Source organism: Amblyomma americanum, chromosome 1 (assembly GCF_052857255.1).
Source record: "Amblyomma americanum isolate KBUSLIRL-KWMA chromosome 1, ASM5285725v1, whole genome shotgun sequence".
NCBI classification, from domain to species: Eukaryota; Metazoa; Arthropoda; class Arachnida; order Ixodida; family Ixodidae; genus Amblyomma; species Amblyomma americanum.
The window spans coordinates 82,376,508-82,448,596 of record NC_135497.1 but is presented as its reverse complement, the minus strand read 5'-3'; the positions used below and the strand labels follow the sequence as shown (position 1 = coordinate 82,448,596).

General features: G+C 48.5%; 1 protein-coding gene across 1 annotated transcript; it reads right to left on the bottom strand.

Moving 5' to 3' along the window:
• Nucleotides 1-17,957: 17,957 nt before the first annotated feature.
• On the bottom strand, nt 17,958-70,914 carry LOC144113123 (structural maintenance of chromosomes protein 5-like). The gene is made up of 4 exons (XM_077646030.1): nt 70,770-70,914; nt 60,797-61,003; nt 24,918-25,010; nt 17,958-18,172 (listed from the first exon to the last, which is right to left on the bottom strand). The coding sequence occupies exons 1-4, from the start codon at nt 70,830-70,832 to the stop codon at nt 18,047-18,049; spliced, it is 489 nt and encodes a 162-aa protein (XP_077502156.1). The 5' UTR covers nt 70,833-70,914; the 3' UTR covers nt 17,958-18,046.
• Nucleotides 70,915-72,089: the final 1,175 nt, after the last annotated feature.

Sequence of the window (72,089 nt, the reverse complement as noted above, 5' to 3'; positions counted from 1 at the left end):
AGACAGGCAGTGAAATAGGTATATTTTGCTGAAAATGTTGATAGTCGGCAACTAATCGCACACTCTAAAATTCAACACATGTTGAGTGGTATAAACATCAGTTAACAGTAAGCAATTGTCACTTTTGCTAGCTAGATTGTGAACTGGTCACCTTTACATTCAATCAGTTTACATTTTACTAATAAGTGAAAATAACTTTAAAGTTGTATCAGAGAACATACGCATATATGCCTGTCACATACTTAAATGGCTCAATTTTTATTTCATTTTATTGTGCAACATCATGGACCTCTGTCGTGCGCGGCTGGCTTGGACACATCCGGAGCCTCAAGTAATCACGTACGGAACGCCGCCTGTATGTGGACAAGAGTGCGTACGCTGTGATCCATTTCCTTTTGACTCCACATGGAACTAACGAGTCAAGCGGACGGCGACGGAGGGGAGTTCGGGGTGCGCAGACGACCCAGCTTGGCCGGGCCCCATTGTTCGCAGCCCGCTCCGAGAAGCAGCAACGAAGGCGCGTCGCCTTTCATCCCTACCGCGGCGACGCTGCCCAAGGTCATTACCCGGGCGGCGGTCGTTCAGTGTGTGGCTAGGAGGCAATTTTGAAGACGCGTTCCTCATGTCCACTGTGAGCGCTTATCAGCTCCATATGACTGCCAGGCACTTCCTGTACACGTGGGGCATCAGGAAGAATTGGGGAGCGATGGCGCCTTAAGTGGCACGGCTTTCGACAATCTGTGCGGCCCTCGCATGCTCTTTAAGCGAGTAATCATGCCGCCCCGCGGGGGAGGATGGAGTGATCCGAGAGGGGAATTGTTAGTATTCGTGACAATGACCTGTCCCCTCTCCCCAATCTTTGATTGGGCGTGTTTTACGCTCCTCTGTCTCTTTTTCAATGTGTTTTCCTCTCCCATGTGTTTTATTGGATGTGTTTTCCTTTCCCCGGTCCTTGATTGGATGCGTGCTTGTGTTTTGACCTAATTGGTTGGTGTCCCCACTGAGGGCGGGGACTTAGGGATTAAAAGAAGACGTTTTGGTGGGACCGGAGGTTGATTTCGTCTGGTCACTCTGCGGATCAATCACTATGTACATAGTTGTTCTCCTTGTTGTACCTTCCGTTCTGTCTTAACTATTTTATGTGTGATTAAACAGTTTACTTCCTGAAGTTCCACGAGTAATGTGACTGAGCAAGTTTAGAACCTCAAGACGTCGGCATCCAACAACTTCTACCTTTCCCCTTCGGGCTGACATCAAGGAAGAGAAAGGGGTAAAAGGAACTCAACTGGCGCAGTCGACAGGATTGCGACGTCTTCCTACTCGAGGCAACTGAAGGAGGGCGGAAGTACAAGGCGGCGGACGAGCTATGCGTGGCACGTCCAGAGGAGAAGATTTCAAGAGTGACAGCTGGTCAACGCCGACGTGACGCTGAAGGTCCAAGTCAGCGGGCAGCTGAAGGAACCAGGTGACCAGAGTCAAGGTGGGCGCTGTTGATCAGGAGGAGCCGACGACGACGCGGATCAAGGAGACGAGTTCCAACCGGGACCGTGCGGCGCAGCGACCAACTTCCGGGCCAGTCTTCCATGCTGGAGCACCGGCAGCCTCGTAAAGCGGAGCTTCGGTAGCCAGGCGAGTACCTTTCTGTTTCTGTCGGGCTTGTGCTTATGCCAAAGCCTTGGGCTTTGAGAAGCGACAGTGTTAAACAGAAAGAGATGGAGAACGAGGCAGGAAACGGAGAGTTGGCAGCCGCGAGTCAGGCAAATGAGGGTCCGACGTACCCTCTGACAGTTAGCGCGCCGGTGCAACAAATGACCGAGTTGCAAGTGCAATTACGAATTGCTGAACTAGCGGTGGAAAAGGAGCGGTTGGCTTTGGAAAATACAAGGCTGAATCTTAAGCAGAGCGGAACAGCGGGTGGGCTTGGTGAGAGCGCGGGAGCGAGCGGAAGAATGGACGAGGACAGAAGGTTGAAATTTGCTAACCTTATGAAAGGCGTCCTCACGCCGATGCCGCTTCAAGAAGCCCTGGTACCAGGGTGGTTCGAGGACGTAGAGGCCACGTTGGGGTCATACGAAGCTCCAACCCAGTGGTGGGCTGGACTAGTTTTGCCACACCTAAGCGAGAGGGCACGCATGCTACTCACGCGGTTGTCCGCAGAGGAAAGGAGCGAGTACGCACTCCTGAAAGCTAAAGTGTTAGACGGCTTGAGGCTCACTGCGGCCGAATACAAGCGTCTTTACTCATCCGCGAACAAAAACCCAAATGAGACGTGGGAGCAGTTTGCGGTACGCCTGCAGAACTACCTGGAATACTATTTAAACAGCTGTCAGGTAACTTCGTTAGAGGAGTTCAAACTGCTAGCCGTCGCGGACCGGCTAAAGGAAGCCCTCAGTGCAGAGGCGAGAGCGCACGTTGCTCTAAATGATAAGCCAGGGTTCCTAAAACCTAGTGAGATTGTCACGCTGGCAGAAAACCACGACGAAAGCCGAAGATATAAGGTCGGGAAAGCAGCGAGCGCGGCGGTGGCGACGAACGAGGCAGTCGAGGTAACACAGCGCGACGGAACCCAGTCCCGACAAAACAACACGCGGCCCCGGGGACGTGGACAGTGTTTCCATTGCCACGGGCATGGGCACATCGCAAGATTTTGCCCGAAAAGACAAACCGCGGAAAAGCCAGACATGGGGGGCGGACGCGCAGACCAGAAATCAGTGATCGCCCGAATATCGGTCCCCTTGCATGACAGGGAGACAGTGCACGGCTCAGTGGAAAGGCAGCCCGCGGAGGAGAAGGTCAGCGCCGGAGAGGTGACTTTGTTGAGTAGCGGGAACGCTATAAGTGCGCGCATTGACTCAGGGGCCGACATCACGGTCATCCGCAGGTCGCTCGTGCCGCGATATGAATGCGTGGGGGCAACAATAAAACTCACCGGGGCTTTCGGAAAGCAGGTTGTCGCGGAGCTGGCGTACGTTCCCCTAGTAACAACTCAGGGAGCACCGCGAGTATCATTTGACCCGTCGGAGCGGGGCATACTGTGTGCAGTCACAGACGAGCTTATAACTGGGATAAGCGCGTTAATCACTCCCGAAGACTATGAGCAGCTTCTGAGCGATCGTGTCCATGCGCAAGAACAGGGAGAAGCCGAGGGTTCTGACGAAGAAATCGAAGAGAGGGAGAAACGGGTTGACGAGGTTCTAGCGGGCGCGGTAGCAGCAGATTGCAGCGAAGGGGAAACCGCGGTGGCACAGACGACGCGGCAACGGTTTCGCGAGGCGCAGATTGGAGACGAATCACTCCAGGAAGCGTGGGCTCAGGCTAGAGAGGGAACACACGGCATGGCGGTCCGGGACGAGCTTTTGTTCCACCAGGAGCCTGTTGCTGGGCATCCATGTACTCAGCTTGTCCTCCCAACCGAGCGACGCGCAGAGGTGTTAAAAATGGCGCACGACTCAGTGTGGGCAGGTCATCTCGGCGAGCGGAAAACGCTTCAGCGGATAAAGGCTTCATTCTTCTGGCCCGGGGTCACACGCGACGTGAAGCAATACTGCCGCTCATGCCACTCATGTCAGGTGAAGTCGCGTGCACGCACAGCAGATCGAGTGCCGATCGCGCCGATCGCTAGACCAGAGGCCGCATTCCAAGTGGTAAACATCGACTGCATAGGACCGATAGAACCACCGTCAGCTCGAGGGCACCGTTATGCACTTTGTGTAGCGGACATGAACACGCGTTGGCCCGAAATCGTGTGTTTAAAAGCGCTGACCGCTAAGGCCACGTGTGACGCTCTTTTGCAAGTATTCGCGCGCCTGGGAGTCCCTGAAACAGTGTGCTGTGACCAGGGCACAAATTTTACCGCAAAGCTTACACAAGAGCTTCTCAGAAAATTGGGCGCCTCTCCGAGGTTTTCCACGCCGGACCACCCTCAAAGCAACGGTCTGGTCGAGCGCTGGAATGGAACATTCAAATCCATGCTATTCCAGATTATTCAGGAGCACGGACGTGACTGGGATAGGCTTGTGCCATTCTTGCTCTGGGCTTACAGAGAGGTTCCTAATGAGACGAGCGGGCAGTCGCCGTTTGAGTTAATGTATTGCAGAATACCGACCGGACCGCTATCCATTCTCCAAAAAACTTGGACGGGAGACTGGGCAGTACCAGATTCTTTGGCAACGCCGGCGGCAGAGTACCTGTCAGCTTTGCGCGAGAAGCTGGCCGAGGCAAACGCAAAGGCTAGTAACAACAGCACGGTAGCGCAACGCAGGTACACTGGACAATACAACTTGTGCGCTGTCGATAAACACTTCACAGATGGGCAGCAGGTGTTGTTGCTTGAAAGGGATGGCGAGGGAAAGTTGATGTCCAAGTGGATGGGGCCTGTGACGGTAATGCGGAAGACGCGCCCGTACAGTTATCTGATCAAGCTCGACAATGGCGCATGTCGGACTGTCCACGCAAACAAGCTCAGAGCATACCACGCACGGGTGAATGTAGTAGGGGTGATATTCGAGGGCGACGCGGAGTTCGGCGACGTGCCCACGTTCCCCATGCGCTCAGTGCCAGGCGACGCGCTGCCGCCGGGTGCTCTCGAACATTTGAACGAAGCGCAGCGCCGAGATCTAGAGGCACTGATCGAGGAGAATGGCCAGGTTTTCAGCAGTAGGCCCGGCAAATGCACGCTAGGAGCGCACAAAATCGTGCTAAAGGAGGGTGCTCAGCCACGGGCTGGCCATGCGTACAAGGTCCCGATGGCGTATCGGAAGGAAGTGGAGAGGCAAGTAGATGAGCTCCTGGAGTGGGGACTAATATATCCCGTTGAGAGTCCTCATGATCACCCAGTGGTTTGCGTCGCTAAAAAAGATGGGGGGCTGCACCTGTGCTGCGATTATCGGAAGTTGAATGCGATAACCGAGCAGGACGCCTTCCCGATGAGCCTACCGTCCGAGCTGCTGTTCCGAGTAGCGAAGGCCAACTTCATCAGCCTAATAGACATGCTGAGAGGCTATTGGCAAATATCCCTTGACGAGCAGGCACAGGCCCTCACGGCATTCGTCACTCCGGTGGGGCAGTACGCATGGAGGGTCATGCCCTTCGGCCTTCGAAATGCGAGTTCGACATTTCAGAGGGTCATAAACCAGGTACTAGCACCGCACCGCGAGTACGCATGCGCCTACATAGATGACCTCGCGATTTATTCAGACACCTGGGAGGAGCATTTGAGGCACGTTCGGGCGGTGCTCGCTTCGATCGCAGCCGCCGGGTTCACCGTGAACGCAGGCAAATGTCATTTCGCGAGACGAGAAGTCGAATTTTTGGGCCATGTGGTTGGGTCGGGGAAGCACAGCGCTAATCCAGGAAAGGTCAAGGCAATAGACGAGATGCCGAGGCCCCAAACAAAGAAGGAGCTCAGAAGCTTTCTGGGCTTAGCTAACTATTACCGACAATATGTCCCCGACTATTCTCGCGTCGTGCTCCCACTGACGAGCTTAACTAACAGGCGGACACCGCAGCGGCTCCCATGGGATGACGAGGCGCAGAAAGCTTTTGATGAGGTGAAAGCTTGCTTGAAGAGCACATCCTCACTTCATGCGCCTGACCCAAGTAAGGAGTTCGTGCTCGCAACCGATGCTTCGGACTACGCGGTGGGTGCCTGCCTTGCCCGGTGCGATGACGAGGGCCGCGAGCAGCCTATCGCTTTTCTGAGCAAAAAGCTAAGCCCGGCTCAGACCCGCTGGGCGACTATCGAGAAGGAGGCTTATGCCATCATTTGGGCATTGGGGCGACTTGAAGTCTGGTTGTGTGGCGCACAAATTAGGGTCATAACGGACCATAACCCGCTCAAATATTTGACTCTGAGTAGTCCGCACAGCGCCAAGCTGACACGCTGGGCACTCGCTCTGCAGAGATTCGATATCCGGGTCGAGCACAAAAAGGGGGAGCAAAACGCTAATGCCGATGCAATGTCGCGACTCGTAGCTGCCAACTAGAGGCGTGGGGGTATCCGGGGCCTGGAGTTATGTCATGTATGGAGGTGTACCCTGAGGCTTTGGCAACGCATATGGTTCGGCAGCGGCAGATGGTGCTTCTTCGGCTCCGGGCCCGCGGCACGTTGGTCTGTTTCGGTTTTCTGTGTGTGCTTCATTCCAAGATGTTATGCAGCACACTTGGTGGGGAGGTGTCGTGCGCGGCTGGCTTGGACACATCCGGAGCCTCAAGTAATCACGTACGGAACGCCGCCTGTATGTGGACAAGAGTGCGTACGCTGTGATCCATTTCCTTTTGACTCCACATGGAACTAACGAGTCAAGCGGACGGCGACGGAGGGGAGTTCGGGGTGCGCAGACGACCCAGCTTGGCCGGGCCCCATTGTTCGCAGCCCGCTCCGAGAAGCAGCAACGAAGGCGCGTCGCCTTTCATCCCTACCGCGGCGACGCTGCCCAAGGTCATTACCCGGGCGGCGGTCGTTCAGTGTGTGGCTAGGAGGCAATTTTGAAGACGCGTTCCTCATGTTCACTGTGAGCGCTTATCAGCTCCATATGACTGCCAGGCACTTCCTGTACACGTGGGGCATCAGGAAGAATTGGGGAGCGATGGCGCCTTAAGTGGCACGGCTTTCGACAATCTGTGCGGCCTTCGCATGCTCTTTAAGCGAGTAATCATGCCGCCCCACGGGGGAGGATGGAGTGATCCGAGAGGGGAATTGTTAGTATTCGTGACAATGACCTGTACCCTCTCCCCAATCTTTGATTGGGCGTGTTTTACGCTCCTCTGTCTCTTTTTCAATGTGTTTTCCTCTTCCATGTGTTTTATTGGATGTGTTTTCCTTTCCCCGGTCCTTGATTGGATGCGTGCTTGTGTTTTGACCTAATTGGTTGGTGTCCCCACTGAGGGCGGGGACTTAGGGATTAAAAGAAGACGTTTTGGTGGGACCGGAGGTTGATTTCGTCTGGTCACTCTGCGGATCAATCACTATGTACATAGTTGTTCTCCTTGTTGTACCTTCCGTTCTGTCTTAACTATTTTATGTGTGATTAAACAGTTTACTTCCTGAAGTTCCACGAGTAATGTGACTGAGCAAGTTTAGAACCTCAAGACGTCGGCATCCAACAACTTCTACCTTTCCCCTTCGGGCTGACATCAACGAAGAGAAAGGGGTAAAAGGAACTCAACTGACCTCATACTGGAAATCCAATTACAAATTATGCTTGAGATGTTGGTGTTTGCTCGAGATAACCAGCGGAACGGTCCATCATAGGCCGGCGTGAGGGGTGGACGGACGTGGTCACGGCGGATGAATACACGGGTCCAGGAGGCCAGGTCCTGGCTGACGAACAGGGACTGAGGGTGATGGGCTGCAGGGGTGACAGGAGTAACGTGGTGAAATGTGTTGTGTAGGTCTCGGATGCAGGTGGAAGCGTCGTGGATTAACTGAGGAGAGAATGCCACAGGGAGATACAGGGGAACGCGGTAGACCAGCTCAGCAGATGAGCTGCCGAGGTCAGCCTTCAGTGCCGAGTGAATGCCCAAGAAAACGAGGGGAAGGTGGTCGAGCCAGCTTTCCCTTGGCTGATAAGTGGTAAGGGCAGCCTTCAGTTGTCGATGTAGATGTTCCACCATGCCATTGGCCGAATGATGGTAGGCGGTCGTATGAATGTGGCGAACGCCCAGAATATTGGCAAGAGCAGTAAACAGGACCGGTTGAAACTGGCGGCCGCGGTCGGTGGTGACAGATGGGCAGCCGAAATGAGAGACCCAGCCGGCCATGAAGGCCGAAGCAACGATCTCGGCTGTAGTGTCAGCAATGGGCAACGCCTCGGGCCAGCGGGTGTAACGGTCCACACAGGTGAGCAGATAAGAGAGGCCCCACATGGTAACGGGAGTGGTCCAACAATGTCTATATGAATGTGGGAAAACCGGGCGTCAGGTGGCTGAAAAGGAGAGGTAAGCGTGACGGTATGCCGGTGAACTTTGACGCACTGGCAGTGAAGGTAGGTTCGCGCCCAGTGGCAGACATCGGCATTGATGCGTGGCCAAAGGAAACGAGATGTGATCAGCTTCTGCGTAGCACGCAACTGCCATCGCAGGGTGGTGGCGAATCGCTTAACTGCTGCACCAGGACGGGGTATGAGGACCCCCAGGGATCTACGAATGCGAAGTATATAATGACCTCTTCATATATGGGAATTAACCCCTTACGCTATCGCGTCTTACCCGTAAGGTGGAGCTTATGTGCCCCATAGCAGCAATTTTTAAAGCGAAAGCTTTACTACGGCATGTTCCGCGTGTTTCTCCGACCGCGTCGCTTTTCCTTCAGCGACCTTCAGCGCATGGCGTGGCGTGTGGAGCCGTGCACAAAGCGGCAGCTTCGAAGCAAAGGAAAGGCACATAACCGGCTCCCTTGGAAAGTGGACACCTCACCCAGTGAACATGGAATAACTTGTAGTTGTCTTGAAACGTCTGTAATGGTCATGCATAGACATCATAGACTGCAAAATATATCGACAAGAGGCTGTTTGATACCTTTCTAGAAGACATCTGAGACATGAGTGGGCACGGCAGCTACGTCAAGATGCAGATCACCAACCCTTTCTTGTTCCTCGTCCAGGTATCGCTTGGGTTGCTGCCGGCAATGACAAGGCCTGCACTGGCCTGCGATCCGCAGACGGGCCAGCTTCAACTTCGCTGCGGCGTCCGCGAAAATCTGATACCGCATCTAGCTTCAGTGGACCACCGTTACTAGTGTCGTGGACGTCGGCGGGAGTCCGTCGGAACCAGGAAACTCATCGCCAGCGGCACCAGCACTTGGCTCTATAAATCAAGGCACCGACCGTCTACTCGGCAGTGAGCACAGCAGCTAGCTGCGTCAAGATGCAGATCACCAATCCTTTCTTGTTCCTCGTCCAGGTGAGGAAATGCCACGACAAATCATTTCGTAGTAACAATGTCTGCTTGATACTGCTGCCGTGCCCGCGGCCACTAGTGGATGTACTCTTGTGCATCTGTTTTTCACTGCGATTTCTTCTGTTACTGGGAGGTCACGTTGAACCTAACCCCAGCCCTGGGGACTCTTCACTTGCTGATCAACTGAAGGCCATTGCGAATGATATTAAAGAAATCAAGGCGGAGAAAACTGTCACTAGCCAGAAACTAAGCGCAATTGACAAGAAAGTTGAAAAATTAACTGGGCTCGAAAAACAAGTATCGGCTTGCACAAAAAAAGTAGCTAAGCTCGAGAAAAACTTTGCAGCTATGACAAAAAAAAATTGGTGAATTGGAAAATAGAAATCATCGTTCTAACACCATTGTGTACGGCATTGAAGAAGATGCGAATGAAACTACTGAAACGCTGCTCTGACCTACTAAAGATACCGTATTTGAGGGTCTGCTAGGGCTTAATATTTCAGGAATCGAGAGAATACACCGACTTGCAAAACCAGACAAAGATGATCCAACAAAATGCAGACCTGTAATCATGAAACTTCTCGATTACCGCGATAAGGTCAGCATATTCAAACAATGCTCGAAATTGAGAGGCTCTGGCTCTTCTATTAGTGAAGATTTTTCACGTGCTGTTCGTGATGTCAGAAAAAAACCTGGGACCGAACAAAAGAAAATCGCGAAAGCAAAGAAAAAGTATTCTTAATCTACGATAAAGTGTGAATAAATGGAAAACTGTTTGCTTGGGATAACGAAACGACATTGTAGAAATAGAAATAAAAAACGAAACACCGCAACAAAAATCTCGAACGACCAGAAGCAAAAGCCGATTATTTTCAACTTGAATGCCCGCAGCATAGCTAATAAGGTACCTGAACTGGAGGCAACTATGCTGGCTATTGAGCCTGACATTGTAACCATCACTGAGACATGGTTGCATCCTGGCATTTCAGACTCTGAATTTGTCCCACCCGGATACACAGTTATTCGCAAGGATAGACAGTCTAGAGGTGGGGGCGTGGCAATTCTTAAACAAGCAATAGTATACTCTATGATGCCGGAAGTGACGTGTTGAGGCTGTAGGTGCAAGATCCATTTAACCGATGGCGTTCACGTTGGAGCTGTCTACAGGCCTCCAAATGCTGATGCAATGTATCTAGACCCGTTGTACGACTACATGCTTAGACATACCCCCGGAGGCAAAATTGTCATGGCTGGGGACATTAATCTACGAGATATTAACTGGAAATGTCTCAACCCCGGAAATGCTACAAATAACCTCATGATAGATTTCTTGTTCACGTTCAACCTTACGCAGATTGTTGACACTCCGACTCGTGTCCATAACCTAACCAGATCTATTCTAGACCTATTCTTCGTTAGCGATCATTTTCCAGGCAGTGCCATAACAATAGAAACACTCCAAGGGCTATTAGACCATGGATTAATACTGTGTAAATTGCCTATAACTAACCTTGTTAGCCCGGATCGTACTGAAAAATGTGTCTTCGCATTTGATAGGGCCAATGATGATGCTGTTATGACTTATCTCGTCCATGAATACGAGAACTTTTTCCATTTATGTCTCGATAAGCAGTCAAGTATTGACAGCGTCTGGCAGTTTTTTGAAAATCTTGTTATGCATTGCATGGAAAGCTTCGTCCCAAGAGTTCGAAAAATTGTCAAAAACCAGAATCCTTGGATCACTTGCAAAATATTTCATATTAAACGAAGGATAAAAAAATCCAGACAGCGGAACAAATTTCGCACCGTCCCTGACTACCACTCTCGCCTTAATTCATGAAATAGGCAACTTAAACATGCAACTCGAAATGCAAAAGAACATTTCTGCAACACTACATTACAAAACTTTATTAAAACTAACAAATATTTTCAATCAGTCTTCACTGTTGATAAAAACCACGTTGGCCAGATTGCTCCACAACAATATGGCCACGAGCATCTCGTCGGTACGCCTACAATTTCTGAGGCTGGTGTGCTATCCTTGCTTCTAAATATTGATGAAAAAACAATAGCAGCCCAGATGACATTCCTAATGGTTTTCTGAAACGTTATGCCGAGCCTTGTAGCAAATATCTTTGCCTTCTTTTCCAGAAATCAATTCGTGAATGTTGTATTCCCTCTGAATGGAAAATAGCCAAAGTAATCCCTGTCCATAAATCAGGTGATAAACACTCCCCAAATAATTATCGACCATATCTCCGACATGTACATGTGGGAAAATTCTGGAACGTACATTATCCCAAAATTTCTGACTCAATAAGTAGAGGCTAAAAAGCTAATTCACCCTTGCCAGCACGAGTTTAGAAATGGAATATCCACTATAACTCAACTTGTTGAATTCGTGCATGACCTTGTGCAAGGTATTAACAATCAGTCGCAATTTGATATAATTTTCCTTGACTTTTCCAAAGCATTCGACCGGGTGTCGCACCAAAAATTGTTGTACAAACTCAAGCATTTAATTAGTGATGGTCCTGTCACACAATAGATCAGCAGTTTTTTTGTCTGAACGTTACCAATTGGTCCAATTCGACGGACATACCTCCGACATTATTCCCGTGGTATCTGGTGTCCCCCACGGATCTGTACTGGCACCTCTTTTATTTTTGCTATTTATTAATGATATAACTAAACAAAAGGAAGTACAAATGAGACTGTTTGCAGATGATTGCGTTCTTTATCATGAAATTAAACATCAGTCTGTACCAGATCAAACTAAATAGCGCTTATAATAAAGTTTTTCAGTGGTGTCATGATTGGAGTATGGTCATTAACAAAGACAAGACTTGTTTCTATGTCTGTCACAAACGAAAAAATTCCGTTCAAGTTCACTTATGGTTCTGATAACACTGCGCTACGAACTGTTACAGAATACCGATAGGATCCTTATCTCATCCGACCTGAACTGGACAACGCACGTTCAGTACGTAGCAAATAAGGCAATAAACAAACTGTTTTTCCTCAAACGTGCCTTGAAAAACTCGCCTCCCGAAATAAAGCTTCTGGCATACACTACGCTTATAGGCCCGGTATTAGAATATGCTAACATTACATGGTTCCCTTATACAGGTACTAGTGTAGCCGCACTGGAAAGTGTGCAGCGAAAAGCTGTGCGATTTATCTATAACCAGTACCGACGCAGATTCGCCTACTGAACTTTTGCATCGCGCAGGACTTCAGCCTTTATCTATCCGATCGAAACTGCACTGCTTGAAATTCCTATACTTCTGCACAATTCATTTAAGCTTAACTCTGAAGACTTCGTCAATATAAGCCACTCCAGAATCACCCGCCGCAAACATCCTCTCACACTTGAATTTTTTTGTTGCAATAACACATTCTATTTCTCCTTTTTTTCCGCGAGCAGTGCGCGAATGGAATGCACTTGACGCTTCGATTGTAATGCAGCCAACAGTCCTCAAATTTTTCGAGCTTGCCGAGCCGAGTATATTGCCAAAAAATTGACTAAATATTGCTAAAATATTGGTGATATATACTTCGTTCTGTATAACTGATTACTTTGAATTTGTTAGTTCTTGTCTTGCTTTAACTAGACTGATCCTTTTCATTGTACAACTGCTTACAGTTCTATAACTTTTATCTGGAAGTTGTGTATTTTTTGAAGTGCACCCACCCCTATAAAAACCCCGGTTGGGGTTGAAAGTATATCGAAATATAAAAAAATAAAAACCTAGCCAAGACGTCCGGAAGCTGTCTTAAGAAGGATTTTTACGCATTCAGCAGCTGCCAAGAGGCTCACTAATCCGCTTAAGCAAGTTCTCTTCAAGGAATTCTGCTTCAGAAGCCTAGCTAAAAGGCTTCATCACAAGACGTTTTACGCTTGAGCTATATATATGCTACTGCAGTGAAATATCCAAGTTTAAACAGGAAACACCTAGGAAGAAATGTGGCCATCAGAATCATAACAGAAAAAAGTTCACATGTTACAAACACATACACGCGTGCATAACTGCCTACGGCAGGAGTGTTTTATTGCCCTGGACATGCTATTCCGATTCCCGTGCCTCATGCTTGACAACAAAACTCCCTGCCCACGGAGCACCAATGCATCTACTAGACAGATATAATGCGTCTTGCCAATGTGACCAAACAGTATTAAGGCGTCTCAACTGACCTCGGCAACAGTTACTGAATGTTTATAAGATGCCTTGACAAAAGAGAGAAAAAGAAACTTTATGGTGGAGAGGAATTTATGGGTCCCCGCACGACCCAACTGCCCTCAAAAGTTTATGTCCTTAAGGTCCAGATCACTGGCAGCCCGGCCGGTGGCGATGGTCTGCACAGCCGGGTCCTCCAAGTGCAGCAGGGTCTCCCAGTCCTCCCAGGTCTTGAGGTCCTCTAGGCCGTGCGGGGGAGGGTCCGCCGGGAAGGGGGAGAGGATGTGGAGGGAAAAGGCAAAGGGTTCTGGGCACAAGGTGCAGGCAGGAGTGGGGAGGGAGGGATGACAGTGTGCTAGGGTCAGGGGTGTTTGTTATCTAGCGAGGGGTGGGGCGGGGGTAGAGCTAGCGCGAGGCTCTGTAGGCCTGCGCCATCTCGCTGAACGAGTGCATTTGCTCCCTCGCGAATCCCCGATTCGAGGCCACATGAGCCCGGTTTAAAGAACCTCGGGCTAAACGGTTGGCGGCCTCGTTTCCAGGATTCCCGGAGTGCACAGGCACCCATATAAGCTCAACATGATGGAGTGGGGTGCATCGGGCAAGCCCAGTATGCCAAAAGCAGGGACGTGGACTCGGCCTTGCACAAAATTTAGAATTGCAGTTTTAGAGTCTCTTAATATGTACCGGGCTTCCGTGCGGGTAATGGCAATTGCGATGGTGCTTCCTCTGCAGCCTCTGGGGCGGTGTGAAGAAGAGTCCACCACGGCTGCTTCGTAACCCGTGCAGGCAGTGTCCGGCTCGGAGCCGTACACTCGGTGGAGTGCCTTTGCACGGGCTCTGCGGCACTGATCATGGTGGGAGGGGTGCACATTTTTTGGCAGTGGCTTGATGACCAGCTCTCGGTGAAGGGGTCGAAGAATGGGGAGGAGGGCTGGGTCGTTGGCCGGTATTCTGATTCCGAGGGAGTCCAGAATATACCGGCCTGTGAAGGTTTGTGTAAGCGTTATATATTGGGCCTGTCGATGGGCCTCGACAAGTTCCCCGATCGTGTTGTGGAGGCCCAGGCCTAGTACTCTGTCTGTGGGGGTGTTGAGGGGAAGATGAAGTGCGAGTTTGAATGCCTTGCGGATCAAGGCATCCAAAGCATTTATGTCGTGTTTGGATAGTTATAGGTATGGTGTAGTGTAGAGCACACGGCTGAGGACAAAGGCGTGAATGAGGCGACAGAGGTCGCGTTCCTTCATGTCTCTATGATGGCTCGAAACTCTGCGGATGAGATGCGATATCGCACCTGCAACCTGCTCGTTTCTTGAGTGGTGGTGTTTTTGACATCATTCTGGATATACAGGCCCAATGCGCGAAGGGTGTCAACCTCTGGTACTGATGGCAATCGGGGAGCAGGGGGAGCAGTGGTTCTTAGGCCGGATGAGGAGCAGTTTGGACTTCTCTGGGGAACAAGACAACCCGATGTTCTGTACGTAATTTTGGGTGAGGGTGGCTGCTTCCTGTAAGGTGTTCTTTATGTCGCCGTCACTGCCGTGGGTAGTCCACAGTGTGATGTCGTCGGCATAAAGAGTGTGCTAAGGTAGGGAATAGTTGCCAATTTTCGGGCCAGGGGCATAAGGGTGATGTTGAAGAGGAAGGGGGAGAGAACGGACCCTTGAGGGGTTCCGATACTCTGAAGCGCGTAGGAGGGGGAAGAGAGAGGGCCAAAATGCATCTCCGCTGTGCAGTCAGTGAGGAATGCTTGAAGCGTGGGTCAGTGAGGAATGCTTGAATGCAGGTGTACGTGCGTGCACCTACATTCAATGAAGATAGGGCAGTCATGATCACCTGATGTTCGATGCAATCAAAAGCTTTGGAAAGGTCCAAAGTTAAGATTTCCTCTTGGTGTGACCAGGCAGAAGCAGGTCGAAAATGCCGTGTGTGAGTTGCAGCGTGGCATCCTGTGCAGACAGATGGGGCTGAATCCCACCATGCTATGCGGGTATAGATTGTTGTCCGCCATGTGCGTTGTGAGTCTCACTAACACATTATTGAGGAGCTTCCTGAGGCATGAAGTTAGCGAAATTGGGCAAAGGTTTTGAAGTGTAAGTAGTTTGTTGGGTTTGGGTATGATTATTACCTTCGCATGGCGCCAGGACCGTGGGAGGATACCCTCCCTCCCGCCAGCACTGGTTGAAGTATTGCGTAATTTGGGTGATCAATTGGTCCTCCAGTTTACTGAGCATGGAGTTTGTGATTTGGTCTACACCAGGTGCGGAGTTGGTTCGGAGAGTCAGGAGGGCCGCTCCGACTTTCGTCTCAGTGATGACTGTGTCGAGCGCTGGATTGGCTTGTCCTGTGTAGGTGGGTAGAGGTGTGGGGGCACACTGAGAGGTGTATGTGTTCTGAAGTGTGTTTATGAGGGCCTCGGGATCGTCAATGTGTTGGTGTGTAGCTCTTAGTCGACTTTGGTGGCTCCAATTAGTCCTCTTTGGAAGCTCCTAGTCTACTTTGATGACTCCTTAGAACACTTTGGTAGTTAATCTACACATTTGTACACTACTTACCCACTCCTTTACAATCTAACTGCAATCTTCGACCTCTGATGCTACCACTCGACGCCACAGCGTTCATTGGATGACCAACCTCTCGCGATCAACCATTAAATTAACTGCCACCTACCAGGGTGGCAGGGTGGGAGTGCTGCCTAGCTAGTGTGCGGAACACGCTCAACATTACAAATGCCAAGCCGTGCCTGTGGCGACCTTGAGCATCCTTGCTGAGCCACTGCCATAGCAATGCATCACATGACATCGCCGTGCCGCCGAGCCAATTTTTCGCCGTCGCTGCGCCGGGGCTCCACTGACGCGAGTTGGCATCTGTAACGTTGAGCACGTTCTGCACACTGGGTAGGCAGCGTTCCCACCTTGGTAGGTGGCAGTTTAATGGTTGATCGCGAGAGGTTGGTCACCAAATGAATGCTGCGGACTATTGCTGCAGTGCCGCGGGTCTGCCACAACGTTGTCAGCGCTAATGCATGCAGACCACATACCTCTCGATCACCACCTCCACTTACCTGAAAGCGCGACTGAGGCATCCACTGACCCAGCGAGCCAGTTATGCGCCCGTCCTTTCCTCAAATGCCAATCAACATATGAATGCTGACAGCTTTCGTTTTGTATATCCTGGATTGGATCAGCTAATCCACAGCCCAATTTTTTGTCATCGATGACTTAGCACTCTTCGTGAGCCATTTTGTGACCCACAACTCAGCACATTTTTGTGCCTCACTTTGTGACAAATGACTAAGCACTTATTGCGACCATGATTCGGCACTTTTTGGGACCCATCTTGTGTGCATGACTTATGATCGACTCATATGACCAGGAATCAATTCCTTCCTCACACAATGACTGTGGTCATGACCACATTGATTTTGATTCCCGTCATGACATACGCACTTTTTGCAACTTCAGTATTTTTTTTTACTTCTATGTACGCAGTTTCATCACCTTTAACATTTGATATAAGTACTATGCATGTATCGAAACAAAACGGCTATTTTCGAATTTCCGAGAGCAAGTTGATATTTAAAATAAAAAACGACAAAAACGATACATCTTCATACTTTTTTCGATTTTTTAAAAACATTTATGCCATATAAAGCTGCATGCTCCGAAATGTGTCGAAAGCCAGAATCTGTGTAAATGTCAATGAAAAAAATTGTGAAGTGTTTTGTAAAAATTTTGATTTTTATTAACTATTCAGCAGTGCCTGGTTTCTCGCCTTTCCTAAATATTCAAACTGCCCTCACCTCATGAGTAATTTTTTTTTGGCAAAAATACTTCAGGCTTTGATTACGCACATTAGAATAAGTTTCCATGAATTTTTTTGAACAAATTGAAGATGGCCGAGCGCAACGTCTGGGACACTTGGCGTGGAATGACCCAGTTTTTAATAGAATGCCCTACCTACAAACATAGCCATTTGAGAGCTGATGTTTCAACAAGGCCTGAAAAGCAAACACACATCTCTATGTTGTGCGAAGTGCGTCGCTGCTTGTTCCAACCAGTCCTGTTTTGTACAGAAAAAGTGTTTACAGCGAAACTGTTTTAGGCTTTGATTTTGCCAATCAGAGTAGCTTTCCGCGTTGCAATCTAGAGCATGGACTCAGGTAAACAGACCGGTAGGTGTAGGGAGGCGGAAAGCCTCACTGGTACAACTGGCCGCCACCAGGGGTGTCTGCAACGCCCGCAGCTGCAGCGGAACCACGGTGGGAGAGGAAATAAGAAGGGCATGCAACGAAACCAATCCGCGGTGCGGAAAAATAGGTCGCAGCTAGGGGCGCTCGCATCACTCACAGTCTCGTGTCGGAGGGATTGGAATGAGTTAAACTCTGAGGGTACTTCCCATAGAGTTGTTGCCTTGCGTCTACACAGTGTTTTACCAGTCGGTCTGCCCGTTTCTAGCTGTCGGTTTGCCACGGACTATGTACAGAGTGATGAAAAGGCGGCATTGCAGTGATGACGGTGCCTTAGCCTGGAGACCGCGAGTGTGTCTGGAAACTGATTTAATTGAAGACCGCGAGCGCAGAGAGATCGAATATGCATGCGAGCTTAGAGACGCCACAACGGGCGCGCCACTCAGACTTCTTGGCCGCTATGTTAACTACTTTTGCTGATTAATGCACTAAGCCGGTAAGCTTAGCTCTACTAATATTATTTTCTCAGCTTGTTGTTCTGTTTTGCTGTGCTTTCTTGTTTGTGACATCATTACGCAGAACAGCGTAACAGTAATTTTTTCGGTCTTCCATCCAGACTGCCCTTGCAGGAGTCTGAGCCGATCTTTACTTGCCTAGTAATGGAAACGTGAATAAAGCGTCACCACAGTCAATGGTCAGTACGAACAATGACATTTTATTATAGCACTGTTATTCTCAAGTAAAATGAATAAAGATTAAAATTACAAATGCAATGGATGTGCTGCTAGGTATCTCCCAGGAGTCCCACTGGAGCGCCAGCCAGTACATCAATGCCTTCTGTGATTGGGCTGTCCAGCAGCATGAGGAAGAGCATGGTAACGTCCTCCGTGTACGGCAAGTCCGGCAGGAGCTGCACACAAGAGAGCCCCAGCCTGAGTTCAGTGTGGGCAGGAAGGCGTGCACCCACACGATCACAAGTGCAACCCCAACGTAGGACAGATCAGAAGAGGCTGCCATAAAAAGTGCAGGCGCCTCAGTGTCCAAATGGCACAAGTAGAGACTACTGTGGTGCACCATGTCGAACATAAACAGTTTTGAAAAGCACAACCAATCACTAGGCTGCGGCTGCACCTGATAGTGTTTGCAGCACTCTAAGAACGCAGAGTTCTTGTCCATCAATGGCTGTGCTACGAATAACACTGGCCTTAAAACAGGTGCCAACAAGCTGCCTCATACCGACCCACTGCTGGTAGTATGGGTTCAGATGCTCATCGAGCTCCTGGAATGAACTGAAGGATGCTCAGCAGTGACCTGCACTGCTTGTATTGCTGAAAGAGCTGACAGAATGCAGCTATCTGGCCCACATGTGAAGCACCGCAAAGTTAGGTAGAACCAGGCAATGCGCCGACTGTAGGAGAAAAGACCTCTCCCATATCCCTCCAAAAAGCCCTGTCCTGTGTCAGCTACGGCCACCCTAAACTTCCCAATCTCATCTACTCACCAGACCCCCGCTGTTTTTCCATTTGGTAATCCACTCCGTTACCCTAAGGGACCCTCGGTTATCTTGCCTTCACACTACATGCTGTGCCCATGCCAGTTTCTTCTTACCTTGACAAGGATATCATTAAAACATTGTTGTCTTCATGTCTTAAAGTTACACACCCACCGTTTCCCTTTCCATAGCCTCGTGTGTTGTCTGCAATTTATCTGACACCTCTTTGTTAGCCTCAAAATTTCTGCCCTATACATGAGCACTGGTAACAGATTACATACTTTTCTCTTCAGGGACACTCATTACCTGATAGCACCTGTCAAATGCGTTCTGCCCCATTGTTGTTCTCTCAGTCGCTTATATCTCGTGGTCAAGCGCTGCGGTCACAACTTGCCCAAGACAAGAGGCATTCCCTTACCAAACAGACCTCACCCTGCATGCAAAAAATGCGACACCAGGGGAGCACATGGGCAAGGTGGCGTGCCGAAAAAAAACAAAAACAAGCTTGGTTGCCAAAACCAGGCATTCAAGTCTGGTCTCCCTGCCCTGCGGAGTGTTGCGGAGCTGTCCAACAATGGGTATTTTCTGCCTGAAATAGTGCATCGGCATTAATGATACTTAGATGAGGCCCAAGTACATGGCACTCCAGTACCCAGACCCATAAGCGATTGGCAACTAGAGAAATGACTTCAAGTGCCCGGCACACATGCACTTCGGAGATATTTTCGTGTACAGTCGCGATTTTTTGGACTCGAAGAGACCCGAAAAATGGTCAGAATAATCGAACAGTCCGAAATATCCGTGAAGTACAAAAAAATCACTTTGTTGAGATGAAATTGGCTTAAAAAGTCACTGATTTTACCTTGCGGAAAATTTCTCTTGCTGGCGACGATTTGCGCCTGTATTTACGCCAAAGTCGTGTTTTCACTGTACACGCTTGACAGCAAGTTCATTGCGTTCAGTTAAATACGTCCCACGCTTCTATGATGGACCTGGCAGCACCGGCGGGGCCATGTTGTCCACAACCCGAGTGTGCACCACACCGCTTGTAAAACACACGCAAGGAAAAGGCCCTTTTCGTTAAAAGCGGTGGAACCGCCGGATGCAATGACAAAACGGCAAACGAATGTAACTTCGTGAAGACAGAGCGCCACTTGGTTGATGAAACCCAAGTGACGAAACGGCGAATGACGAACTTTACCCAGCGCGGTGGCTCAGTGGTTAGGGCGCTCGGCTACTGATCGTGAGTACCCGGGTTCAAACCAGACCGCGGCGGCCGCGCTTCAATGGAGGTGAAACGCAAAGGCACCTGTGTGCTGTGCGATGTCAGGTAGAAGAAATTATTATGGAGCCCTCCACAGGGCTCCACTACCGCACCTCTTTCTTCTTTGACTCTCTCCTTTACCCTTCCCTTACCACGCCGTTCAGGTGTCCACCGAGATGTGAAACAGGTACTATGCCGTTTCGTTTCCCCAAAAGCCAATTTACCAATTTTCAAGGTGTGGCCCGTGACAATGCTAGCGACAAAAGCAGGTTGACGGCGCTGACAATCCGACAGCCACCTCGAAGTGGCAGAGATCGCAGGGACCTCTACTGGCAAAAAAGAGGTAGCGAAAGTATGTCAAGCCAATCCAACTGCAGAGTAAATCCACCTCAATCCAAGATGGCGCCTTTTGCACCGGCAAAAAGCCGAAAAGATGGCAGATTTTGGCCTGCAGGCGACTGAAATTAGTCCAAAAAATCAAACTTTCGGACTTTTGAAGCCTGGAATATCCGTTGTGAATATGTATGAGCTTCTATGAGGTGACTGACGGTGCCTCATCGAAGTCCAAAATATCCTCTTCTGCTCTTTAAAGGCTCTTCACAAAAGTGACTGCCGAGCCCTATGAAGTGTGGACGGTTGTGAATGAAGACAGCAGCATGCGACCGAGCGCTATACTATAATCCATTTCAAACATCAGGTGCAACGCTGTCAAAGCTAGCACACTTGTTTGCGCTGTCTGCATCCGCGACCAAAAAGTAGTGCGTTCCTTGTGAAGAGCAAAACATAGTGAATCCTTTGTCTGCAGGCTTACTACATGAGACATTTGTCATGAACTTTACCAAATAGACTCTTACTGCTGACGTCACGCTGTACCTTTCTCGTGTCTTAAACCACTCGGGCACAGAACAAGCGCAGAGTAACATGCCTCTATTTTCCCGTCCGGACTACTATCATACCTTACACAGCGTTGCACCTGACGTATGAAACGGAGTATAGGCTGGGCGATTTTTCTTTAAGGTATGGCCGTTTCTGGCCATACATTGCCTGGCAACACGCACAATAAGTGGAGTGTGGAACAATGAATGTGATGTGTATGCAAAATAGCGGGCCAATTAAGTGCCTTTTGCACAATATTGCATAACATTAATCGAGATTGCGCTATTATTCAAATGTGCTATTAGTCAAAAACAGCTCTTTGACTTGGAAATGACAGCGCTTGAGCGCGGTATGTTACAATTCTGGGTTGGAATGCGGCTGTATATACCTGATCGGCCAAGGTGCTGGCAAGCCCTTGCGGTGACAGAATCAGCTTCTCGAACACAATCTGCTGCACTGGAATAAATTAAATGCCTAAATGGGAGCTCTTTCAGTACCTACCACGATCACAAGTGATCTGGGCCTCTCAGCGTTCAATCGGTCACGATTTCAGTGTGATTCGTTTGGAAGGTCAATAAAGCAAACTAAAGTGCTCACTTGCTGACCCAAAAATACATGGGCACACGAGTATGACTGGATACTCTGCTTAAAATCAAGCGCACACTGCAGATCCTGACAGCGCTTGGCGACTAACACTTTGGACTTTGAACAACTCCAAAATCTTTTTTCTGCTACCTTTTGCTACTTGGAAGGCGAAAGAAATATATGTCACTTGTATTCTTTGAGCGATTAGCACATTCCACCATGCAATAACTTGATGGCATCGAGAAAAACAACGAATTGTCAACACTTGTTTTGTCAACGATGCCAAGCCATGTGCTTCGCCCCTCCCTCGAAACGTGATATGTGACACAGGCCAGAAGAGGTCTATTCCAATGCTTTGCTGCCTACCGTAAACCGTGCGTTCCTCAATGCTGAGCATTACTTTCCCTGCAAGCTATTTTTTTGAACCGGAAAGTTACACTATGCAAGGTAAAGCAGTCGTCGCATAGGCTGGAGAATGACGCTGAACAACCTACAGCTCAACCATGTTAGCCATGCACGATCATATGTGGTACAACACCTGACCACTGACCTTAAAGTGACCTCTGACATTGGATGACCTTTGACCTTAAGAACATCTGATGGGATGATGTGAAGTCACGTGATGACATCTGATGGGGGTGTCCTAAGACCATATGATACCATGTCATAGCCACGTGGTCACGTGGGTATATATAGAAGGGTTATTCCACGCCAAACGTCCCAGGCGTTGCGCTCGACCATCGCCAATTTGTTCAAAAAAATTCATGGAAACTTATCGTAATGTGCGTAACATAACGACAGCCTGAAACATTGTCGCCAAAAAAAATTTATTTGTGAAGTGAGGGCAGTTTGAATATTTAGAAAACGCGAGAAACCAGGCACTGCTTAATAATTAATAACAAGTTTAAATTTTTAGAAAACACTTCAAAAATTTTTTCATTTGCACAGATTCTGTCTTTTGATAAGTTCGGTGCATGCAGTTTTACACGCATAAATATTTTTAAGAAATCGAAAAAAAAAAGTACGAATATGTACTATTTTTGTCGTTTTTTTTCTTAAAATATCATCTTGCTCTCGAAAATTCGGAAATAGCCGTTTTGTTCCCTTTAGATGTCTAGTGCCTATAATAAATGTTACAGGTGATGAAACTGCGTACACCAAAGTATAACAAAGTACCAAAGTTGTAAAAAGATCGTTTTGAGCCAAAAACGCTCGTTAATTTCACCCTGAGGTGGTCTAAGTAAAAATACAAACAAAATCGGGTTACCCAGAGCGGTTAATTACCTTTGGCTTGTGAAATTTTTATCGAGGTAATTTTTTTAAAGCGAAAAAATAAATTTTGAAGTTGAGCTCTCAGGCCACAAGTTGCGTCGTCTCTTAACGCCACTTCACCACAGAGCACGATATTGCTGACACTGCAGCCACGTGAAATCTATAGTTCTTGTTCTTAAGTGAGGTTTGCACTGCAGGCAAGCATGGCAACGTTGAGTAGTCGAACAGGTATTCGTGGGAAAAGATTTTCTTAACGATGCTAGGGTGGCACATGCCCAAGTGAGCTAGTTGTTCGGTGTGGTTCTGTTGCAGTCAGTCATCCTTGTCGGCGCCATGACAGATGTAATCAGCAGCATAAGAGCTTGTGAGATGCCAATCTGGAAATGACCAGAACGATCCGGTGTTGAAACAATCTGCGACGCAGCAGCACCACGTGGTACCTGACCCATGTGGCCGTCAGAGGCTTATGCCCAGTTGTTTCCGATGTGATGTGTATGCGATATTTGATTTAATCAGTGCAATTTCTGCATTATTACTGCAGCGACAACTGTAGACGAGCCACTATGCTGGCGAAGCACCTTCGTGCAAGAGACGCACCTATGCGCGAGCGGGCCACGTTCACCGCCAGAGCGTCTCGCGTTACTAGCCACAGCGGTGTGCACTTCGCACCTTCACATGCATGTGCTCCGAGGCGCGCCCTCTCCGCGATCTTTTCGGATACAAATAAAGCACTAGTGATACGCGTGCCATGCTGGCTGGTCATCCCTCCTCGTGTTCCATGCAAGACAGCACGTTCAATAGCCTTGTTTTTCTTCTCTTGGCCGCCCCGCACCAAATCGGGTCTATTCGAACTTCGAAAGTGAAAACGATCTCGTTTATTGCATACCATCCGCTGAATGTTGCGAGATATCTTCTTTAGCTCAAGCCCTAAAAATGCATGACAGCGAACGACAGCAAACGAAGTTATCTGGCCATAAGTGTCGTGCCATGACAGATGCCGTGTTCTGCGGTGAAGAGGCGTTAAGAGATGACGCAACTTGCGGCCCAAGAGGTCAACTTAAAAAGTTCTTTTCTCGCTTTAAACAAAAAGTACCTCAATCAAAAATTAAGAAATGAGAGGCAATAAACCGTTCTAATTAACCCGTTATTGTTTGTACATTTACCTGGACCACCTCAGAGTGAAATTAACGTGTTTATGGCTCAAAACGCACTTTTTCCAATTTTAGTACTTTTTTTCACTTTGGTGTATGCAGTTTGATCACCTGTAACATTTATTATAGGTACTAGATATCTAGGGGAACAAAACGACTATTTCAAAATTTCCGAGAGCAAGTTGATATTTAAAAGAAAAAAAAACGACAAAAATGGGTACATTTTCATACTTTTTTGCAATTTTTAAAAAAATATTTATGCGGTGCAAAGCTGCAACCTCTGAATTATATTTAGACAGAATCTGTGAAAGTCAATGAAAAAAATTTTAAAGTGTTTTCTAAAAATTTGAACTTAATGTTATTAATTATTGAGCAGTGCCTGGCTTCTCACCTTTTCTAAATATTCAAACTGCCCTCACCTCATGAATAAATTCTTTTTCGGCAAAAATATTTCAGGCTTTCATTACGCACATTACGATAAGTTTCCATGATTTTTTTCGAACAAATTGCAGATGGTCGAGCGCAACGTCTGGGACGTTTGGTGTGGAATGACTCAGAACGGTTGTCGCGAGCGTGTAACGGAGCTGCCATGGATAAGCCTAAGACGCTTGCAAGCGTCCTTGCTTTCCGCCGAATTCCAGGGTTAGCCAAGTTAAGTCGCTGCGAATTTTTTTTACACAACTATATGGATTGCGTGTTCAGGCCCCCATTCATCACTGCAATGCTTAGCAGCTCACTCCCTCATGCGCAAAGGCGCCTTTCAGGCCTGGGGTGAGCTCTAGCATAAGCAACTGCAGTGAGATGCACCACTACTACATGAAATCTCTCACAAGTCCGCTTGCCAAGTTTTTGACAGAGGCTGAAGGAACAGCCTGCTATGAGGCAGTAGCAGAGAATGCACCCAGTGTATAAGAAAGAGTCCAGGCAAACCCACACCAGGATGCCTCTGAACAAACGACTTTGGAATAAAACTTTCGTGCCCGAGGTAAAAGACAGCAGAGCAATGTATGCAGACCTTTGGTGTTACGAGGAGATACTGGGCGCTGTTCTTGGCTGCTGTGTTCATCATCATCTCGAAGACTTTCCGCTCATTATCAGAGTCCATGCCCTGCAAATAGGTAAAGAAACGTCACCATTAACAAAACATATGAGCGATAAATTCGCTTCATTATTTATTTAGACTAACGATTCTGCCGCTTCTAGTCCTAAGAGTAATGTCAGTTTGTTGACAAAAAGGTTTCCAGTTTTCGCAAGCAGATGGTGCCACTGGGCTGAACATATCATAGCGTCTCCGTTTGCATGTGCTGAAACAAAAACACGAATGTGACAAATGGCACAACATCCCACAAAATGCTTGCGTTTAGCATAAGTGAGCATGCACACGCTTATCGCATGTCGACAGCATTGATTTAGGCTCTTTTCTAACCATATCTGTGTACACCACGAGCAGACAATGAGTCACGGAGGACGACGTTCAATGCGCTCCCGATTGGTTCCATAACGCTGCAAGGAACTGATTCAGATGGAGTATACATAATGTGAGGCAAGAGGGGGGAGTTGTGGCGACTAATATATCTAGAGTCAACATTTTTTTTTTGGTCAGCGAGGTTATAATATGCGCTACAACCTTTGCAGTTTTTAGGTCACGTTCGCAAAATCTCTGCGTAATCTGCACACCCCTTTTGAAGCCTTAATGTAAAAAAAAGCGTGCAAATTACACGAGTAAACTGAAAGCTTGTTAAGTCGAACTCGGAGGGGACCAGAAAATTGTTCGAATGAAGCGAAGTTCGAATTATTGAATGGGCACTACAATGAGCGGTTATTGCACCTCGCTGCGCTGGCAGAAGCCGAAGCAGTCACATCTAGACTCGCTATCGCGAGTTATGCGCTTCTATACGTTTCTGGCAGGTATATTTTAGGAATTAAATTCATCCGGTACTAGTGGCAAATGAAATAAATTGAAAGGCCAGTTATGCACCAGAAACAAGTACTGGAATATATGACGCTATTTATGATCCAAAACATGTTTATTTATGGGGAAGGGTTGTCAAAACTAAAAGTAATCAGCAAAGTGCATTTGCTTGCGTTTATTCTGCCGAGACTCCATCAGCATCATCTGCAGCTTGCCCAAAGCTCCTGTGCTACTTAGAGTTCTCATTGACAGAGAAGCGGCATGCTGCAACATCGAGCGCCAATGCTACTTGATGTGCACTTGGCGGTGGCATAGTCTCGTCGCCGCCGTCGGACTCATCACTGTCAGCTGTTCTCACTGCACGTGAGCCCTGCGACGTCTGCTGGGGGCATGCAGCCTCAATTACATCAGCGTCACTCAGGGGCTCTAACGTCTCTCCGCTGCTGTCACGTAGCTCGCGCTCGCGGCAACAACAAAAGCCGGCATCGCCCGAACCGCCGTACTACGTTGTTTACACCACGTGATCGCGACCGCGGCTCAACGAAAACCTGGAATGGCTCACACTGATGCATCAGCGGCGCGGGCGAGTGCTCCAGCAGCGAAAACCTTCTACGGCATGTAGCGGAATGCGGCTCCGTGAGCCTTGTGCATTCGACTTTACTACTCCAGCCAGCGAGCCATTTCGGCTCGTCGCGCACTTCAGTCGTATGTGCGGGCCCACAAACGACCTTGAGCCGCCGTTGCCTAGCAACGCCGCAGCCGCGCTCCAACAGATGGCGCCGCTGTCATTGCCGCTCGCTCCACCAGATGTGCTCCGCTGCGGTAGAGGGAGAGGAGGTGTCACCTTGCGGGGGTATATATGCGCTTCGCCTCAGTGTATTGTCGTTATGGAGAGCGCGAAAGAGACGTAACAACGACAGAACGAAGCAAGGAAAAACAAAGGGCTCAAAATATGCAAGAAGAGCGCGCCGCACGAGTCGAGAAGCGTCGTAACGAAGATGCGGCTAAAAGAAGTCGTGCCACGTCCTGGAGTGACATTCAACTGCAGAAGAGACCGGTTTGAGTTCTCGAGAGCGTTGGAGTGAGACGCTGCGTAGACGACGTGCTGAGGAAATGAAGCTTTTGCAATTCAGCTAGGGTTAACCAGAGCTAAACCACAGCCAATTTTTTTATTGTTTTAAATATCTGGTAAATTTGGAGCGTGTTTTACTAACTATGGGTAAACTTCAATCTATGAGGAGCGGTGTAAGCCAGTGGCTTCTGGTTCGAATTAACCGTAACAGAAGCCGACTTGTTCGGATTATCTGTAGTTTTCCCCTACTGAATTACACAGGGCTGTGCCAAGACCTGGGCGTCAGTTCAAATTAACAGCAAGTTCGAATTTACGAGCTTTTACTGTACAGTAGCACAAAATCAGCCACACCACACATTCTGTACTCGTAAATTATCCTACAAGTTCTTTGGACACTGTGGTATGATAATAGAGGTTGGGTTGTGTTGGGTTTTATGGCACATAGGCAGCTAAGGCCATCATGCGCCAAGCACAAGGTATAGAATTGCTTTTCTACAGAATGTTTTGGAGTATGAAAAAGAGGCGATGGTGCAGATGACTTAAAAAGATTGTACTGCCTAGTAATAAAAGAAGGGAAGAAATTTGTAAATGGCTAATGGTAAAAGCCTTAAAGGAGGTCAGGCAGCCATAGCAGCTTTCCTTGGCTAGCAAGGGTCCTGAGGCTCCCAACCAATCAAATAAACAGCCTCAGCCTACTTCTCAAGAATGAGAAAGTGGCTGAGGTGTATCATGTATAAAAGCGATCCAGTGGTTAAAAAAAAATTACAGCTTTTCAAGTACGCCTGCTGCTTTTAAAAAGCTAAAAATGGAAAGTATGTTAACAATGGCATTATCAGCTAAAAGCAATGTAGGGTGGAAAGGAATGCATTCATGATAAAATTGAGTGAAGTACTTTTTTCTTAGTTTTTCTAGTTTTTTACATGAGAATAAAATGTGGTTAACCGTAAGTTCGTCTCCGCATTCTTCGCAAAGAGGTTTATCTTGTTTTGTTAGCAGGAAGTTGTGCGTAAGGTGCGTGTGGCCTATTCTGAGACGGCACAAGATCACTTCTTTGAAACGTTCCTGGTGCACACATTACTTAAATTCACCTAAAATCGGCTTTACTAAGTGTAGTTTATTATTCAATTTGCTCTTCCAAGCCGATTGCCATTTTTTTCCTTAACTTCCTTTGTACTAATTTCATGCAGTCATTCAAGGGTATATTTACTTTTTTTATTTCCTTGCCACGAGCTTGAGCGGCACAGAAATCTGCTCGCTCATTGCCTTTTATGCCGACATGACTCGGGACCCAGCAGAGTTTAATGTTTTGTCTTCTAGCTGTGGCTGTTACTATGTTGTGTATAATGTCACCAAGTATAGGAGTGATTGCGTTTCTTGAGTGGAGGGCTGTAAGTATACCTAAAGAGTCTGTGTAAATAATAGCGTTTTTGAGGTTCTCGCCGAGTATTTTACATTCACATATACTGCGTAACATTCTGCAGTGAAGATGGATGCGCACTGTGGAAGTCGTATTGTTGTCTCCGAATTCCCTCGCACCACTGCACTTCCTGCATAAGTATCCGTTTTCGAACCGTCAGTATAAAAGGCTGTGAAACCATTGTATTTTTCCTCAAGTGCCAGAAATTCTTGTACTATTTGGTGTTGTGGAGTTTGCTTTTTGCAGAACTGTGTGAGAGTGAAATCGCACAATGTAGGAAAATCGTACCATGGAGGCAGTGGACCTCGTCTTTGCGCAATGCTGGGTAATGTGTTCAGTACACCGAGATTCTGGCAGATCTCTTCAAAGCGTAAGAGCAGTGGCCTGGTGGTTTGCGGTTTGTTGTTAAAGATTGTTCTGGATGGACACTTTGTAACTATTTCATAACAGATGTGTTTTGGAAGGGAATGGATTTTTAGGACGTATGAGCATGTAAGCATGCTTCTTCTATCTGTAAGTGATGGTTCGTTTGTTTCGACATAAAGACTGTTTATGGGCGACGTCCTGTAAGCGCCAGTGGAAAGACGCAACCCCAAATTATGCACTGGATCTAGTCGTTTCAAGTAGGATGGCCTTGCAGAACCATACACCAGGCAACCATAGTCTAAGCAGGACCGTACCACAGAGCGATAGATGTGTAGAAGGCTCGCCCTGTCAGAACTCCAGTGTTTGTGTGAAAGCACTTTGAGTATATTCAGCGATCGAGAAGCTTTCTTTTTCAACGCATTTATGTGAGGTAGAAAAGTTAGTTTTCGGTCAAATGTTATGCCTAAGAATTTGTGTTCAGTTTTTAAAGGTAACTGGGTTTCGTTTAGGTGTAATGTGGGATTTGTCTGTAGACCCCGTTTCAGTGAAAAAAGTAAGGCCACTGTTTTCTGTGGAGAAAACTGGAAATCATTCCTGTCTGCCCATGTTGCCAGTTTATTTATTGTTAGCTGTATCTGTCTTTCGCAACTGGATATGTTTGAGGATGTACTTGCTATCTGAAGATCGTCAACATAGACAGAGTACATAATGGACCTTGGGATTATTTTCCTAATAGAATTCATTTTTACGACAAAGAGAGTTGTACTTAAAATACATCCTTGGGTACCCCATTTTCCTGAATAAAATTCTTTGAAAAGGTCGAGCCAAGGCGCACATGGAATGAGCGATTGGATAAAGTCTTTTATGCCATTTAACATCCTGCCGTGGACGCCAAACTCGGCAAGGTCTTGCAGAATCCCAAACCTCCAGGTTGTGTCGTATGCTTTTTCCAAGTGAAAAAAAGACTGCAAGACAGTGTTGTCTGTGTATAAACGCATCTCTGACTGTATTTTCAAGGCGGACTAGGTGATCTGTGGTGCAGCATCCTTTTTTAAAACCACATTGATGGCTGTCGAGAAGTTCACGGGATTTAAGGACAAAAGTTAATCTTATGTTTAGGACATTTTCAAAGGACTTGGCGAGGGAACTGGTAAGGGCTATGGGTCTACAACTGTTCGGAGAGGTTGGTGGCTTCCCGGGTTTAAGAAACGGCACAATAATAGCTTCTTTCCAAGCTTTGGGTATTTTTCCTGATACCCAAACTTTGTTAAAAAACTTTAGAAGTGCCTCTACGGCAGGTTCAGAAAAATGGGCTAGCATTTGGTAATGTATTTGGTCTGGGCTGGGGGCAGTATGTTTACCGGCAGAAAGTACTGTTTGGATTTCTTGTAATTAAACTATTGTACGGTTCATTTGTACTGCAACCTGTCGGCAGTCTTTGTTTCTCTGCTGTCTTTTTGTATTTTAAAAATGAATCGCTGTAGTGGGATGAGCTGGAAACTTCGGAAAAATATTCGCCTAAAATATCTGCCTGTTGTTCTAGACTAGTCTGTACACCGGGAGTGGTAAGAAGGGGGACTGTGAACGGAGAGTAGTCGCCTTTTAGCTTTCTGACCTTCTCCCACATTTGTTTTGATGTGGTTGAGTTGTTTATCGACGACACGTAATTTTTCCAAGAAGATTTTTCGGCACTACGACGGATATAACGAGCTTTTGCTCTCGCCTTTTTAAATTTTATAAAATTCTCCTGTGTAGGGTATCTGCGAAAAATGCCCCAGGCTTTGGTTTGTTTCTTTTTTGCTTCTTTAATTCTTTTGTGTACCAGTATTTGTGATTTTGCTTTACTATTCCAGAGGATTGAGGAATAGCTTGGCGTGCAGCGGCAATAATACAGTTTGTGAGAAATTCGTTTAGTTCGTCTACACTCACGTCGTCAGAAACTATTCTATCTAGGCTGGCTTTTTCACGGAACGGTGCCCAGTCGGCTAAGTGCAGTTTCCATCGTTGTGGTTTAGTTGGGATTACTTCGGGTGAATGTGCTAAGCTAATTAGTATGGGTAGATGATCACTTCCATATGGGTTATCTAAGACATCCCAATTAAAATCTGTAAAAACTGAGGACGAACTAAAAGACAAATCTATGCAACTGAATTTTCCTGAGCTAGGGGAACAATAGGTTTGTTTGCCAGTGTTCAGGAGGCAAAGGTTATTGGAGAGTATAAAATCCTCAATCAGTTGGCCTCTAGTGTCGGTTTTGTTACTGCCCCAAAAACTGGAGTGGGCGTTAAAATCTCCGACCATCAAAAACGGTTCTGGTAGTTTCACTAAAAGGTCTTGTAAGTCTTGGAATTTTATTTTAAGATGTGGATCTATATAAACGCAGCACACTGTGAGTGTTTTAAATGTGTGCAGGATGGCCACCACAGCTTCTAATTTGGTTTTAAGCTTGTGTTCTCGGGCTGCGATTCCACTGTTAACAATGATGGCTACGCCACTCGAAAGCCGGCTCGCCTGCTCTCGGTCACGGCGGAAGACCTTATAGTGTATTAGACTGTTTTCGTGTTTAGAGCCTAAATTTGTCTCCTGTAAACACAAGGCGACAGGTGAGTATGTGGCTAATATGTCTTTTATGTCGCTTAGGTTATGTAAGAGTTCCCTGCAGTTCCAGTGTATACAAGCAATCTTGTATTATGTGGGTACTGAAAGGAACTAGGTTGGGTTTTCAGGTGCCCTTATTCGGGGCTTTTCTTTTTTTTTCGGTCTATGGAGCCCCGCCGCCCTTCCGATGTCGACGCCATAGGACTACTTTGACTTGTGTCTATCGTGTCCATCGCATCCTCCGACACGCTGGACAAACGTGCGAGCCGCACGTTTGTTTTCATGTTCGGCCTCTCCTTGTGGGGAGGGACCTTGGGGCCTGCAGACCTGGAGCCCCACGCGTCCTGTTTTGTGGGTGGTGGCGTAGCGCTAGCTGCTGCCACCTTGGGCGCGGGTGGCCCCGCTACAGGCTCACTGCGTGTGGCCTGAGTGGGAGCCGAAAGCGGCTGTGGTGCTATGACCCTTTGCACCACATCAGAGAAAGTAGGTTTGTGTATCGAAGCTACCCTCTTCCGCGTTTGCCTAAATGTTATGTTTTCTTTGACTTTGATTGTGACAATCTCCTTTTTTTGTTTCCAAACTGGACATGCGCGTGAGTATGCAGGATGGCTGCCCTCACAATTTACACATAGGTGCGGTTCGACTGCACAGTTTTCAGAATCGTGTTCATGGGAAGAGCATTTAGCCCATGTGAGTTGGCCCCGGCAACACTGAGAGCTATGGCCGTAACGTTGGCATTTGAAGCAGCGTCGTGGGTTTGGTATGTACTGTCTTAGTTGGAGCTTTATGTAGCCTATTTCTACGGAGTCGGGGAGGATACTAGATGCAAATGTCAGGACAATGTGCTTTGTGGGGATTTCTTTATTATCTTGTCTCATTTTTATCCTGTACACGTTGGTCACGTTTTGCTCCTTCAAACCTTCCAGAAGTTCTTCATCAGTTACATATTTGAGGTCATCATCTGAGATAACTCCCCGAACAGTATTCAAAGATCGGTGTGTGCTGATTGTGACCGGTATATCTCCAAATGACTTCACTTCTGACAATTTCTCTTGTTGGTGGTTGTATAAAACTTCCAAAAGAAGGTCTTCGTTTGCTAGTTTTTTTGATCTTGTACCCTTCTCCTATGGCACTTGTTAAAGTCCTGGTAACAATGAATGGTGACACTTGTCTAGCAGTCTGTTCCTTGTGTTGGCTGTGAACAACGTGGAATCGAGGGAAGCTTGTAGCATTTTTTTTGAAGAATTTATATGTCTCGGTGCGCCCTCTTTTTCGAGGGAGATCAGGTTGAAAAAAATGAGAAGCCATGGAATGTGTTCTTTGTTCGGCAATGGTGGCAGCCACCCACCATGGAGCCCTACATGGGGACGGGACAGGTGCATTTAAAAAGCCCTGTCCACGCCAGCTGTACACCATCACTATAACCGAATATGGCATAACAAAGGTTTGTCAGCCACACAAGGTTAACCCTCGCTGCCAGGAAAAAGGAAAAAACCAAGAAGTGAGTAGGAGACAGGAGAGTTGTGAGAAAGCGGTAGGAAAGTGAAAGATGAAGTGGAGAATAGGAAAAGGCAACTGCCGATTTCCCCTGGTCGGGTCAGGCCGAAGGTGCCGTCTACAGGAAGCTGGGGCCAAAATGGTGTGTTGCCTCCGCCGAGGGGCCTTAAAGGTCCAAATGCTCGGCATCGGCTCAACCACCAGGATCCCCTTTTCACCGGACACGGCGATGCCATGCACGGCGAAATGTGGGTGCTCGGGTCCGTGGTGATGCACTGTTCACCATCATCCCCTTGCGGGGATGTCCCTGCGGATGCTCGGGAACCCGCGGTGTCGCCACACACCGTCGCGACGCCTGCAGGCTGCAGGCGCCCCCCTGCGGGGCTGATAATAGAGGTGAACAGTGCCTGGTGTGGCTTTAATCCCTTTGTAATGGCTTTCAACAAGCATCTTAGAACCTTTGATGGAGGTGTAGGGTTTACATCATACTTCTAAAAAGTGATGCAGCGTGACAAAAGAACACAGAAATCGTGAGAAACACACAACACATAGACAGGCAGCAGCTTCTCATCTTAGCGAGGATGCTCATCTGCAAAAAGCACACTGCGCGTACGGAGAGCATACTGTCCGAGTGGGTAGAACGCATGGCCACTCTCATACAAGGCTGTTATCTTGCACATGCTTTTGCCACCAAAGTAACTGTGAAACAGACACAAACCTGGTACACCACACACATGCAAGCCATTTTGCAGTAGCAATGAGTCTGAGTCAACATGGAAGCCGTGTTCAACAGCTGGTGCTGGGTGGCCTTTATGCCTTGCAGACAATGCACAAGGCATATACAGTAAAAGCTTGTTAAGTTGAACCCTGTTAATTTGAAAATCTGGCCAATTCGAACTCCCAGTGCAGTCCCAGCAAACACCCACATAAGTCCACGGTGTTGCACGCTCGCTTGCGGCATGGGTTTTGTACTGGTTAATTCGAACGGGCTCTTGAGAGAGGCCGTGTCCATACCTAGGTATGCCCAGTGCGGCAAGCGATCATCCAAATAACCCTATAAAACACAATTCCACGCTGCAGAGTTGCTTGCGCACCTCTTAAGTGCACGCAATGACAGGCATGATGACGAACAGACGAACCCGTGTCTGAAAACAGTCACACTGCATATTTCGGTTTTATTTTTCCGAGCTTCACGTCAGCCTGCATCAGCCAACCGAGCCTAGCCATGCCATTCAGGCGCTGGTTCGCACATCTTGTTAGTCTTTTCTATTCCCTTTTTTTTCTCTCTCTGCTTCAGCGCTGTTGAGCATTTCTTGAGCATTTCAGAAATGCGCATTTTTAGCACGTTGCACTAGGTGTGCCCGCATTGTCAGGCAGTTCACATGTACAGTACGTTGTGCTGCCATCGGCAATTTCGCATGGTTTTCATTCTCTGTGTGTGGAAATTATCATGCGAGATGAACGAATTGAGAAGAAATTCAAAGTTGTGGGGACCTGCCCTGCAGCCCCGTGCTTGCTTCCCGCGAGGTACCATGCAGCAGCAGCCACACCTCGATGAGGAACGCATTCCCTTGTCAGTTACATTAACTGGCAAGAGAGGGCGCCAGCGTCGCTGCGTGAGACTGCTTGAAGCCCACGCGCAGGAGAGGGCATGAAGCTTTTCAGCTGGGATCGTCGGCGGGAGTGGACGTGTCGTTTGCGGCTCCGCTCTTCCCCGGCGGGGCGAGGAAGCGACGGGGAGACCCGCTCCCGTATTCTCGTCCCGTCCAGGCCGCAGAGTATCCCTTGCCCTAGCGCGGGTGAACATTCGCTCGGAACCTTGCTGGTGAGTCGGACGACCTCGATTCATTAGCGTACCTGTTGCTAGCTGGCGTTATTGTTGCTGTAGCAATAAATAACTGTTCGTGTCAGCCAATGCGTTGTTCCTTTGTTCCCTCAGAGGAAGGCCCGCCGTGGTTGGCGTGCGCTCAGTAGCGTACGCGATCACGGGCTGGGGTCCGGGCAGCTTTGAACCGTGTCAGCCGCGATTGAGTGGGGAGAACATACCTCCCCAAGTCAACCCCACAAAGTCGACGCAGCATACAAGGTTCCGAACAGAACTCTGAGCACCATTATGAGCATTGCTGACGTTCGGACTAAAGTTGAGAAGAGATTTGGCAGAAAAAGCAAGCCTGCGAAGCGTGCAGAACATGTTTTCGGTTCCGGTTACCTACAGGTCCAATCAAAGAGCGTGAGTGTCCTGTGAACTTTTTGCCAAGTGGCTGAAGTCTTGGAACGACAACCTGATAGGCCACAACTGCAATGTCTGCCTCATCGTAGACAACAGCTGTGCTTGCCGCTGTACGCTATGTCAGTGCTTCATTCCAAGGACCAAGGTATAAACTGCATGGAGAAGTTTGTTTGTAGAAAATGAACGACTAAATGGCTCCTGCAGAACCTGAGGACTGCAAGACCTAAACATCGATTACTTAGGTGCCCTATCTACGTGGAGTGGGTCATGGAATGATGTCAAAACAAAACTAGACAGAAATGCTTTCGACAATCTGGTCTCTGCTTTCCCAGAGAAGGTGGAGCAAATTCTTTGCCAGTGGCGATCGTGACTTCCACGGGTGCGCTGGCCACCAGGAATGTGGAGAGAGGGCACCCCTGCGACTCTGCTCATTTCCGCCCCAGCACTGACGTGACGTCACGGCAGTGCGCTGCCTTCTGTGGAGAGGGTTGTACGCCTAAGCTTGACGGCAACTATTTGCAGCTAGGGAGGCAATGTCCGAAGGGATAAAAGGGGGAACTCGCGGCGGGAAAGGACTTTCGCTGCCGGACTTGACCTAAGTGCCCCGAGGAACCCTTTCGCTGCCTGCCGGCCCCCAAACCCAATGCCGGTCGATGTCAATGACTTGATGAGCTACTGAACATTTATTTTACGGACAGAACATTCTTCCGCAGAGTACTTTGCCTCGAGTTAGGATAAAAAACTATTTCCTAGCGTGCCCTGCCGTTGCCTATTTTGTCCGGACCTGCCGTGGCTGCGACTGTGCCACGGGTTGGGGAAACGTGTTGAGCACTTGAATAATGCCTGCGTGTAGCTGGCACGGAAGCTCGCCTTCCCGGCTGGCTGGACACGAGTGACCCCATATCTTGTCGCCCGAACGTGGGGAAAACTAGGCAATCGAGCAGTGACCTTTGTTCGAGCGAACGACTACCGTTGCCTTAACAAAGGATGACAGCCGACAGGAGTGACTTGCAGTCGTTGTTCATGCTGTCAGAGCTAGCGGCACAAAACCAGGGCTCCCTACTTGACGCGCCTTTGGAAGGGTTTGAATTTGTGAATGTTGGGCGTTCCACGCGGAATTGCCTAGGGACATCCCCTGACTCGTTGGCAGGACCTAGGCCTGGCATGGGGGGCTCCACATCGGGCATCTCGCCCCTCCGTGGCACGAACAATGAGGCACCTAGGCCCCATCATTCGACGCCATCAGCGGCAGCGCCAAACTATGAGGGAGTCAGTCCGCAATCATCCGAGGTGCTTTTGCAGAACGCAATGCAGGTTGTGCAGAGTCTAGCAGATATTTTGCAAAACAATTCGCAAGCCCCGGCCCAGTCACCACGTGTTAGGATAGACTTGCCTGCCATGACATACACGGGACCAAATGAGTACTTTGACCGTCTGCTGCATTATCAGCAAGCGACAGGAATCGCAGACGCCGAAATGCTCGCGTGTGTTGTGCCTGTTTCTATGACGGAGCTAGCGGCTCGCTGGTACCGACTAGCGGGCAACCGAGCGAGGACAATGGAGGAGTTTTGCACAAGCTTCCGCGACGAATTCCTTCCCGCAAACAATGAGTGGCGTTTGAGGAGAGAGCTGGAGCTGTGCACCTAGCACCCCGACGAGTCTCAGTTAGAGTACGTCTGAGCGATGGAAGAACTTTATCGCCTCGCTGACCCTCGTGCCACGAACACAGAGAAAGTTGAGCGTGTCACGAGACAAGCGCACCCGACTTTCACGGCCTACCTGAGAGCAGTCAGGATCAGAGATTTGGATGATCTGGCTGCGAGCCAAAGCGCATTCAAGGAGACATCCTCTCTGCGCGTGCGTATCTGCCCCCCCCACCTGCATCGCTGTCACCTGAGCCGCACTGCGCGTGGAATGGCAGCTCAGCCCGCAGTCCTTCCAGAGCCGAGGGAACGTGTCCCAAGGGGTTGGGAGTTGTCCGACCGCGCTTTGGACCCGTTCAGCTACGGGCTGCGAACAGCACACGCTGCCACAGAGTGGAACGAACCTAGGCGAGATCACGAGGCCGACAAGTGGCCGCACGAGCGGCCCCCACCGTTCGCGCCACAAGTTCGCGATGACCGTCCGGAACATGGCAACCATCGGCAAGCCCGTCGCAGCCCGGGCAACCGTTGCTACCGGTGCGACCAGCCTGGGCACTCCCCCGCGAGTGTGGCCGCCCTCCCGCCCATGTCCAAACACGGTCGGAAAACGGCCAAGGCCGTCGGTGATCGGCCTTCGATCCCACGCGGCGTACACAGAAAACCCCTGTTTGCTAGCGCCTTTGGCACATCGCGTAGGAAGTTCTGTTGACCTGTCAGCGCCATTCATTGAGCTAACGATAGCTCGAAAGAAATTCACCGTGTTACTAGATACAGAAGCAAGCGCTTCTTTGTTTGGTGACGAGGTGTTAAACCATCTCCGCGAGAAAAAAATCCGGCTGAGAGAGTGCGATACCACTTTTCGCCTCGCGAGCGGCACAGCGCAATCAAGCGGTGCAGCTAGAATAGTGGTTCGCTGGGAAAGACGCGTGCGGCGACAACGCCTCGTTCATCTTCCCAGTTTATCCATTCCTGTAATTCTTGGACGAGACTTCCTAGCCAAGACAGGTATTGAGAGAGACATCAGCAGCGGAGGCTACAGGGAGCGCACGTCAGACGCCTTGAAGCTTTTCGCAAAAGCGCCCGTGGCGTCACAGACAATTCAGACTCCGAACGCGGCGCAAGAAGGGAGAGACCGTGACAAACCCATCCCGCCAGCCCAAGAATCAGGAGGTGAGCGGACAATCGCCGCTGAGAGAGGGCAGAGAGAAGGATGCCGCGGCAAAAAACTGCTCTGCCGCGCAGAGGTCAGTGCACCCCTTGTTGTCGGAGGTGAACAGCATGTCGGAGAGGGAGAAGGCACATTCGTCATCGCTCCTCTACGAGTATAACGCGGCATTCACTGACCACACTGGCCTCACTACCCTAGTCAGGCACGGAATAGACACGGGTGACGCTGTGCCTTGGAAGTGCAATCCTAGAACAATTAGCTTGGCTAAGAGAAAAGTGCTGCACAGCGCCTTAGACGAACTTATCGACACTGGCGTTGTTGAGAGGTCTAACAGCCCTTGGGACTTCCTGGTAGTCTTGGTTCCAAAGAAAGACGATACGTGTAGACTTTGCATAGACTACCGCAAACCGAATGAGGTTACGAGAAAAGACGCGTACCCTCTACCAACAATTTCTTCCCTAGTGTCCAACCTAGGTGTGGCGAAGTACTTCAAAACGCTCGATGCTAGCCGCGGATACTTTCAGGTCGAAATGAATGAGCAGGACAAGGAGAAAACTGCTTTCACTTGCCACAGAGGCCTTTTCCAATTCAAGAGAATGTCTTTTGGCTTGGTAGGAGCACCTGCTACTTACCAGCGCCTAATGGATCGTGTTTTGGGAGATGCGAAGTCGCAACATGCACTTGCGTACCTGGACGGCATCGCAAAGTACTCGAAAATGCTCGAGGAACACCTGCGCCACATGAGGGACGTCCTGGAGAGGCTGAGGTCCGCAGGAACCACTTTGAACTCGAAGAAGGCACAGATCGCCGCGACCCGAATAACACTATTGGGGTTCACAATCGACAGAGGCTGCATTCTGCCGTGCGATGATAAGCTTGAGGCTTTGCTTAAGTTTCCATCGCCCACAGATCTAGCCGGTCTCAGGCGCTTCCTGGGAATGGCGAACTTTTATCGCCAGTTCATCCTACATTGCGCAGCACTGTTGGCGCCTTTGACAAAGCTTTTGAAGAAAGGCGAGCGCTGGAGTTGGGGTCAGGAGCAAGAGGATACACAGTGCAACCTCACCAAAGTGCTCACTGGCACGGCTGAGTTGCAGCTACCCGACCTAAACAGGGAGCTTGTGATTCAAACCGATGCAAGCGACCTGGGCTTAGGAGCAGTGTTGTTTCAGGAGCATGAAGGCGTTCTCCGTCCAGTAGTATTCGCGAGCCGTTCGTTGACGCCGGCAGAGAGAAACTACTTGGTGACAGAGAAGGAATGTCTCGCGATAGTTTTTGCTCTGTGTAAGTTCGACTACTACATCGATGGGGTGGCATTTGTGATCAAGACGGATCACATGGCGCTCACCTGGCTGAGACGACTCAGCGAGCCGAGCAGCTACCTAGCACGCTGGTCCCTGTTGCTGCAGCGTTACGGCTTCACCGTGCGCTACCACAAAGGGAAAAACAACGCTGTGGCTGACGCACTCTCGCGAGCGCCTGTCCAGTGCGAGGAAGGTCATGCGACCGACCGCCCGACAGCCGGAGAGAGTGAGGGACAGACCCGAGCTGTAGCCCATGTAAGGAACGCAGACAAACCGTTGATCCAGGGTGAGAGCGTAAACCACGTGGACTACGCGAGTTCCATGGGGATCCTGTTCAGCAGAAAGGAGCTGCTCGAAACTCAGCAGAAGGATCCGTTTTGTCGAAAGGTGCTCGACGGGCTCCGCGAGACAGCTGGTTTTGCTGTCGGTGCAGAGCGCTTGGAAACAGCTGGTAGTGCTGTGAGCGCGATGGATTCGTATCTGCTGGATTCCGACGGCATCCTGCTGAGGTATATCCCCTCCAAGAACGACACAAACGAGACGTTCAAGGTGGTGATACCGCGAGCATTGAGAGCAGCACTGTTACGCTACTTTCACGACTCGTGCATCGCTGGGCATGCAAGCGGCCCCAAGACTTATACTAAGCTGTGTCGCTTTGCTACCTGGCTTGGCATGAAAATGGACGTAATACGCTACGCCCCCTAGTGCCATGTGTACCAAAGCGTGAAGCCCCGAGGCGGACGACCACCCGGCCTCATGCACCCGATTAACAGCCAGACTCCCTGGCGGATCGCGGCGTGTGACATCATGGGACCGTATCCTATGACACCGAGTAGGAACAAGTTCTTGCTGGTGGTCATGGATCACTTCAGCATGTCGGTTGAACTTATCCCCCTCCGAAAGCTGACGGCACGAGTGATCATGGAGAAGCTGATGGACGTATTCACCAGGTTCGGTTTCCCAGAGCAGCTGATAACGGACAACACGTCCTACTTTACTGCAAAAGTGTTCGTTTATTCGTGTTCGCTGCACTCGGCATTAAGCACAAGAAAACGACCACCTATCATGCTCAGTTAAACCCCACGGAACGAGTTAATTGCAACGTTAAGCACATGCTTGTCGCGTACTCTGAGAGGCATGAAGATTGGGACTCCTATCTGCCGGAGATCACGTTTGCTTTGCATTCGACCGTTAACCGCTCGACTGGGTATGCGCCGTCTTCTCTTAATCTGGGTAGAGAGCTGCTAAATCCGATGGACCAGATTTTATCGGACAGCAGGAAGACGCCAGTCACTTCGTCAGCACGAACTGAATACGCGACGCAGCTGCTCACTAAGATGGCGGAGGCCTTACGCAAGGCTCGCCGCAACCTGGGTACTGCTAGGGCGCAGCAGAGAGCGCAGTACGACCGCTCGCACCGGGATGTTCACTATGAAGTGGGCGATCTGGTGCTTCGACACCAGCACGTTCTCAGCGACGCTAGCAAACAGCTTGCGACCTCGTTGGCGCTGAAATGGATTGGGGCCGTTCTGCGTGCGAGAGAAACTTTCCTCGCTAGTTCACACACATGGGGTCGAAACCGACAGGCAGACCGGTGCACGTATGCGACCTGAAACGCTACGTGTAGCGAGATGAGTGGGTAGAGGACACAGCCCAACCCGCGCAGCAGTAGGATAAGGAGCGCTGCGATCAGCTGGCGAACCCCGCGTCCCGCTATAACTTGCGGCCTAGGCAGAAACAGAATCTGCCTGCGCAGCCTAGAGCGAGGGCGTGAGCCGGCAGGCAGTCTCGTTGGATGCATGAACGTACAGGTCGCTCATGCCGATCAGTGTTACGCAAGACTGACTTGCGTTAACCCTCAAGACTCTCGTGAGGGTCGAACAGCCACGTAGCATGCGCTGCGGGAGTTGGCTACACTTGTGTTGACCTTTTTTCAGTGCAGATGGAAATGAAGCAGGGCACATCATACCGTTTCACTACTAACTACCAACCATCCAGCTTCGGCAACGCGCCGCGTCCAAGCCCCGATGCTACGCCCTGCCCGCGACCTGCAGTCGCCACCCTGGCTACCTGCAACATCGCATCTGCCCACCAGCCGACTATACGGCACCGCCTGCTGCGGGCCCCATTACCACCGCAACCCTGGGCCCTTACCTGCTGACCAGGTATGGCAGGGCAGCCCAACCGTGGCTTCAACCATAGAAGTGCCGCAGCCCTGGCTTCTGAAGCCCCCTCACCCAGAACCTCAGGGTGGCGCAGCCATGGACCTGGTCTCCAAGCAATTGCAGCCGGCGGCAAGCAGGCGGTCGTCAAAAATCAACCGGAACGGCGTACTCGGATGTCCGAGACGGGGAGCAAGATGCCGAGCGTCATCGTGCGGGAGGTCAAGCCTTCGGAGCGAAGCAGCTGATCGGTGGGAGCGTGGTGCAGCCGTCAACTGATGCACCTGTGGGAGCCGAAGAATTTCGAACCTCGATCCTTGGATGGCGGAGAAGATCAAGTAATGCTGCCCTGTTTCTGTGTTCGGGAGGCTTCTTAAGGAGGGGAGGATGCGGGATAGACTGGTATCCCCCCCTTCAGTCCCCGCAATAGCGGCGATCACGCTGGTCACCAGGGATGTGGAGAGAGGGCACCCGTGACTCTACTCATTTCCACCCCAGCACTGAGGTGATGTCACGGCAGCGCGCTGCCTTCTGCGGAGAGGGTTGTATGCCTAAGCTTGATGGCAACGATTTGCTGCTAGGGAGGCAATGGCCGAGGAGATAAAAGGGGGAACTCGCGGCGGGTAAGGACCCTCGCTGCCGGACCCGAGCTAAGTGCCCCAATGAACCCTCTCGCTGCGGCCGGCCCTTGAACCGAACACTGGTCGACGTGAACGACTTGGTGAGCTACTGAACGTCTATTTTATGGATAGAACATTCTTCCGCAGTGTGCTTTGCCTCGCGTTAGGATAATAAATTATTTCCTAGCGTGCCCTGACGTTGCCTATTTCGTCCAGACCTGCCGTGGCTGTGACTCTGCGCCACGGGTTGGGGAAACGTGTTGCGTACTTGAATAACACCTGCGTGTAGCTGGCACGGAAGCTCGCCTTCCCGGCCGGCTGGACGCAGAGTGACCCCATAGTCTTGATGATTTGTGGAATCAATTGTCCAAAAAACCTAGTGCTATTTGCGATGGGGCAGCCGTACGTGACTTAGACTCTGCAGATAACAATGCTGAGACAGCGGGAGAACTTGCAGACGAAGACATCCTTGCCGACATCGCGGACAACCAGGACATCACTGATGCAAATTGTGGCAAGGACTTGAGAGAACCTGTGCCCACATGCTTCAACGTCCCCTATGCACTCAGCAGGGTTCATCACTACTGCACATCGATAGAAGGTTGCAGTGTAAGCTGTTCACAGCCAATCAATAACATTGAAAAAGTGTTCTGTCCGAGGCAATGAAGATGAAGTAAACAAATTCACGACTATTCTGCTTAATAATTCTAGATTTTTCCTCGAGACACCTTTAAAAAGTTTCTGTTCTACCGAAAGCCGTTGGTAGATAGGTAGTAGTTCACTCGCTACATCTTTTGGCACGTTGTAGTTGCGTCCAGACACTGGCTCCCCTTTTGCTGCAGCAGCAATGTGCGGGCCGCCACGATTCTTTGACGTGACGTGATAATAAGTGGCCATCACAGCCTTTTTCATACTGTCAATGTCCACTTCATGCGACTTGGGAGCATGCCCATAATAGGTGATCAACTTTGAAATCAAGTCAGCTGTCAGTCTGCCTTTCTCTCCTAGGCTTTGGCCATCTTCAGTTTTGTGCTTATGCACCAGGACCTGCAGTGCAGTTCCCATTCTCGTCTTTACATGATCGACACAATCCTTGGCAGCTGCGGTAGCGGAGACAACGGCCGTGCTATATCTTCTGCCCATATTTTGCAGCATCGCTTTCTACAGGAGGGTTTGCAGCTCCCGTGGCCAGACTTTGTTGCTGAATGCAGCACATGACTGCACCATCACTGCCGTCTGGGAAGGAGGCCATCAGCCATTGGATGCCCCGGCGTGACGTCACATTGACTGAGGCTACATATTCTGCGACAGTTTCGTCCAGCGTCACTTGGCAGCTGCGGTAGCGGAGACAACGGCCGTGCTATATCTTCTGCCCATATTTTGCAGCATCGCTTTCTACAGGAGGGCTTGCAGCTCCCGTGGCCAGACTTTGTTGCCGAGTGCAGCACATGACTACACTATCACTGCCGTCTGGGAAGGAGGCCATCAGCCATTGGATGCCCCGGCGTGACGTCACATTGACTGAGGCTACATATTCTGCGACAGTTTCGTCCAGCGTCACTTGGCAGCTGCGGTAGCAGAGACAACGGCCGTGCTATATCTTCTGCCCATATTTTGCAGGTTTGCTACCAGAAATTTTCATTTACTGCATGTAAAACAATTCAGTGTGAATCCGCTACCATATTGCTGCCAAGCACTTTGTTGCGCGTCTTGTTTTGGAGCTGATTTGCATATTGTTTGACAAAGTCTGAGAAATGACCAAAGAGCTTCAGAAAATGTTTGAAGACTTGAAGCGTGAAATAAAACAAGAGTTTCGCGATATGAGAGAAAGTATCGAGCGAGACCTCAGGAAAGATATCAGAGAAATTAAGACCAGCATGGGCTTTATTAACAAAAGCTATGAAGAAATAAAAGATTCTGTTAAAAGAGTTGAAACAGAGAACAAGGATCTGAAACAATAAGAACGCTGCTAGAGGAACGTCAGGCTCTGTGTGCACAGGTAAAGGAACAAGAGTCCCGACTTATGCAGACCGAGCAGCACTCATGGTGTTTTAACATTGAAATTAAAGGAGTGCCACAAATAGAAAATGAAAACTTGCAAGAACTAACAAAAAAATTGGCTCAAGAAATTGGCATGCCTCTGGCGGACGCTGACATTGAGGTTTGCCATCGTGTTCAAACTGTTGGAAATGCTGCCTCCCCTAACATAATTGTGCAGTTTACATGCAGAGCTCAGGGTAACTCTTTCCTGGAAAAAGCTAGAAAGTGCATGCTGACGGCAAATGACCTGGCGTTAGAACCGAACAATAACATCTTTGTAAACGAGCACCTGTGCCCAGCCATGAAACGTCTCTTCGGTGCTGCAAATGCAGCGAAAAAAGCACAGGGTTGGAAATACACGTGGGTCAAGAATGGAAAAATCTATGTTCGCAAATCTGATACCACCGTGGATGACCTGTCCAAGATAGCGTAAAGTGCTTGCACTTATCTAGCTTTGTTGTCCAACAATTATGGGTTTTCTGCCACAAGAAATTCAGAAGTTGGTTCTGACCAAAAAGCCAGCCCTATCCTTTTTTCACCAGAACGTTCCCTCTTTAAAAAATAAAGAAAGTGAAATGAATGCTTTGCTAGATCTTTTCGGAGTATCATTCACGGTGTTAATGCTTACTGAAACATGGTATGAAGATGAATCGGCTGTATTTCAATCACCTGGTTATCAATGTTTCTTTCTCAATCGTCCGGACGATTTCTATTCTTGTAAAAGAGAATCTTATCTGTGATACTGAAGAACGTTTCTGTGCTGTCACACCTGATTTTGAGGTGCTTACTCTACACCATCTGTTCTGCGTGGTGTACAGGCCACCGTCTGGTACTTTTAGTGGATTTTTGGCCTTCTTAGACGAAGTTTTGGAATATGTTGTGGAACAGCAAGTGAATATCTTTTTGGGTGGAGACCTGAACGTGAACATGCTTATACCTACGCCTAACCAAAATGAACTCAGCCTTACTCTTTCTGCATATGGGCTGTCCAATGTTATCACTTATCCAACACGGATCACAGAACAAAGCTCTACTTTATTGGATGTATTTATTACTAATATTAGCACTGACACAATATTCGCTGGAACTACGTATACTAGCATGAGCGACCATCTGGGAATTTTTCTATTGGTAGATAGGCCCTTTCCGATCAAGTGGAATAGAGAGCAAACTACTTATCGCCAAGTAATTAATCCTGCTCGCCTTGAGTCATTCCGGTGCGCAGTTGAACAGCAATCATGGAACTCCGTCTACACATGGAGTGATAGTAATACTGCATATTCAAAATTTATAAGCATATTTAAAGATATATACCACCTACATTTTCCGTTAGTGCAAGTGAAGAAACCGAAGAAAGCGCGAAAACCCTGGTTAACGCGAGAGTTGTTGAATATGATTATACATAAAAATGCGTTATTTGCCAAATTTGTAAGAACAAAAGATTTAACAATACTTGCACAGTTTAAGACCTATTGAAATAAAGTTACATCTAAACTAAAGCAGGCTAAAGATTCTTTCTTAATAAACATGTTCCGTGATGAACACGCACAACGTCCAGATATTGTATGGCGCAATTTGAACTTGTTGTTGCATCCCAGCATTAATGCATCTACACTTGATGCCCTTACGCATGACGGAAAGCTACTCTCCGGTACTTCTTTGGCAGATGCTTTTAACCGTTCCTTTATTGAACAAAGTAGTGTAATTAACCAGAATGTGAGTATCTGCCGAAATTACGCTCAGTACGTACAAGGAAACGATAGTACGCAGTCCCTCTTTTTAGCCCCAACTGATTCAGCCGAAGTTTTCGCTTGCATAAATAACATCAAAAATAGCAAATCACAGGACTCGAATGGTATGCAAATACTGCCTGTCAAGTATGTCCTCGACGTCCTGTGCCCTGTTATTACCTACATATTCAACTTAATTTTATCCACTGGAATTTTCCCTAAGGAAATGCAGATTGCCCGAGTGGTGCCAATATTTAAGCGTGGAGATAAAAATTTACTCAATAACTATCGACCGATTTCCCTACTTCCTGTGCTTTCTAAGGGCATTGAGAAAATAATCCATACCAGAATAACTTCATATTTTGATTACAATCGCTTATTCCTTGACTTTCAGCATGGCTTTAGGAAGCATAGGTCTACTGAAACGGCACTTCTAACACACAAAGAAATTATAATACAGGCATTTAGATAAAATAAACTCGCTATTGGTATTTATATCGATTTTACTAAGGCATTTGACCTAATTAATCATGATGTCCTTCTTTTTAAATTAAATAGGTATGGTGTACGTGGTGTAGTGCTAACTTTATTAGAATCCTACTTATCACACAGAGCTCAGTATGTAGATATAAACACAGGAACTTCTTCTACTCTCCCTATAACATCTGGAGTGCCTCAAGGAAGCATACTTGGGCCATTACTGTTCTTAATTTATATAAATGATATTTGCTACAGCACAAGTAGCGCTCATGTAGTATCATATGCTGATGACACATCTTTCTTTATCACAGGTACTTCCGAAACAGACGTCGAAAAACAAACAAACAATGCACTTATTCAACTCAGTTTATGGGCAGAAGCAAATTATTTACGAATAAATCCAGTGAAGACTAAAATTATGTTGTTCCGTCCTAAGGGAAAGAAAATATCGCGACCTATCAAAGCCGTATTCAATAGCCAGCCTATAGAGCTCGTTGAGTCCGTAAAAACACTGAGAGTTACCTTTTCAAGCAATTTAACTTGGAATACACATATTGATTACATACGTTCAAAGGTCGCCTCAGCCCTTGGTATACTTGCGTGGTTTAGGCACATTCTTCCAATAAGGGTAAAGATCATATTTTACAATGCGTTAGTACTTTCTCATTTGCAATATTGTAACATAGTGTGGGGCACAACAGGCATAACAAATCTTAACAAGATACATCTGCTTCAGAAAAAAGCAGTGAGATGTATTGCCAATGTACCACTCTTTTCTCCCACCAGGAATATTTTTGTAAAGTATGAAATCCTTCCAATATTTGCGTTATATACTTATAGACTACTACCATGTTACAAATCTCACCTAAAACACCCCGACAACCTCATCATTTTGCTTGCACAACTCAGAGAAAACGCCAGCTGCCGTGACACAAGACACAGAGAAATTTGGTTTACCCCAACGCCAAGAGCCTATTATGTGAATCAATCCTTATGTTATAACGTTCCAATTCTGCTGAACAGATTAAACGAAGAAAATTTTGACATAACCCGAAAATCAAAACACGAAATTCGGGAATACTGCCGGGAGAATTCTTTTCCTTGAGAATTTCAGATGCAATCTTTCTGATTATTATGCACCATTCTTTGTATGATTATCTATGACCTTTTCATCGCATCGCATTTTATTTTGTCATTTTTGCATGATGTGCATAGGTGGCCTGCGAAGTGTTGATTTATTTACTTTTGCTTTGTATGTATGTATGTTTGTTGTATGTATAGCCGTCGCTTTTCCTCGTGTACTGCCGGGTATGTAAAGGAGCCGGGACCATTGTCAAGCTGTCGCCGCAGCTTTTAGTCCCGGCTCCTCCTTTGTAAGAAAGGAAAAAGGAATAAACTTCAACTTCAACTTTTGGACAGGCACAAAACTATAAACCTTTGCCTGGTCTATGGCATCAAAAGTGCGGCTGTCCCCATCACAGAGGACAGTTGTGTAGCAGAGGTTGTGACGCTCTACGGATCTCTGAAATAAAATGAGGCCTGCTTCCAGCTCCATCTCTCCTGACTTGCAATCAGCGCCTTTTAGACATTGGTGACCTCTTTTCCAGTCATTATATTTGTCCGTGTCAGGCTTGGTACTGACTTTGCAGCGCAAGCAAAAGCTGCTCAGCATGACATACCATATTTACTCGAATCCAACGCGCACCTTTTTTCCAATATATCGGGTCCAAAAATTGGGAGCGCGTTAGTATCGAGTACGACCCTATTTCTTTGATATCATATCGCCATCGGCATTTCAAAATGGCCACCTCGTACGCACTTCGAGCCTAGCTGTCTATGCCTAGCTGCAGTAGCGTCCTCTGTGTGCTGTGGTTACATGTGCATAGGTTAGTCTACCCATCTTCTGTGTTTGATCTACCAGCATGGACGTGCCGACAGCGAAGATGCGTCGAGTTCATGATGATGCAGCATTTAGAAGGAAAATCATCATGTGTGCGACGGACGGAAATCGGGCTGCATCACGCGCATTCGGAGTTACAGAAACATGCGTGCAGGACTGGCGCAAGTAGAAGGAAAGGATTTTCGACAGCAAGGCTACACGAAAGGGTTTCAGTGGACCGAAGCAGGGCCGGTTCGCCGAAATAGAAGAGCGGCTTGGAGAATATGTTCAAGAGCAGCGAGCGGCCAGTGACGACAGATCTGGTCAAAGTCCGGGCGATGCAGTTAGCCCTACAAACAGGGCTTACGCGGAGCGACTTCAAAGCGAGCAGGTGCTGGCTGTCAAATTTTATGAAGAGAAAAGGCTTTTCTCTTCGAAGGCGGACGGGGATATGCCAGAAGTTGCCTGAAGAATATGAAGAAAATCTGCACAGTTTTCAGCGGTTCGTTTTGAGTTTGCGCCGCAGTAACAGCTACCACCTCGGCCAAATTGGAAATGCCGACCAGACACCGCTCTACTTCGACATGCCTGCCACCACAACCGTTGAAAAGGAGGCGAAGCAAGAGCGCGTGTTGTCTTCCGGCCACGAAAAAATGCGCGTCACCGCAATGCTCTGTTGCACCGCGGATGGACACAAGCTGCCCCTGTATCTTATATTCAGACGCAAGACGCTCCCGAAAGGAATCGTGCTTCCAAGTGCAGTGATTGTGCGCGCAAACAAAAAGGTTAGATTACTATGGACTTGGTATCCAACTGGATCGATCATGTCTGGCGCAAGAGACCCGGCGGCAGTTTAGGCCTGCATGCGATGCTTGTGCTCGACGCGTTCAGGTGCCATCTCGACCAACGCATCAAGGACAAGCTCGATGCGTACAACACCGACACTGTCGTGATACCCGGCGGCATGACATCGCAGCTCCAGCCGCACGATGTTTGTTTAAACAAGCTGGTTAAAGATAGGATTCGGGTGCTCTACACCGAATGGCTCGTAAGTGGCTGCCATGAATTCACTCCCAGCAATAGAATTAAGCATGCCTCGCTGCAGGACTTCACTGGATGGGTGAAAGATGCGTGGTGCACGATACCGTCTGCCATGGTCAGCAAGGCCTTTAAAAAATGTCGGATATCGAATGCCATGGACGGCACGTAGGATGAAATGCTTGGGTCCGTCAAAAGTGATAAGGAGTTGACTGACAGTGACGACGAGTGAACCTTGTGCCGGCGTAGTGAAAACAATCTTGGCAAGATAAGCCGTTTCCGTTTGTGTGTTTTTATTATCGCCACATTAGTGCATAGAGATTAAATCTTTGTTTTTCCAAACAAGACAAAGTAGTACTGCTGTATGAAAGCGTGAGGTGAGCGGTACTTTTTTTTTTTTTGACACGAAAAACGGGTGCACGTTACAATCGAGGGCGCGTTAGATTCGAGTACAGTAGCCGACGGGTAATTCGGACTCCAATAATTTAAACTTGTAGGACATTTCGGACCTCGATGACGCACCGTCAGTCAGCTCATAGAAGCACATACATATTCGAGACGGATATTTCGGACTTAAAAGTCCGAAAGTTCGATTTTTCGGACTAATTTCAGTCGCCTACAGGCCAAAATCGGCCATCGTATAGGCTTTTCGCCGGCGCAAAAGGCGCCATCTTGGATTGAGGTGGATTTACGCTGCAGTTGGATCGGCTTCACATACTTTTGGTACCTCATTGTTGTCAGTAGAGGTTCCTGCGATCTCTGACAACTCACGGTGGCAGCCGGATTGTCATTGCCGTCAACTTGCTTTTGTTGCTGACGTTGTCGCGGGCAGTTATCGCTTGTCCCATACGTTGATAATTGGTTATTGGGGGAAGGAAATTGTGCAGGAGCTATCACATCTCGACTGGAAGGGATAAAGGAGGGACTGAGAGAAGAAAGGAAGAAAGAGGTGCCGTAATGAAGGGCTCCGGAATAATTTTGATCACCTGGGAATCTTTAATGTGCGCTGACATCGCAGAGCACACAGGCACCTTTGCGTTTCGCCTCCATTGAAACGCGGCCACCGCGGTCAGGTTCCAACACGGGTACTCTGGATCAGTAGCCGAGTGCCCTAACCACTGAGCCACCGCAGCGGACCACATACGCTCGCCATTTCGTCACTTAGGTTTCTCTGACCGCGTCGACCAAGTGGTGCTCAGTCTTCACAAAGTTACATCCGTTCGCTGTTTTGTGATTGCGTTCGGCGGTTCCGCCACTTTGAGCGAAAAGTGCCTTATCTTTGCGTGTGTTTGACGAGTGGTGTGGTGCACACTCGGGTTGTGGACAACATGGCCCCGCCGGGTCTGTCAAAGAAGCACGGGAAGTATTCCAACTAAATGCGGTGACCTTGCTGTCTAGCGTGTACAGTAAAAGCACAACTTTGGCGCAAATACAGGGGCAAATCATCGCCAGCAAGAGAAATTTTCCGCGAGGTAAAATCAGTGACATTTTTCAGCTTTCATCTCAAATGATTATTTTGTACTTCACTGATTGTTCGGACCATTTTTCGGGTCCCTTCGAGCCCGAAAAATCGGTCGGCGACTGTAAATACGGTAGTGCAATACATACCCGGTGAACAACTCAATGACGGCTTCAGCACCAATATGTAATGAGTGGCCCCGTGTCATACAAGTGCCGTTGTAGGATATGAAAATATTTCTCCGGTGGCAAAAACATAATTCCTCGTACAGAGTCACCACCTAAAGCGCTTTTTGCTCTATCGCGGTCTCGGCCGCTCACATGGCAGCAGGCTTTGGCGTGTTTGAGGTGACCTTGGAATGTTCTTTTCTGCATGCCTCGCCCAGACAATGCGATGGCAGCAAATATATAATTAACGCCCATTTGACCTTTGACAGTTGACAGCATTGCTCTGCACGCAAGAATTTTCATCTCGAAGGGATCGCACCGCTTCGTGCTTTCACTCTCCGAGAGCTCCACCCTGATGCAACCTTGCTGCAGTTTTTGCAGACTAACGTCCGTCCGCTTAGTAGCGAGGCCGTAGTTGCGACTGCCCCTCTCTAGCACTATAACCAGAGACTTCTTGTCTATCCGAACCACTTGTTTTCTATGAGACAGATATGAGTGAAATAGCTGCAGAGGCAGTACACGGACAACATATTGCTGAAGCTCTTGGAGCACGATATTATGACTGACAAGATCAAAGGCATCCGAGAAATCCACAATCACACAAACCGCATTGTTCAGTGCGGGCCCATAGTTCGAAAGAGTGAATTGGGAGCTGGCTGATCACGCCAGATCGCTGCTTACATAGGGTCCGCTGTCCCCAGGTCCCTAGTTGGGGAATTTAGTTAAATGCGTCGAATCACTGTGATGTAGATCACGTGTCCAGTCTTTAGGGTCCGCCTTCCAGGACGCCCCCAACAACACACTCTTGCCACTTCTGGCTGGTTATGGTCCGCGCTGTCCAGGCAGCAGTGATGAATAGCCCGAAGGGGGTCCCATGGGCAGCGTCGAAGGTCAGTCACCTGCACTTCACAGCGGTAGCGTGGGAACTAAAGGTTGCCACTGCAGTTTGCAGAAGGTTCCACATATAAGGAAAAGCACTTAGTCTAAGACGAGGTTGTTTTCGAAGCACGAGGATTCCGGCGTCGTTGGCTTAGTCAAACACGGCCGCATTTGCCACGGCTCATTTGCAGCCCCGCCGCTCGCCGGCTCCCTCGCCGTCCCCTCCGGGAGAAAGGACGTCGTTATGTCCCGGGTGGGTCCGGCGTTGAGAACAAACGACAGGTTCACCAAAGCCGTTCTCAGGCAGCGAAGGGCCGTTTCACCCCGTAAAAAGCAAGGGGGGAGGGGAAGGTCCCTTGTAGACGCCACCACCTGCACTCGTGGCGCTGCAACCACGTCGACGGCCCTTTGAAGCCACTGTCGATTGATGCTTCTCAGTGGCTTGAATATTCTTGGCATGTTGGCATCTCCAAACGTAACAGCATATGCCTAAATCTCAAGTTGAGACAGAATATGTTCCTTTTACCCAAGAAGTGCCAATTCTGTTATTTATTTTTCTGAAAGCCATATTGGTATGGTTACAAGCATTATTGAATGCTGATAGTGTCAAATGCAAGATTTTCTCGAACATCTTTGAAAAAACAGGAAAAATCGACACAGGCCTGTAGTTGCCGAGGTCGTCCCTGTCACCTTTTTTTTTTTATACACGACATTAACCTCTGCTATCTGTATTTTACGGGAAAAGAAAAACACTAACCTCTGCTATCTGTATATTACGGGAAAAGCTTGTTAATTTGAACTGACGCCATGGTCCCGGCAACAGCCATCTATATTTCAATGAGGGAAGACTCCCGGTAATTCGAACAAGTCGGCTCATCGTAGATAGAAGTTGGCCCATAGCAAGCACAACACGCTCCAAATTTACTAGAGATGTAAAACAATGGAAAAGAAAAAAAGCCGAGTGCACGAGGCTCGTGGAGGCTACGTGTCGGTGGCCACCGAAGCAGTTTTTCGCTGCCGGAGCACTCGCCTGCGCCGACAATCCTTCGGCGCAAACCGTTCCAGGTTTTTATCGTGTCGCGGTCGCTGGGTTGCGATCACGTGGTGTACACAACGCAGTTTGGCCAGTTCCCCAACGGTTTGACCGCCGCAGTCATGCTTTTTGTTAGTGCCGCGAGCTACGTGGACAGCAGTGTGGAAACGTTAGAGCTCTTGAGTGATGCCGAAGCTGCATGCTGTCAGTGATGCGTCCGACGGCGGTGACGAGCCTATGCCACGGTCAACTGCATGTGAAGTAGCATGGGCGCTCAATGATGCAACACACTACTTCTGTGCCAATAAGAACTGTGACATTGAACAGGAGCTCTTGGGCAAGCTGCAGACGATGCTGATGGAGTCTCGGCAGAAGAAACACAAGCAAACGCTCATCACCGATTACATTTAATTTTGACAACCTTTCCCCCTAAATAAATGTTTTGGAGCATAAATAGCGTCCTATACTCCAGTACCAAAGCTCGCTGCTCACGCGAGTGCATTCCAGTACTTGTTTCTGGTGCATAACTGGCTGATCAATTATTTCATTTGCCGTGAGGACCGCATGAATGAACATGTAGCAGTACCTAGCTTGCGATAATGAGTAAATGTGACTGATTTTAGCACCCATTTCATAATTCAAACTTTGCTTAATTCGAACAATTTTCCAGTACCCTTGGAGTACAAATTAACAAGCTTTCACTGTATCTGGAAAGACTCCAGTAATCAAACACATGTTAAAAAGATCAAGAATTGGTGGAATGACGTCAGCTGTGTACTTGACAGGCAGTATCTGGATGCCTCCGATATCACAGCTGCTAGAATTGTTAATGTTTCTTAAGAGGTCTGTCACTTCTTCAGCACTATAGCAGAGTGAAGAAAAAGTGAACGGTCGTTTTTAGTGCGCACATAATTAACCGCTTCAGATGGTACTCCATTTGAAGCCATATTTGAGAACAAATCCTTAAATGTATTACCTAGTAGCTGACCGCCACACAACAGACCGTCATTCCTGTGCAATTTCAGTGCGACAGCATGTGACTGACCACGGTGTAACAGCATGCTTATCACCGTGTACAGTAAAAGCTCGTTAATTCGAACTTCACGGGACCGGGAAAAAAGTTCGAATTATCGAATGGCCTCGAAAAAACTGACAAGAACTATTTGCATTACGGTATATGTACCGTATTTACTCGCCTAACGAACCCATCCACCCCCGATTTTTGCCTGAGTAATTGAAAAAAAAGAAAAGGCGTTGGTCGTAAACGCTTCCCTCCGTTTCGCACTGCCACGGTCCACAACGATTTCTAGGCAGTGCGTGAAGGCACCAAGATGCTGGGCAGGGACCTTTTGACGCTAGCTCTACCATGAGTGGGTGGGAGTGAACTTGGCAGAGTGCCAGCGCTTGTCCGGTTGTGCAAGCCTCATTTTCACTATGTTCGCCTTATTGTGCCATGGGCGATTGGGGCGGATGCCCTCTACTGCCACCCAATCATTGGAACGTGCGATAGCAGCAAGCGCCTCTTGTAGTGAACGATGTTGGTGACTGATGCGTGGAAGGATGGACGACACTCGCAAAGGAAGAAAGTTTTTCGCACGTAATTTGTAGTGCCCGTCTGAAGTCATAGCCTTTCATGGGCATTGGATGTGGCCGCACTGACAGTACTTATCCGTATTTCCGAATTAACAGGGCTTGCATTAACGAGTATTTACCATATTTACTCGCTTAATGAATCCACTTTCTTTACAGAAAAGTTGACATCAGTTTGGGGGGAGGGTTCACTACACGGGAAAAAAAAGTTTCCAGCAGATTTTTTTGGAAGGGTCGAGATTTCATATATCTCCGTCCGTCCTTCCGTCATCAACAAGCGCACGCGGTCAGATGCGTTCGTGCCGCTAGTGTTTAGCATTGTTCAGTTTGGCAAGATTCGGCAATTTTGTGCTAGCTGGCGGCCAGATAATGCAAACGTGCTGAACACCGGCCTTGAAGGTCAGACGCGCGTTTCTTACTGCGAGGTTAAATACAGGACAGTGACGAGTGTCTAATGTGAATGTTTAAGCTTTAGCTTGGAGAGCTTAGAGTGCACAACGTCTTGGCGTTCTGCCAAGTTCGCCAAGCGCGAGATCTTGCCGCGATGCCAAGGTACTTAATTCGAACTTGAGATAGCTGCACTCGGGACAGAACAAATGGAGATGAGAAAACTTATTTCTGATATGAGTCTCAAGTATACGAAGCTGGAAAAGCGAGCAGCCGTAGTGGACGCCCTGGAAAAGACAGTCAACTTTCTTCAGGCGAAGGTTACAGAAACTGAGGATTGCAGTAGGCACTCAAACTTAGTTATTGTCGGCATTAAGGGAGATGAAAATGAGAACGCCACTGCATTAAAAACGAAAGTTATCACCACTTTTTTTCTACGACACTTAATGTTAATTGCACTTCGGTTGGCAGGATTCATAGGCTAGGGAGAGGCAGTGGCAACTGACCAGTAATCGTATTTTTCCAGAATTACAACGAAAAGCAAGAAGTGCTGAATAACTGTCATGAGCTAAAAGGTGGAAAAATATCGGTGCAGAACGACTATTCTAGAGATACACTCAGGAAGCGAAAACTTCTCTGGGAAACCGCTAAGATAGAAAGACTGCTGAAACAAAAAGTGTCCTTAGACAATGATAAACTGAAGATCCGAAAAAATATCTTCATATGGGATGACAATAAAAAAGGAAGAGTTAAGCTGGCCAGAACTGAAAACAACCCGCCTAATCAATGACGTATCAACCCGCAAGTCAAAGACCTACGCTTGCTGAATTTAAATGCGCGAAGCATCGTGAACAAAAGTGAAAAACTGGAAGCTATTTGCTTAGAATATAACCCACATAGAGTGGTAATAACGGAAACTTGGTTACATGAGGATATTGGTGATGATATTTTTCCTAGCACTTAACGTGTATTTCGCTGTGATCGTGAGTCAAGAGGGGGCGGAGTTGCTATTCTAGTAAAAAAAACCATTGCCTGCATTTCATTTACAACAGATTGATAATCATGAGAGTGTCACCTTAAAAGTCAATTTTTTTGGGCAGAGTATTCTGTTATTTGCTGTATATAGAGCACCCGATTCTCATCCCCAATTTATGAATAATTTGTGTGAACATATCGCTACATTTACTCACGACAAAATAATATTGACAGGGGATTTCAACCTGCCTGGTAAGACTTGGAACAAAAACCACCCCTTGACAGTATGCACAACAGTCATTCCAAGTATATGTTTGACATAATGCTAGCTAAAAAAAAACATAATACAAGTAGCCAACGAGCCTACTCGAGTGAAAGCTCATTAATTCGAACCTCGATAATTCTAATTTTCGGATAATTCGAACAACTCTACTTGGTCCGGCCAAGTTCCATACAGATCTGTGTATAAAAAAGCCAATTATTTCCAAAGCTAGTCGGTTCAGCTGTGGGTAATTCGAACTACGTGCCGGCCCCGTCTGGGCGGCTTGGCAAACAGCCCGTGGCCAAAAAAAAAAAAAAAAAAGCGCCTGCGCGTACTTAGAAACTGCCCACGTGCTAAACGGAGTCAGATGGAACCAGATAAAACCGTGGACGAGTGGGTAAAGCCTAAACGGCGCCATCACCGGCGCGGCGGCGGGCGGCGTGGGAGGGGGCACGGGTTAGCGAACGCGGTGGCGGCTGCCTACCCTCTTTTCCGCGCAGCCTCCGAAACTTCGAACTACCGTATTTACTCGCGTAATGAACCCGCCCCGCACTTTTGTCGGCCAAAATTTACTTTTTTGTTTTCCAGCCTAGCGAGTTCCTCAGTTTTCGCTGCCGTCCGCAGCGCAGACCTTGGCAGCGCGCCAAGATGTTGCCCGCCGCCGACATCCCAACTTGTTTATCTTTTGAGAAGGGCTCCAGCCAGAGGGGTGGGGCGAGCGCGCTAAGCTGCTGCCGCCACCGGTAACATCATTTGTATTTTTTCTATAATTTGAGGAGAGCTCCTGTAGAGAGGGGGAGAGGAGAGAGGGGGGGGGGGCGGCGCGCTGACGTTGTGCACTCTAAGCTAAAACTTAAATATTCGCATTAGACACTCGTCACTGTCCTGTTTTGAACCTCGCAGTAAGAAACGCGTGCCTGACCTTCAGCGCCGGTGTTCAGCACGTTCGCGTTATCTCGCCGCCGGCTAGCACAAAATTGCCGGATGTCGTCAAACTGAACGATGCTAAACACTAGCGGCACGAACGCGTCTGACCGCGTGCGTTTGTTGACGACGGAAGGACGGACGGAGATATATGAAATCTCGACCCTAAAAAAAAAAAATCTGTTGGAAACTTTTTCCCGCGTAATGAACCCTCCCCCAAACTGATGTCAACTTTTCTGGGGAAAAAGTGGGTCCATTACGCGAGTAAATACGGTGAATATTCGTTAATTCGAGCCCTGTTAATTCGGAAATACGGATAAGTACTGTCGGCGCGGCCCCAGCCATTGCCCACGAACGCCTATGACTTCATACGGGCGCTGCAAATTACGTGCGAAAAACTTTTTTTTCCTTTGCGAGTGTCGTCCATCCTTCCACCCATATCAGTCGCCAACGGAACCATGCGGTCAGCCGCGATCATGACGCCGGCTTTTAGCATCGTTCGCTGCAAAAGGCGCTTGCTGCTATCGCGCGTTCCAATGACTGAGTGGGAGTAGACGGCGTCCGCCCCAATCGCCCATGGCACGATAACGCGAACATAGGGAAAACGAGGCTTGGACAACCGGACAAGCGCTGGCACTCTGCCAATCTATCTGCCACTCTGACTATCTCTTGTGGATCGTTTGGACTATGTTGAGGACGCCGTGGTCAAGCACGCAATTGCCAATATGAAGGAGGCTACACTGCTACAGTACTTTCAGCCCACGAAATAAATACTTTGTTTGAAGCTTCAAGTGAGTATCTATTGCGCCACGATTCGTTCACTGATTGATTTATGCTAGTTTTTGACGCGTTTTCTACGTGATTTTATATATCGAATTCTGGCTATATCGAACTATTTTGCGATCACCGCGCCGTTCGATATATCGAGGTTTGACTGTAATCGCGAATCATTTTAATGAATATTTCCAGAGTGGTTTTTCCATCCCAGTCACATATGCGCAAAGCGATGTCCTCCACTAACAAATCGACGATGAGCATGACTTGGTGTTTTTGCCTGGTGTCTGTGCAATGCTTTTGAGCTTAAAACTCCAGGACCAGATAACATCCCCAATGTATCCCTGCACCGTTACGCTGAAATGTTATCAAAGTTATTAGTCGTTACTTTCCGATCATCCATTTCGTTGGCAAACCTTCCTTGTGACTGGCGAGCGGCTCGTATAGTCCCTGTGCTCAAAAAAGGCAACTCCACCCTCCTCCAGAATTATTGCCCCATTTCATTGCTATCGTCATGTTGTAAAATGTTAGGACACATCATTGCCAATTACGTAACTGAATTTCTAAATAACAAAAGTTTTCTAACTCCACTTCAGCATGGTTTTAGGAAAGGTTACTCAACTGTAACTCAATTAACTTCAGTTGTGCACAGCTTCGCAGAAATCCTCAATAGATCAGGCCAAGTAGATGTCATTTTTTTAGATTTCACGAAAGCGTTTGATCTTGTTTCACATAAAAAACCAATTTGTAAACTCAAGTTCGCTGGTCTACCTTCTTTCTTAATCAAATAGATTACTGCATACCTCACTGATAGAACCCAATTCGTTTGTGTTGGTGGTCACTCCTCGCGCTCCCTGGAGTCCCTCAGGGAACCATCCTTCGCCTGTTATTATTTCTTATCTATATACAGTCGAGTCCACTTATAACAAAACAATGTTCAAGCGCCACGAAAATTCCATTGTTATAACCGATAATTGTTATAAACGGGTTGCACGAAAAAAAGCATAACAACTGCAAAGAGGGGTCACGGACGGCAAGTGACATGCGAGCTCCGCCGAGGCATCGTTTTGGTGGCACCGAAACGGGCATTGTAAAAAATACGAGAAGGTTGCTGCGGCTGCCTCTCAGCTTGAAAAATCCCTTAGTGCCCGAAAAAAAAACAAAGAAACATAAAAACTTTAAATAGGCCAAAATAGCTTGCACTTCTCACTTCTTTGCTGAAACAAACCCGTAATCAGCGAGTTTCGACTGTTTCGCGGCAATCTTGCTGACATCGTTCTGGAGGGCATCCAAATGTTGGACATGTCCGAGTGAAAGGTTTTTTTGCAAAAATGAAGTCCCGCGGACTCGATCATTCTTGAGGCCTCCTAATGAGAGACAACTTGTACAGGCTCCGGTTCATCTTCGTCACCGCTGCTGTCATCGTCTTCCGCGCCGGTGACTGCTGCAACGATCGCCTCGTCAGTCAATTCTTCATTTGTGGTGACTGCATCGTCGGCGTGCAAGAATTCTTCAAGCCCTTCCGCGTCACCGTCATCACCGCGCACCGTAGGCCAAAGTTCTGTAATCGCTCCATTGGCAGGAGCTTCGCAGAACCAGCAGGACCGAGGCCGGTGATGGCAGATGATAAAAACCACGCTGGCAACGCACGTGCTTTGACGCTGTATGCTGCCCTTGGAACATGTGCAGCTCGTGAAGCAGGAGCCAAAGAAAGTGGGAAAGATGGGGCAGCCCACGCTGAAATTCCGTGACGCGTTTTCAATGGGCGGCGCACCCTCAGAATGGACTGCTCCCCAAGTGGATACAAAAGCAACAAAAGGAAGCGCCTCCCTACCCTCTCCACCTCTGCCCAGAGGAAAGTGCTCGTCTTTTCTCCTCCTCTGAGTCATACAAGCTTCTCTGGCTCACCCAATGCGCCTCGCCTCGTATGCATCGTCACTTGATCTTTTCATAGCCGCTGTGGCCGCTGTGCGGGCGGCACCACATAAGCGCGCGCATTTTTAGGGACGTAAGTGTAGTTTGGCTGGCGTGGCAGCTGCGTTTGCGAGTTTTTTTCTTTGAGGGTTGGCTCCAAATGACTATATTTAATTGCTATAACTGACAATCTAGTATGATAGCATTGTTATAAGCGGTTTATTTTACCATAGAACCCATTGCAAAGGTGACGGTGCTGCGGCTGTCCATTGCTATATCCGATATACTGTTAAAAGCGGTATTGTTATAAGTGGGTTTGACTGTAAACGATATTGTTAACGTTATCACAGAACCAGTTCAAATTAGGCTGTTCGCGGACGACTGCGTTTTATTCACAGAAATTAAAACTTTGGAGGACCAAGTAGTGCTTAACTCTAACCTCAAAAGCATTAACGATTGGTGTTAGACACGAGATGAAACTAAATGCAGAAAAAACAGTTTTCATGAGAACAACTAACAAAAAACACAGTCTATCTTACCAGTACCGCCTATCAGAAGTAATGCAGTACAAGTACCTTGGTGTAACAATTAGTAATAATACCTTAAGATGGAATGCTCACATTTCTAACATTTGTGCATCATCCTTCCGTAAACTGTGTTTTCTTAGATATAAATTAAAACGAGTCCCATCCGCAACTAAGCTTTTAGCTTATACATCGATCATTAGACCAAAATAAGAATATGCCTGTACAGTGTGGGATCCTTTCACTAAAACTAATATCCATGCACTAGAAATGATTCAGCAGAAAGCAGTTCGTTTTATCTTTTCTAAATTCCGCACTACCGATTCCCCTACAACTTTAATGAATGTTAATGGCATACAGACACTGGAAACTCGAATCAAGCTTTTGCGACAAAAATTTCTCTTTTTGTTGAAAAATAACAAGTTATCAATGAGCCCGGACCCTTACTTAAAACCACTAGTGACGCGATTAACGAGACATCGCCACGCCCAATCCTTAACACCTTATCGAGCCAGAACAAATTTGTACAAATATTCTTGTTTTCCCTGAACAATAACTGAGTGGAACCAGCTTCCTTTGAGTGGACTAATAAGCACTGAGAGCATTGCCAATTTTTTATAGACTTTTGAATGTTGTATGTCCAGTTGTGGCGAAAAAAAATTGTGTTCAATTTACCTATTTTTTGTTCGAATCATGCATGTGTTGTCTTTGGTTTGTTTATCTTTTAATTTGTGTGCTAAATGTTACCATGCCTTGTATCTCGTTGTATTGGCCCTCCTGCCCGGGCCTACCAAGGCTGCCAGCATTGAATAAATAAATAAAAATAAAATAAATAAGAAACGCAACAAACCTGGTTGATCTCATCCACCACCCGGAAAGGGACGGTTGTCTGCTCCTGAAGGGCCATAATGTAGAGGACGGTAGCAACGGAGCGCTCCCCACCACTATGGTAAATTGCACTGAGCTCCGCCAGTGGTGTCTCGTCGTGGAACTTGACCGAGATCGTGACTCCGTACTTGTCGTACTGGCTGGGATCCGGGCTGTGGTTGAGGGACACCTGCCATGGGAAGAAAAAACCTCCTCCCTCAGTTTGTGTGAAGCACCAACCGAACAGGATATAAGACCCAGCAAATTTTGGGCACCTTCAAGAACAATGCAATGCTCACGGGAAGGCAGACATTGTCCAAAATGAGCGAGCATTAAACTGTGAACCATGCCCCATGCGTTTCTGCTTGAAAGTTACAGGGGTTGATGCAACGAGGTGCACCAAGTCGAGAAAGATGATGCCGAGCAAGAAAATGAGGATGTCAGAACATGACCCCTTCGGTGAACATTGTGAGGGCTCATCTTTGTGGGCTTGCCTAGAAAAGGCCATTTCCTCCACCTCCGGCCACACAAAATGTGCAAGGGGGACCGCATCACAGGGCATTTCAGAAACCGGTGACAAATGCACACCGACTTTTTGCTGTGGCTGTCTTCACTAAAGCATACAACAATGAAAGCCTCCACTAACAGGAAGGTGAGAGCAAGCTGGGTGCTGACACTGAAAGCGAGTCCATGCTGAGAACCCATGCATCGTCTTGTCTCTGTTCTGTGTACAGTGCACAAAAACAAATGGCTTTTCTCGTGAATGCCGGTTTGAGTGCTAGCGTACTGAGAGGTGCACACCAATGCCCTGAACCCAAATGAGCTGCTTTTATTTCTGCAACATTCAGCGAGCTCAAAAGCTTGTCTCTACGAAGATGCCCCACATGCTCAGGCACGGTCCAATGATAGAAGATGGAAGTGTCCAATAGCTGTTAGGGCATCGTCTGGAAGGTTCACTTCCCAAGAATACTAAACACACAAATACCAGTTGTTGAGCAAGTTGGTGTTCATGATGCAAAAAAGACGAACTGCGCAACAAGAACACGGACGAAAGGGAGGCAGACACACACTAACACACACTGCGTTAGTGTGTGTCTGCCTCCCTTTCGTCCGTGTTCTTGTTGCGCAGTTCGTCTTTTTTGCATTATGATCAACCAACTAGCCCGACAAGTCCTGTTGGTGTTCATGGTCATCCATAACAACAAACAGTGCGACACACGGGACAGAGAAGAAGGGACACAACACAGAACACTGATTCACAGCTAAAATGTTTTATTGGCAGCCAGCCAGTATAAATACTGCCCTGGTGGCCAGAAAGGATAAAAGCACACTTGACTTGCGTGAGATTCAAAATCACCAATACATCAAGCACGTGTCAACAGGCAAGTTTCATATGTGGGAAATAATGTCACCGCTGCAACGGGTACAGGTAAACATTTACAATCAAGGTAACGATTCTTCTTATTTGACAGTGCTAGAGAGAGAGTACTGATACATTCTTCTGAAGTCTTAAATATCAGGTGGGCTTCTATTATTGCCCTTGCTAGCAAGCTGTGGTTTGTTGCTATCACAGAGCATTCCTTATACAGTGGAAAACAGACTTTAGTGTCTCGTCTCGTCATTTTCGTCGTCTTTGCACTGTCTGCAGCGTTTCGCTACTTGGCCTGTGATGGCGACATGAGAGACATCATACTCATGCTCCTTTAATCTTTCGTTAATATATCGGTCAGTTTGACTGTTGTGTTGTCATGTGGCAAGTGTTACATCGGTGAAACTGGCCAATACATTACCGAAAGATTAAAGGAGCACGAATATGATGTCTCTCGTGGCGCCATCACAGGACACGTAGCGAAACACTGCAGACATTGCAAAAACAATGAAGATAAAGACGATGACACTAAAGTACGTCTTCCACTGTATAAGGAATGCTCTGTTATTTCCCACGTATGAAACTTGCCTGTTGACATGTGCTTGATGTATTGGTGATTTTGAATCTCACACAAGTCAAGCGTGCTTGTATCCTTTCTTGCCACCAGGGCAGCATTTATACTGGCTGGCGGCCATTAATACGTTTTAGTTGTGAATCAGTGCTCTGTGTTGTGTCCCTACTTCTCTGTCTCGTCTGTCGCGCTATTGTTATGGAAAAGACACCAGTCTCATAGTGCCAAGTCCACATCTTTGACCATGTCATCTTTCCAGGCAATGCAATGGGAAGGCTATTTCTTATCTGAAAGGATATTGCTTGTGCCTTCTTTTGGTCGACAAAGAATGTGGTCTTCCTCACAGGGATATGAGGGGTGCCACAGGTGAGGGCTCTGGATTGATTTAGACCACCCAGGGTTCTCTTAATGTGCATTGAGATCAACACACATATTCCTTGCAATGCAGCCACCGCAACCTTGGAATGAACGAATAAATGCCAAAGCCACTGGGCCACTGAGCGTGAAGGTGTTCTTACTGTGCTTCAGGTTGGTCTGTGTTGCAATTGGTGCAGCCCTCAATTTGCACTGCAGTGGAACCCTGATTATCAGACTTTCTTGGGACCGCGAAAAAGCATCGTAAAATCCGAACATAAATTATGCCTACAAAAATACTACTTTTTCGCGCGACGAATTTACGAGAAACTTCAATGTAAACTACTAACATAATATGCAGGGCTTGGAAACCGAAATTACCAAAAAAAGTAAATGCGATAAGAATTAATGCTGCAGTACAGGTACCAATCATGCTTTATTCAAACGAACCTTTCCTGTACTCCACTGCCCACTGCCGCGATTCCCGCGAGCCGGTGCCGTCCACGTTGATCGCAGAGCTACGTGCCTGATGCAGCCACCTGACGAGAACTTTTTCTAACTTCTCATGCTGTCCTTCTTTTGGCGCTTTCCGCTTCAGCCCGAACTTGTTGGCATTTCGCAATATCACTGCTTTGCTTGCCAGGATCATCTTAAGCGAAGATTCGGGTATCTTAAGGTCCCGCAATGCTGGCTTTCGTGGCTCCATGCCGCTTTTCCACTTCCTCGATAACATGGAGATTATCACCGAGCGACAGAACTGTCCGCTTTCGGGACATAGTGCGTCGCATTGCTCCACACAACTGAAAACCTTGCTGAACGCAGGTCGCTAGGATTACGACGAAGATCACGTGCGATGAACCTAGGCCTATCCACGCTACTTTGTCGGCGATCTGCTGCTGGGAAACTCCAAAGAAACGCTTCCCCAACGCGACGAGAGGCGACGCCGCCGAGAACAGAGGGAGCGAAAGGGAGAAAGTGATTGTGGAGAAGAAAACGCGCTATTTCAGCACAATGGCCGCCGCGGAGGGCAGCTGGTGGAGGAGAGAGAAATGAACGATGAGACTAGGCAGGAAAGAAAGCTGCGCCCGACGGAGCAAACCGGTCGAGCGAGGTCAAGCGCTCCGCATGCAGAGAGACGGCGCGACGAAAGAGATCCGCGGCTCCTTTCTTTCGTCCGCCGTTCCGTCCCGCGCTTCGCAAGAGTTGTCGTATAACGCGGGTCCGGCGTAAAATTGAGTCGGATAACCAGGATTTTTAATGCATTGCTTCTATAGGGACTTCGCCGGGACTGTGTTAATCCGTCGTAAAACCGGGGGACGTATAACCGGGGTTCCACTGTACTGTATTCAGTTGCGTAATGAACCCACTTGTATCCCCACTTTTGTCATTGAGAATTTAATCTTCTTTTTAACCGTGTAAAAAGAGGGCACCTGATTTGAAAGGCCAGTGTACAACTTGTTCGCTTATTCTTACTGTGATTGATCGGCTCCGTCAGCACCATTAACTAAAGTGCATTCTACTTACAACAATGTTGAGAAAACCGGAAAATTCGATCGTTATAACCGATTATCGCTATATCTGGACTGACAAAAAATTTGCGGTGGTTTAGCTTTGGTTAAACCTGTAGTGACGTGATGGCTACAGCTGGCCGAGTGAAACATGGTCACACGACCAACCACATGACGAACCACGAGATCATCCACAGGATGGCACATCGCTATAGGGTTGCGCGCCGCCACGCTGAAGGCTCGAAATGCTACCATAATGTAGCTACCGCTACAAAAATAAAATGAAAAGAAAAATCGAAAGAACATATCAACGTACTTCCCCATGCCCGTAGGCTTAGTTACTCACCAGTGATGAGTAAATCGGGTCGAACGCGAGTCGTGGTAAAGAACACTGAATACTTTATTAGAGGGCACATAAATATAGCCACTAAATTATATAAACATGCATGAAAAAGTCGAAAATTAGCGCTTGCTTGAGCGGTAGCTGAAGTTTGACAATCGCTGTGTGCACTGCATCCAGTTGTTGCGCGCACGCTGCCGGCAGTCCTTTTGCGTGCTCGAAACCAATCAGCGACTGGATGGACTTGGCATTTTGTGCAGACAGTGGAGCCAGGGTGGTGGCGTCGCCATCGTTATTGCTGCTGTCATCGTCATCACTATTTTCGCATTTCCTCGATGTAGCTCTTCGTCGCGACAGTTGTTCCTCTGCAATGGCTTCACCTGTGGACCCTTCACAGGAAGCAGAAATGCTGTATGCGTTCAAAATGTCTTCCAAGACCACTCCGCCGGCGTTCTCCTCGGAAACTGCAACATGGTCTTAACATTCACTCACATTGGCAGCTTTGGGGAGCAAATCACTTGTCTCTTCCGACACCATGAAGTCGTGACACACAGGCCTGCCTTTCTAAAGCAGTTCTTGATTGTGGCATCCCTCACCTCGTACCACACACCATACATAAACCGCACCACATCAAACACAGTCAGCATCAGGTCAGGAGGTCCATAAGCATGTTGCAACAATCCCACGCGGTGTATTTTTCCGATTAGCCATTCCAGCATGCGACGTCTGTAAAGGGCCTTGAAATTCACGGTTACGCCAGCGTCCATGGGCTCCAGACCTGTCGTGGTGTTTGGGGGCAGAAACAGCAGCTCAACAGAAGCTAGCTTGACACTGACGTGCGCTGCAATTATTGAAGAGCAGGACCACTTTTCTCTTCTGTTTTTCTGCTGCACTGTCAAACTTGAAAAGCCACTCCTTAAACAGATCCAGAGTCATACACGCTTTCCTGTTACTGCAATATCGGACCGGAATGTGCTGATTTCTGAAGCAGTCAGGCCTCTTCCGATTTTCCAGTCACGAAGCTTGGGATGCTCACTACCGTCCATGCTAGCACACAAACACGCAGTTACCCGGACCCTGCTGTATTTGCTACCGATGCACGGGTCCCTTCTGAGTGCATGCGTCTTTGATAGCAGCATCTCGTAAAAAAGGGCTGTCTCGTCATCATTGAAAATACTGCAGTGGATATTCTTGGTGAAGACAAGGTGAACGAAGTGTCTCAGAAGTGCATGTGTTTTGGGCTTGGGTGTTCTGTGCTCTGTGCGGGCCCTGTGCTCTCGGCCTGTGTGCTGTGCCCAGGGCGTTCTTGCATCATTCCCGCCTTGGACCACGTAAAATCTTTGGTGGATGTCCGGATTTTACGCTGAGCCTACCACGCAGCTTCGTAGAGGTCGTCAGGCCGGGTCAACCACCATGGCTCCACCCGCCGAGTCAAGGAGCCCCACTACCCTCACTACCGCTCCTTTTGTGATCATGGCTCCTCCTCGCGACCCCGGCACCTTTTCTGGCACGGATGTGGAAGACTGGCTGAGCCTCTACGAACGCGTCAGCACTTATAACAGGTGGGACCCTACGTTAATGCTCGCCAATGTCATATTTTACCTCAATGGCACGGCACGAGTGTGGTACGAGACCCGCGAGGAAGACCTAACAAGCTAGAACACCTATAAAGAGATGTTAAGGACACTATTCGGTAGGTCTGACGACCGCCAGCTCGCCGCCAAAAAACAGCTGGCGTCTCGAGCCCAATCTTCGACAGAAAGGTACGTGGCCTACATTCAGGACATCTCGGCTCTTTGCCACAAGGTCGACGCTGCCATGACTGAGACAGACAAGGTGGGCCACGTGCTCAAAGGCATTGCAGACGATGCTTTCAATTTGCTTGTTTGTAAAGACTGTGTGCCACAGTTGACTCCATCATTAAAGAGTGCCGCAGATTTGAGCAAGTGAAAGGCCGCCGCGTTCCGCAGTAGTTTTCTCGCCTTCCTAACACAGCCGCGATATCTTCCTGTGAGGACCAGCGATCTCCATCCTGAGCGTCCTCGGATGCCCCAGTCGTCACCGATTCAGTCACCCGGATCGTCCGACGTGAACTGGAGGCCCTCACACCTGTCATATCCCCGCCATCTGTCCCTGACACGACCCTGCCCGTCGTGTCGCTTATTCAGGCTGTCGTCAAGCAAAAACTGGCAAATCTGGATCTTTCTCCCCAAGTGTGTTCCATTGGCCGCCCAGCCGTCAGCCAGCCTCGTTCCCCTGCTTTCCGCCCCACCTACTACGCCACGTCCCGTTATCTGCTTTCTCTGCTCCTGCGTTGGACACATCTCTTGACACTGTCGCAGGCCTCGATCATTGACTCCCAGCAGTGGCTTCTCCAACTACCGTCCTGACCCCAAGCGACGCTTCTCGCCCCGCTCCCAGCCCTTCCAGTCTGAACCCTCCTTCGGCAATTCCCGCTCTCTGTCACCCCAAGGCCATCGCTAACGCTCCCCGCAGTCGCCCCCCGTCTTTCGGCCGCTGCCAACTACATCCGCTCCACTCTGGAAAACTAGCTGATGCAGCTCCCGGAGGTGACGCTGCATCAATGACCCCATCCAGAAAGCCTCTACTGACTACCCGACCGAACCTACTGGACGCCGCAGTCAACGGTTTTCTTGTGCGCACCCTCATTGGAACTTCTGCGCACGTATCTGTGATGAGTTCTGCCCTTCGCTGTTGCCTCCACAAAGTGCTCACACATGCAATGTTCCTCGTGCGCGTGGCGGATGGAAGCATTCCTGCTGTGGATGGACTATGTACTGCTTGCATCACTATTGCCAGCCACAGTGCCCCAGTTTAGTTCACCGTTTTGTCCACCTGAACCCACGACCTCATTCTTGGCATGGATTTCCTCTCCACCCATTAAGCTCCGATTGACTGCTCGCAGGGTGTCTTACAACTCGAGCTCCCCAAACTCCATTCCGAGCACGTCGATCCTTCTCTCCGCCTGTTCAATGCAGACTATGCTCGCCTGCCGTTTAAAGCTGCCTCCTTCGTTGCGCTGAGAGCCTCTCCCCCATTCCAAATGGCGACTACCTCGTTGTGCTTAGTACCGATCTGCTGCTAACCTGCAATGTTGCTCTGCCCTATACCATCACCGCGGTCAAGGCAACACACTGCCTCTGCCGTTCCTCAACTTCGGCTTCTCTCCTGAAGTTCTTCCATCTGGCATTTCCATTGCTACGATCTCCCCCCTCGCCCTCTGCCAAGTCGCTACATTCGACAGCACCCCTTCTCAAGATCACTCAGGTCATCCCCAGCCTACCTCTCTTTCTACAGACACCTTTGTGACCATGTTGCCCTCCGACCTGCGACCCGCCGAAACTGCACAGCTCCAAACACTTCTCAAATATTTTTCGGACATTTTCAATCTGAATAACATCCCGCTGGGCCAAACTCTCTGTGAAGCACCGCATCGACACCGGGGATGCCTCTCCTATCCGTCGTCGACCATACCGAGTATCCCACGCTGAGCACCAGGTCATTAACGCCAAGGTACGAAGATCCTTGATAAGAACATTACCGAACCCTCCTACAGCCCCTAGGCCTCGCCAGTCGTCCTTGTGAAGAAAAAAGATGGCTCATTGCGTTTTGTGTTGATTATCGCCACCTGAACAAGATAACCAAACAGGACGTGTACCTTCTCCCGCGCATCGACGACACCCTTGATTGCCTCTACGGTGCCAAATTCTTCTCCTCCATAGACCTTCGCTCCGGCTATTGGCAGACAGCAGTGGATGACCAGGACCGTGAGAAGACCACATTTGTGACACCTGATGGGCTGTATCAGTTCAGAGTTATGCCTTTTGGCTTATGCAATGCGCCAGCCACCTTCGAGCATATGATGGACACCCTTCTGCATGGATTCAAATGGTCCATGTGCCTCTGCTATGTCGACGACGTCATTGTCTTCTCCCCACCTTTTCCTCTCACCTCGATGACCTTTCCAAGATTCTTTCACTTTTCCGTCATGCTGGCCTGCAGCTAAACTCCTCCAAATGCCGTTTCGCGCGTCGTCAAATCACAATCTTGGGCCATGTCCTCGATGCCACAGGTGTTCACCCTTATCCAGCTACGATCTGAGCCGTGAAAAGACTTCCCTGTGGCGCGTTCCTGTAACTATGTATGGAGCTTCTAGGGGCTGTGCTCTTACTTTCGCCAATTCGTGCCCAGCTTTGCTGACATCGCCCGTATCCTCAGTGATCTGCTAAAAAAGGACATGAGTTTCGCCTGGGGACCCCTACAAGAACACGCCTTTGCCACTCTAACCTTGAAGCTCACCACCTTGGCCGTCTTGGCACACTTCGATGTGGCTGCTCCCACTGAAATCTGCACTAATGCCAGCGGTCATGGAATCGGCGCTGTCCTTTCTCAGCGGCTATCTGGGTCTGACCGTGTCATAGCCTATACCAGCCGCCTCCATCATGGAACACGAGTGCTTGGCCCTTGTGTGGGCCGTTGGAAAATTTTGCCCGTATTTGTATGGCCGCCCTTTTACGGTTGTGACCGACCACCATGAGCTCTGCTGGCTCTCCTTACTGAAAGACCCTACTAGCCGGCTAGATCGCTGGCCTTTACGCCTACAAGACTACGACTACACCGTGGTCTATAAGTCCGGTCTGCTACACACCGATGCTGATTACCTCTCCCGATATCCCGTTGACTATTCTGACCATTCTGGCAGTGATTGCACCGCCAACCTTTTCTCGCTCTCTGTCTGCTATTGCTCACGTTGGCGATGAGCAGCGACGAGATATCGAGCTCCGCTCTATTACTGACCGCTTCAACTCCTCCCCATCTGACCCTGCTCTGCGCCGGCTTGTGCTGTATCATGACACTCTATACCGCAGAAGCCTCAACCCCGCTGGCCCTGACCTCCTGCTCATTGTGCCGAAGCAAATGCACACCGATGTAGTCCACGAGCTCCATGACCTCCCCACTTCTGGACATCTGGGTGTCACGTGTACTTTGTCACATATAATAGGGAGTCTGAAATAAAAGTATGAACGAAAGAGCTTTGAAGAAGATGACGAGGATGGCGATAAGAATGGCGTGGATTAACTGAAGAATAAAAATGAAGAAGAAGTATTTGGTGAGGTGGGAAGAGACAATTGGTGGAGAAGAGAAGAAGAAGAGGACGATGACAAGGATTACGAAGACTAACGCCAAGGTTATAAAAGCACGAGGGAGAGCGAGGCACGGGGGAAAGAACAGGGAAGCGGAGGCTCCTGCGGGTCAGGGACGCTTTGGCTGGAAGAGAGCAACACCGGCTACTGCTCTGGTGAGCTCGTTTTATGGCTTCGCACCATTAATTTCCTGCCGTTATTGAACCTGTTCCGGGGAGTCAACGGAGGACGCTACCACCTGCTACAGCCAGGGATGCCTCCAGTGCTGTTGCCACCCATCCGGGCGGTGCCCCCAACACCAACATCACTAGCATCACCTCCACGGGCGCTTGTACGATGCAGCCAATGACACCGCCAGCGACGCCTACCCAAGCACGTCGAACGCCACATCGACGCCAGCTACTCGATCCATGCAATGCCGCATCCGCACCGAACCAACCGTGAGCACAAACGCCGACCGCTAACAGTGGGACGCTAGTAGTAGGCGCTAGTAGCAGTGTTCCCGGGTCGTGTGTATTGATAGGCTTTGTGTTTTGTGTTCGTGTTTGTGATGTAGGGCGTATTAAATGCGTGTCTGTGTCGGTACACCTATCGCCTAGTCCATTCTTTCGGTCCGAGTGTGCTCCGGGGAGATCCGTGACATACTTACGCCCGCATGCGTCGTTGCTTCTTTTGGCCCCGCCTCTACCAGTTCGTACGTCGCTATGTTCATGCCTGCGATCAGTGCCAGTGCCAGGAATGTCCTGCCACTCTCTCAGTGGATATGCTCCAACCTGTTGATGTGCCTCTTGAACCCTTCTATCATGTTGGCTTGGATCTTTTAGGTCAGTTTCCCGAGTCCACCTCCGAAAACAAACAGATTGCCGTTGCCACAGATTATGCCACTCACTACGCAATCACACGAGACCTCCCCACCAGTACTGCTACTGACATTGCAGACTTTCTCCAGTACAACCACATCATCTGTCATGGTACACCCCGCCAACTTCTTACCGACCGCAGCCGTTGCTTTCTCTCTAAAGTTATTGACAACATTCTCCGTTCCTGCTCGACTAAACATAAGCTCCCCACCGCCTATCATCCCCAAACCAACGGCTTCACAGAAAGCCTCAACCGCACTCTCACGGATATGCTCGCAATGTACGCTTCCCCGGACCATCGAGACTGGGATACTGCCCTTCCATACGTGACTTTCATCTACAATTCTTCCCGTCATGACACTGCCGGTTACTCTCCGTTCTATCTTTTGTACGGCCATGAGGCCCAATTGCCTTTGGACACGCTGCTTCCGAGATCTACTTCACAACCTTCTGAATACGCACACGACCCCGGGCCGACCACGACCGCAAGCTGGCTAGATCCGGTGAGATGGCAGTGAACCTTACAAGCTTTCTACTGCTTACGCAATTCTTTCCAACGAACATTTCCAAGACACTTCACCCTGACGGACTTCCGTTAAACGATGTGTGCCTGGCTCTGGCCGACTGAAATTATGCATCTTCGGCTGTGTTGTTCGACACCTGCGAATCGCAACTGCCCAGCCAGTGACGATTTTGGACATTTTGCGTTTCCAAGTTGGCAACGTTGTCAAGTGGGTGTTGACGCTGCCAGGTGTCGGCTACAAAAGCACCGGAGCAGCACTATGACGACGGAGCATGGAGCCGGCGAGATGGCAGTGAACCTTACACAAGCTTTCTATTGCTTATGCAGGTTGGTTTTTTTCTGCCTTTGAAGGCATCCCGCTATGTTTTGCCGGTTCCACCCCAAGTGCTTTATTTGACTTTTGACTCTCGGCGACACGGTTTCACGCGATCAAATCATGTGCGTGTCAAGAGACATTTTTGCTTTTACGTAGCCCGGCATTCTACTTGTTAATTTTGCTGCACTGTAGTGGAGATGTTGAGTCTAACCCAGGTCCATCAACTGACCAAATTCAAGAGCTGTTGAATTTTCGAAGTGCAATACTTTC

Bases quoted from the DNA above. Each gene is read 5' to 3' on its own strand.
- LOC144113123 (XM_077646030.1), bottom strand. From the start codon at position 70,832: ATGAACATAGCGACGTACGAACTGGTAGAGGCGGGGCCAAAAGAAGCA. The intron at 61,004-70,769 runs GTAAGTATGTCA...TTCCCATGGCAG, and splicing joins AAGCAACGACGCATGCGGGC to GTGTCCCTCAACCACAGCCC. The intron at 18,173-24,917 runs GTCTGCATACAT...TCTTGTGTGCAG, and splicing joins ATCTCCTCGTAACACCAAAG to CTCCTGCCGGACTTGCCGTA.